General features: G+C 41.2%; 1 protein-coding gene across 2 annotated transcripts; it reads left to right on the forward strand.

Annotated features, from left to right (window-relative positions):
* Positions 1 to 1,600: 1,600 nt before the first annotated feature.
* Galc (galactosylceramidase) lies at positions 1,601 to 43,808 on the forward strand. Of its 2 annotated transcripts, none has more exons than XM_027419589.2 (17): positions 1,601 to 1,824; positions 7,364 to 7,432; positions 7,672 to 7,735; positions 10,080 to 10,193; positions 12,400 to 12,539; positions 15,832 to 15,870; positions 18,634 to 18,764; positions 23,148 to 23,303; positions 25,725 to 25,849; positions 27,420 to 27,547; positions 30,572 to 30,661; positions 33,325 to 33,411; positions 35,282 to 35,432; positions 36,412 to 36,592; positions 38,543 to 38,706; positions 39,910 to 39,986; positions 42,999 to 43,808. In XM_027419589.2, exons 1-17 carry the CDS (start codon positions 1,630 to 1,632, stop codon positions 43,143 to 43,145), a joined length of 2,058 nt encoding a protein of 685 aa, XP_027275390.1. In that variant the 5' UTR covers positions 1,601 to 1,629; the 3' UTR covers positions 43,146 to 43,808. The 2 variants fall into 2 exon arrangements, with proteins under 2 accessions (XP_027275390.1, XP_027275392.1); XM_027419591.2 differs by lacking the exon at positions 1,601 to 1,824 and adding an exon at positions 2,280 to 3,239.
* The last annotated feature ends 28,281 nt before the right edge of the window (positions 43,809 to 72,089 follow it).

Raw genomic sequence — 72,089 nt, forward strand, 5'->3', positions numbered from 1 at the left:
TTACATCAGTGAAAAAAGTACCTGTCCTGAAACACAGATTTAGGTTTGCTGTTAAGGAACAACACAACTTATTACAAAGATAATTACACTAACCCTCATGTTCCCCTGTCTTCTCCTTCCCATTCTGGTGTCTCAGGGGCTTAGATGGGAACTCAGATGATTCGTGCTTCCCACTAAAGGAAATTTTAGAGAAAAAAAAATACAACTTTCTCTTTAGCCATTCACACCCTAATTTTCTACAGTATCAGGGGAATCAGAATTCCCAGGGCAGTTCACAACTTCCCTAACAATTTAAGGTTATCTGCCTGGAACCGGTTCACTGATAGTGGAAGACAGCTCATCATAGGTTCAAGGAAGCATAAGTTTATCTTTGTCATCTTTTTGGGTACTGGTTGAACCTAAGAATTAAACAGATGTGAAGGACTAGGTGGACAGAAGCACACAAGTTCAAGTTACAGGGCACAGGGGCATACCACTGCCCCCCCCCAAAAAAAAGACTCCCCAAACAAGTTAATGACTTATATGTTGAATCAGACCAGAAAGTAGCTAAGTTGTAAAATATGTTAATTGTTAATGCAGAGAGGCCAGCAGTCATGTCCAACCTTTTCTATTGTGACACCATGTTGTCAGCTACAGACTTCACACTTGATGTCTGCACAATTGAGTTTTTAAAAATCATAAAGTCTCATAATGTTTTAAGTTTATGCATAATTTGGTGGTGGGCTGCTTTCATAGCTAACATCTGATGCATGTGGTTTGCAGGCACAGGTTTGGATGTAGCTGGTAGGGTACTTAACTGGCTAGAAAGGTAATGGGAAGGAAAGAGTAACTGTAACAAGAATTGGCAAATAGTGGTACTTCCTGATATTTTAGTCAGGGCATCTTACATAAGTGACTTTCATATTCCTTTAAGAAACAGAATAAAGGCCGGAGTACCCTGGACCTATTGTATTTTTCAGGTCTTTTAATTCAAAATAGTCAATACGTTATAGCAACATTTCTTTTTTGGGGGGGAGAGGGAAGTAACTCCTTTAAGGCTAAAAGCCTTGGATGTAGCAGAATGCTTAAACGAATGGAAAACTGTCAAACTAGCATTTGCTAAGTGTTCCCGAGTGCCTATCTTACTATTATCTTATTTAATCCCGAGTTCCCTGACTTGCTGCTCTTGTTGGCTTAGAAAAGTTCAGGGTCCTAAGGCCAAGAGACTCAACCAATGATGACCGCTGAACTGGGGGCTTCTAGCCAGGTCCTCTTCCTTGCTGTTTCCCACTGAGAATGAGCTCCTAGGGTGGGCAGGATCTGAGAGCTACTAGGGTAGGACCACTCACAGCCCTCTTCTTTTGACAGCCGCTGACCCTCCACTTCCCATTCACTACCATGATCCACCAGGTGAGGTAGGAAGAGTGGTCACTAAGTAATTACACGCACAGACCCGTACGGCCTCAATGACAGAGGAGTGACAAGGCAAAGCTCGCTCAACCTCTCCCTGCTCAACACTCCTGCGGCTGCGCGCACAGCCCGCGCAGCCCTGACTTAAGATGGCGAAAGCTGCCTCAGCCGCCCCCAGGTCTTCATCATGGAGGCGATCCGGCCCGCCTCCCTGGGCGCCACAGTCACGTGACCCGCACAATGGCTGACAGCTCACTTAAGGCTTCCCAGCAACGCCAAGCTAAAGTCATGACCGCCGCCGCCGGCTCGGCTGGCCGTGTCGCGGTGCCCTTGCTGTTGTGCACACTGCTAGCGTCCAGCGGCGCCTACGTGCTCGACGACTCCAACGGGCTGGGCCGGGAGTTCGACGGCATCGGCGCAGTCAGCGGCGGCGGGGTGAGCGCGGGCTGGCGGGAGGGAGGCGAGGATGCTCCGGAGCGCGGGGGACGCCGGGGTGGGCGTTGAGCGGGACTGCCCCGTCCCACAAGCCCCCGCGGCGTTGCCGGGCGAGCCGACGCCGCTTCCCGCTCGCCCCTTAAAACACACGGAAGGAAGCCCGGCGGGCGGTTAGAATTGAACTTAGCAGCCGGAGGTCTCGAGGAGGGGACAGGTGTCTGCAGTGGAGATGCGACCGCTCTGCGCGAGGATGCCCTCCTCGTTCTGGGTCGCCCGCCTGGGCTGCCCTTGCCGCGCTGCAAGGGGTCGCCTCGGGAGAAGCTAGAGAGGGAACGCGAAGCCTCCGAGGGATGCTCTAGTAGCTTTTTTTTTTTTTTTTTTTTTTTTTTTTTTTTTTTTTTTTTTTTTTTTTTTTTTTTACCTTCCCCTGGGGAGTGGGGCCATGAGTCAGAAGACATAGGCCATAGGCCAGTATTGCAGCAGGGTATGGGTTCCCTTCTTGAGCAGTGAATAGTACATCTCTCCTCCCCACGCGACTGTTGCCTCATAGACTCCCTCAGGGTGATGTAAAGTCTGAAGCTATCTGGCATGTGTTTTAAAGAGGACTACCTTCGTCCACCAAACAGAAACTGCCTGGAGACTATGCAGTGTGTGAGGGATAGGGGATGCTGGCTCTCTTAGGGTGCCTAAGAGTCACTAGATGGTTAAAACTTAAGTTCTGTTTCCCCTTCCCATTCTGACTTTGCCATAAAACACCAGCTAGTTCTCAAAGGAAGAGATCTCGAGAAAGATTTCTTTTTGATTCGAAGATCTCAGGAGTGGGAAGTGGTTTTGTTTTTAAAGTGAAACTAAAGAGTAACTTTAGATCTGTAGAAAAGTTAGGAGCACAGTATAATGTTTGTGTGTGTGTACTAATCTCTATTCTCATTAGTGTTTGTTTTTTGATTTAAATTTAAAATAGCAAGTATTTCATATAAAGCCTCAATCTCTCCTATTGATATCTTTGTGATATTAGATCTTATTGCATAGGCTTTAAAAACATTGAAATATCTAGTTTTATTTATTTAGCTCAATTTAAGATTAATAATTTCATAGCCTTGTGTGATGGAGTATGCCTTTGATCCCAGCACTCAGGAGGTAGAGGCAGAGGCAGACGCAGAAACAGATGGATCTCTGTGTTTTTGAAGTCAAACAGGTGTACATAGCCAGTTCCCAGGCCAACCAATGCTACATTAGCAAACTCTGTCTTTAAAAACAATCACTTGATAATCTAGAACAGGAAATTCATTTTTATTTTTAACAATTTATTTTAAGTGTGTGTGTCTGCTGGCATCATATGTACGTGTGAGTTCAGGTGCCCATAAAGGCCAAAAGTAGATCTTTGTGAGTTGCCATCTCTCCAGCCCCCAGAGCAGGTAATTCTTATCTAATAAAATACTCAATTATTAATGTCTCTATACTGTGTTACTCGATATAGGAGAGCTATCAGTCATGAATGAAGATGGTTGAACATCTGGTTGCATGCCAGTTTAAACTCTGTGTGTATGTGTGTGTGTGTTTAACTCTTGTACCACAGCAGTTTGTAGCAGCATTTGGGTTGCTCTCATTTCACCCACATGTTTTTAGGGAAAGCATTTTGGTGCAGTAGTTGAAGTGTGACCTTGACAGGTCGTTGGGGTCATTCTGGTAAGGACATTCTCCTCATGGTTTTGGCAAGTTATTTCATTTACCTTTGCTTCAGTTTCTTTTCTGAGGGAACAAAGATAACTGCCTGGCAGCAGCATTGTGAGGTCCCAGTGTGATTAGTCAATTGTGATAATATTTTAGGGATTTGGGAGGAGGAAGTTGTTTTAAGGTCTTGTGATGCCCAAGGCTACTCCCTGGTATTGCAAATAGCTTCAGACCTCATTTAGTAATTTGAAATTTCAGTGTTTAATGATGTGTTTCAACATTTAGGTCTATTGCATTTGCCTAATGTTTGCACTGAGTGTGACTATTGCATTGTTTTTCTAAACCTGGTACTTACTATGTTTTAAGAGGAGTTATGCATGGGCATCAAAAGAACTCCCAGGCAACAAACTATGCATTTCTGATTGCATAATGCAAAATAGAAAGAATTACTTATGACGGTCATGTGGGCATATGTAATGACAGCATATGTTGGCATGCAGACAGTGTTCATTTAATGAATGCTTTTCTTTTTGACATTTGAGCCTCTGCTAGCTGTAAGGTTGTTTAGAACAATGTTATTTTTTTTTTTAAAGTGTGTGTGTGTGTGTGTGTGTGTGTGTGTGTGTGTGTGTGTAGACTGCCATTTATCTGGGGCTTACAATGTGCTTGGGCTCATGCTGTGCTTTTAATAGGCATCTTGATGTTATGACACCTGAATAAGTACCCTGCTTTATTACTTGCTCATGGTCTCATGGCTTGTGAGAAAATCATGCTCCGTTCAGTTCAGTGCCTCCTACAGCTGTTCCTTGTGCCCATGCAGCAAAACCATAGGAGATACTAAATAACTGGTTTTTGAATAACAAGGGGTAAGGACAAGAACTTGAGGAAGACATGGCCTATCAAGGAACTTAAAGGTGAGAACAGCATCAGGGATGAGGATGTAATGGAGACATGGATCTGGTACCAATGTTGCCCAAAGAAGTATTGGGTTGATGGGGAGTGGCAGAGGCATCTTTGCCTGAAGAAATGAACTGTGAGATGATGGCTAAATATTGAATTGGAGTTGACTAGAAAATGAAGATGCAGTATACATTCCAGGCAGGCAGGAAACAAAAGACCTTTGATATGTCTGGATTAAACGTGTGAGAGTGATAGGCAAACTGGCAGAACTAGATCCAGGATACTAAAGGATTTAAAACTAAGCAGTTGGAATTTTATTTTGACAGCTATTAGAGAACAGGAAACCTTAGCAGAATAATGACAGGGTTACACTTTTGTTTGGAGAATATCGACCTGGTAACTGGTGTGGAGAGTAGAATGCAGGGAAGTGAGTGGCGAGCCCCTAAGCTGTTTTCCTTTCTAGTGAGGGGGGCTAGGTTAAGCCAATGGGGTTGAAGAGTAGGAGATGGATGTTGTTATGGTGGAAACTTCACCCCAGCCCCTGGCATCCATATACCCAAAGAATCTGGGATGTTTTGGTGGAAGTTCTACTCAAGCCTCCCTTCCCTATCTCCCTCCAAATCCTGCAGCATCTCAGAAAGCCCTACAAATGATGGCCCCTCCCCCAGAGATGTTCAAGACCACTCCCATGGGGTATTTAAACTGCCTCCCAGAAAATAGACTCATGGTTTTCCAGTCTCTCCTGTCTCTTCTCTAGGGGGCTAGAAGGCTGTCCAGGAGAATGATATCCATTAAACTTGGGCTTTTTCTAATTCAGTTTGATTTGGTCTGATTTGGATTGTTGCATCTGTGGAGAGGCTTATCCGGGTGTAGAAACTTGTCAGATGTGAGAGCACTGAGGACCTCTTGGTGACTGAGGATGACTTTGTTGAAAAGGTGACCACAGGTTTATGGCTTAGATGGATGCTGCATTTTAGGAAAGTAGACAATATAGAAGGAACAGATTTGGTAAGAGTGCTGTTTGGTTTAGATCAGTTGTGCTCCATGTCATGGTTTGTGACTCAGAGAGACAGGGTAGGAAGATTCTGAGTCTGAGCACCAACCAGAATGTCATATATGAGATCACATAGAGTGGATTGAGCCCTGTAAAGAGCCAAGTGTCTTGCCCTTGTCATATTATTAGCAAATTGCTGTGAATTACCATTTTATGCTGAAAAAACCTACCCCTGTTTTCCTTGCTTATGTAACCAGGCAAAGGCTGTTCCATAGTTCTTGTATTTTTGAAGGAGAGAATCCAGGTTGACATACAATTTAAGCAAAAGACTACTTTCTCTCTCTCTCTCTCTCTCTCTCTCTCTCTCTCTCTCTCTCTCTCTCTCTCATATTTTTGGTTTTGTTTGTTGAGACAGGGATTCTCTATGTAGCTCTGACTGTCCGGGAACTCACTTTACATTAGATTGGCCTCAAACTCAGAGATTTACCTGCCTCTGTTTCTGAGTGCTGGGATTAAAGGCATGTGCCACCGCTTCCTGGCTGGTCCCCTAGATTTTAATGAGGTAGAAAGAAGCTAGCCTCAGCTTCAGTGATGCCTGTAATCACAAAGGGGGCATTCTGACCATCAGGAGATACAGTTACCTGAGACAAAGCTTCAGGTCCTTGGTTCTCTCATGTCTTTATTGCTGCCTAACTAGAGACACAACCATGAAGACACAGCTCTAATTTTCCCTGATTACGTCAATTCTAATGCCTTATCTACTCATTGATAGAACCTCTCAAAGTATGGGTTTTTGGTTAGCTATTGGTTTTATTTCTTTTTTCATGTTGTCATCAGTTAGGGTCTAGGTCTGACTACATTTAGTTAGCACCTGTACTTTCTACTTACGTTTTTCCGTTCTTTCTGTTATCAGTCTTGTATATGGTTTTGTTCATACAGTCATCCCTTGGGGATCATTGTGTAGCAGATGGAATTAATAAAGATGAGGGGAGTACTGTTTCTTCTCATCATTACTCTTATATGGCTGTAAGATAGTAATGGGTAAAATTGTCGGAGATTCATCTCTTTTATCCTTGCCCTAGATTTTTTTTTATTTATTTACATTCCAAGAGCATTTTCCCCTCCCTCATCTCCTCCTCTCCCAGTCCCTCCTCCTGCTTCCCCTCTGCCCTGCCCCCATCCAGCCCTTCTCCATTTCTATTCAGAAAGGCTTAGGCCTCCCATGGATATCAACAAAACATGGCATATCAAGTTGAGTAAAACATCTCACCTAAGGCAGTCCAGTGTGAGGAATAGGATCCTACAAGCCCTAGTCCCAGATATTGATAAGTGGTGTAAGATAGAATATTTCAGTTCCAAGATAAAATTGAAGTCATGTTTTAGTTATTTTTTCTTGTTGCTATGACATAATTCCCCCAAATGAATTCAAGGGAGCAAGGATTTATTTTGGCTCCCAGCTTGTTCATTGGGTTTGGTTCATTATGATCATGAAGGAGGAAGAGGCAGCACCCATCGCATCTGCAGCTAGACATCGAGAGAGTTGATGGTTTGTGCTCAGCTAACTTGCTTCTCTTTAGACAGGTTGAGGTCTCAGTCCCTGAAATGGTTCTCTTCACATTGAGGGCAGGACTTCCCACCTTAGTTAACTTCTTCACAGACATGCTCCAAAGTTTGATTCTAGATCCTGCCAGGTTGACAGTGTTAGCCATCACAATGTTTAATAGCCTTTATAAACTTGTCTCTCAGTCAGCTTTTATGTCAGCATAAGAAAACCTGTTAGTTCTTAGAAAAACAATAGGCTTGTGCACCACTGACGGGGCACAGACCAAACAGCACAGCGTGACGACTCCACAGCTCTGCTTGCCCAAGAAGTGGTCAAATAAGAACATGCCAGGGGGTATGTGTGAATACTATAGACAAGTATCGATGATTATATTTGCTTTATTCATATTTTTGAAAACTTTTTTTCCCCAGGCAACCTCTCGGCTTCTAGTAAATTACCCAGAGCCCTTTCGTTCTGAAATTCTGGATTATCTCTTTAAGGTAAGAAAAACTAAATATCTTCTGGGCCTCTGATGCTTTGAAAGTATATGGTGAATTTCAGCCATAGAGTTTGTCAGCTTTCCGATAGGTTTGGTAAACAATGGCAGAATACATTTGGGATAAGCTGCTTTTTTGAGGCTTTTCCCTTCTCACCTGTCCAGCCACAGGCCTCTAGGGGTGATTGTATGGAGGTTTTACACGATGGAGCACAGCGATAATACTGTTATTTCTTCCCACAGCCAAACTTTGGTGCCTCTTTGCATATTTTAAAAGTGGAAATAGGCGGTGATGGGCAAACAACAGGTACGAGGATTTGGGAAATAGGATTTCCCTCAACATTTTAACCTATACTTAGACATACAGGACGCCGTGAGGAGGGTCCACTCGCCTGCGATTGAACGGTCTGCAGCAGACTGGACTTTACTTCTCTCACACTTTCAGGCATTATTCGTGCGTGCGTGTGTGGCTTTGTGCATGTGGAGATTAGAGGATGGCTTGAGGTAGTCAGTTCTTTCCTTCCACTGGGAATCTCACTGAAGTCCTCGGGCTGGGTGACATGCACCTATATCTGCTGAGCCATCTTGATGATCTGGCTTTTCTCTTTTTAGTTCTTTAAAAAAATTTGTAAAATGTAAAATTTTCAAAATAGTATTGAGACTCTAAATTGTTCATTTAGTTGAAGATTATTAGAGAAACAGATCCAGTATTCTAAAAATCATGCACCCTTGGAATTTTATGGAAAATTTATAAGAAAAATTTAATTATGTATAGAATATTAAGATGCCACTAACTTTAAAAATATATTGTAAAATGCAATCTGTATTTTAGAGACACATAGCTTTCTTTCTTTCCTTTTAAAACAAACATACATTAAATAATTATATGTTCAACTATCATAGCCAAATTTAAAGTAATTCTGTTTAGTATTTAACTTGATACTTATAGGCCAGGTCCATTAATATTAACTTGAGAGTATCTTCTATATGTCTGTCTTCCTGCTAGCGATTTCAAAGTAATTTTTTTCTTTTTTGTTTTTAGTTTTTTATTTTTTATATATTTGAATTACAAAGACAATCCCAGTTCCCTTCTCCCTCCCTTTCTCCCCTACCACCCCCCCAAAGTAATTTTTAAGAAATATGATTTATTTCAATTTTATATGTATGAGTGTTTTGTTTGTATGGATATATGTAAACCGTATGCCTGCCTGGTACCTGAAGAAGAGGGTGTTGGACTCCCTGGGACTGGTGTTTCAGATGGTTGTAAGCCTTCATATGCGTGCTAGGAGCCAAGCCCATGTTCTCTGGAAGAACATCTTTTACTGCTGAGGCATCTCTAGCTTCTGGAAGTAATTTTCTTTTTTCAGGACAGGTGGAAGTAATTTTTTAACAGGTAATCTGAGTAGGTACTCTTATTGGAGTTTTAGGACAAAGGCCTTGGCTTCCAGTGTGACAAACTAGGTTTAACCACTTATCAGGGGCATGGCAGTGGTGAAGGACAGGAAGGGCACTCTTACTGTCTAGACCACACTGAATGATCAGAAAAAGGTCTAGAGACCCATGACTTGTTATTGAGGGGCTGAGAAGGACTTTGAGGCCTTATTGCAAAGAGGAAGGAAGGCTTTCTTCTGTGGTATGGCTAGCTCAAGTGTTTCATAGTTGGCAGAGTAGATAACCTTGGTCAGGCTGTGGTCTGATTGTTCATTATCTCAAGGCTGGTTCTGTAAAGGGCCTGAGAATTCACCCTCCCCTGAGAACCCAGTTTGATTTCCCTCCTAACCGTCTGTGGGAGGCTCACTGTTGTTTTGGGAGGGTTTCTTTTAGTCTGTTGTGATAAAGATGTTTGTGGATCAGAACTATTGTTCTTAGAATCCAAGATAACTGCAGAACAGGATAATTTAGGAGAACTCAGAAGGAACAAAGCTAACGAGGCAAAAATGAAGTCAGAGAGGGAGAAGATTACAGTGAGGTGGGTCAGCGGCTGGGCGCTCCTTCAGTATTCCTGTGCCACTTATGTGTAAAGGTGAAAATCAAAGCTGGACTGAAACTCCTGAACAGAAGCTTTTGTCCAGAAGTGTCTTGTTAAAACCTTTAGACAGGTGCTAATGCTGATTTGGTGTATTTGCTGAAGCTAAATTCGAGGTAAAGACACACGACTGCCTTCTCATTTGACCTTAAAGAAGAACAGGCCAGAAATGTCCTTCTTATAAGGCCCCATTTAGCAATGACTTGTGTTTGCCATGCATGAGAGCATGTAGGACTTGGATGTCAGGGACCTACCTCTGGCCTCTGTGTAATGAAAATTATAAAATGATACACTTTGCAGAGCCACCATCTTATATAATTCTTATCTGCATAACATCTGAATCAGAACTAGAGTACAAGAAAAGTACCACATTAAAAAATGTTTTAGTGTATGTGTGTGTGTGTGCATATGAGACTATATGAGTGTGTGTGTATGAGTGTGAGTGTGTGAGACTGTATGAGTGTGTGTGTGAGAGAGAGAGAGAGAGAGAGAGAGAGAGAGAGAGAGAGAGAGAGAGAGAGAGAGAGAGAGAGAGGAGAGAGGAGAGAGGAGAGAGAGAGAAAGTTAAATGGCTCTAGACAGCACTACCCCTGGGTCATTTCTTCCTTTTGCTCTCCCTATCCAGATGGCACTGAGCCCTCCCACATGCATTATGAACTGGATGAGAATTATTTCCGAGGCTATGAGTGGTGGTTAATGAAGGAAGCCAAGAAGAGGAACCCTGATATTATACTCATGGGTAAGGATGTACTGCTTATAGGCCCTGTTTCCTTTAACTTTTATATTTGGAATCATTCATGCCTGTGACGTCATCTTTGTTAATACTGAAATACTAATGCTTTTGATATTACCTCCATACTACCACCTATGAATCAGAAATGGCCTTCATTGTCACTGTTTATGATGTTATGATGTTGTATCTTTATGTCTTATAGTTAATTCTTTTTTTTTTGTTTGTTTTGTTTTCGAGACAGCGTTTCCCTGTGGCTTTGGAGGCTGTCCTGGAACTAGCTCTTGTAGACCAGGCTGGTCTCGAACTCAGTGATTCACCTGCCTTTGCCTCCAGAGTGCTGGGATTAAAGGTGTGCACCACCACCGCCCGGCTAGTTAATTCTTTTATATGTATTATTTGATTCTTTTATATGTCTATATTTGATTGATTGATTTTTGAGACATACTTTGTGAGCTAGGGTAGCCTAGAACTTGCTATGTAGCCTAGACTGTGTAAGCAAGTTGGGGAGGATTTTTTTTTTTTTTTTTTTTTTGCTTACACTCCTGGATCACTGTTCATCTTGGAAGGAAGCCAGGACAGGAACTCAAACAGGGCAGGAACCTGGAGACAGGAACTGATGCAGAGGCTGTGGAGGGATGCTGCTTTCTGGTTTGCTCAGCACATCTTGCTCAGCCTTCTTTCATGTAGAACCCAGGACCACCAGCCCAGGGATGGCACCACCCACAATGGCCTGGGCTCGCCCCCAATCAATCACTAATTAAGAACATGTCCTGCCCATGCTGAGCTTAAGTGTTAGCAGTAGACTTACTGGAGAGTTGCTCAAGATGGACTATCTTCATTTCATAATTTTGTTGCAGCATGAAGTACTTTAATCAGCCAGAGTGTAGGGTTTTTATGAATTTCCCTTTTTGAAGCAGACTTACATTCAGACTGAGGTGACTAAAATTATGATCTATTTTAAATACCTAATTTCAGGTTTCTAAAATTAGTTCCCATATTAAAGGAAAGAATATTATTTTCCTAATTAAAATACCAATAAAGACCAATTGAAAGACCATTCGTCCAAATGGACTTTTATGATAGATTCCAGAAGTGTTTGGAACAGTAAAAGCATCTTTCACTGAGTGTGTGCTCCCTACTGTACTGTTTTCATTTCAGACCTCATTTAAGTATAGGCATTGGGCTATTAATCCACATCTCAGAAAAGACTGGCATGGTGGACCTTTACTCTATTTAGCATTTTGTTTTTTTTAATGTTCTATTTTTTCAATGTAGTGAAATTAGTGTAGAATTGTACCGTGTTGATTCTTATTTTTGTTTAGCAGTGAACTGGATTGGTAATATATTTAATTGGAAATGAGCTGCTGAGCTTATTTGAAAATACTATAGTGATGTAGGGGTTATAGCCAGCACCTTTCTGTTCTCTTTTCTAACTTCACATTGAAAGAGTTACTGGAAGGGTGTGTACTCACTCAGTGAAGTGCCCTTCACACAGCAGCATTTTCCTCTTGAGTCACCAACGTTCATACATTTATGTAATGACCAGTTTAGGTTTGCTCATCTTGATTGCCTCACCTATGGATAATTTAACCCTAATTTGTAAGGAGACATTCTTGTGAGTGAGAATTTTATGTTATGCTTATTTTACTAGGGCAGTTTGGGAATAAGCCTTTCAGGACTGTTTGATTTGACCTCAGAGAACAGGGATGTGATACTGAACATCCCCAAGGGGAGTAGAGATGTTAAAATGCTAAGCATTTCTTTCTGTTTGAAAATGCTGTGAGAGAGGTATTAGTTGTAATTTCATTTTCTTGTTTTTGTTTTTGTTTTTTGGTTTCTCTCAAGACAGGGTTTCTCTGTGTAACAGCCCTAGCTCTCCTGGAACTAGCTTTGTAGACCAGGCTGGCCTCAAATTCACAAGAGTTATGCCCATGTCTGCTTTCCCAGTGCTGGGATTAAAGGCATGCACCACCACTGCTCGGCTTATTTCATTTTCTTGAAAGAACATTTGGAAGTATAGGACATGGCTGTAAGGGTCCGTAAAAAATCTTAGTTTCCATTGGGTAGAAAGACTGTCCATTTGGGTGTGGTAGAATCTCACCTTTCAGCCAGCTCTACAGTGACCTTTGCCTAGTCCACTGGGTTTCTCACGTGTTTTAGTAGAGCCAGACTCATTTCATATATTCCACTTTTGCCTGTCTTCTCCCTGCAGGGTTGCCGTGGTCATTCCCTGGATGGCTGGGCAAAGGTTTCAGTTGGCCTTATGTAAATCTTCAGCTGACTGCCTACTATATTGTAAGATGGATTTTGGGCGCCAAGCACTATCATGACCTGGACATTGATTATATTGGGGTTAGTAACATATTGGAAGTATGACTTATTTTTGGTTGTATATTTTAAAAATCTTAGAAGGTAATTTGATTTGTATTTTTCCCATTAAAAGGATTTACAACTATACTTTATGTGTAGAAATACAATTTACGTATTGCATTGCACTATGGTTTGATATAGTTTTTATTTTTTAAATATTATTTATGTGTATGGGTGTTTTGCTTGTATGTATGTATGTGTACCATGTGCATGCAGTAAACTCATAGGCCAGAAGAGGGCAGCATGTCCCCTGGAACTGGGAATTACAGGTGGTTGTGAGCCTCATTGCAGGTGCTGGGAATTGAACCAAGGTCCTCTGGAAGAGCAGCCAGTACTCTTAACTGTGGAAACATTTCTCTAGCCCCTTGATAGAATTTGAAGAAGAAAGGGAAATATTTCAGGTTACAAAACTCAGATTTTAAGAATCACTTTTCTAAATGGCTCAATGGGAAAAATGTGTTCAGGGACTAGTTTTGTTTAATTCCTAGTCAGTGGGATTAAAAGGAAGCCCTAATTTTCATCATTACCTCAAAAAGAATAAGGCATGTTGGACTTTTTAGGGAATGTATAAATGGTTCTTGTTATTTCAATAAACAGAAAGTTGAACTCACATTAACTGCTGTAAGAAAAATCAAATCAAACAAAAGTATGATGGAGTTGAAACTAAAAAGAAAAAGTTTGGTTTTGTGTCCTTTTTTGTAAGTATGAGCTCTTTTGCCTGCACTGTGTCCTTCCTCTCCTCCTCGTACTTGACTCTGTGGTGCTTTGTTAATTAACCCTTTGTGTCACTAGACTGATTTGTTCTTTTGTTGCCTAATAGCACTACAAGTGAACCACAGGTACCCCAATTATTGTTATTCTCCACCAGTTCAAACTATTCTTGCCTCTGAACTGCACTGAATATTTTCCTCTCTTCCAAATTTTTTCACATTAAAACTTTTTTAATTGGAAAGTTTTTTTAATTTTAATTTTGAGATTATAATGTAATTACGTTTCTCCCGTTCATTTCTTTCCTCAGACCCCTCCCCATTCTCCTTCAAATCCATGACCTCTTTTATTCTCGAATTGTTATTGTATACATATATGTGTATGTGTATCCCTACATATATATTCCGAAATACAACCATAGAACGTTGTCAGTGCATGTATACTTGTACGTGTGTCTTCAGGACTGACCATTTGGCAGTGGACAACCAGTTGATGTGCAGTTCTCTGGGGGAACTTCACCCCCTCCCAGCCTTCTTCAGGTGCCTGTAATCCTTCGTGTGGTGTTGAGGCCCCATGGTCTTTTCCCATTCACTTTGGGATGTGCATCGGTGTCATCCTTGTTCAGTTCACATTTAGGCAGTCATGTTGATGAGATTTGATGGGAGTTGTTTCTGCATTGCTAGGAGGTACAATCTCATACAAACTCCCTTATCTCTGCTTTTTACAATCTTACTGCCTCCTCAACTGGAATGTTTTCTGAGCCCTAAATGGGCGAGGGAGTGTTTTGTAGATGTATCCATTAAGGCTGGACTCCACAACTCCACAGCAATTTGATTGGCTGTGACTAGTAACATTTTTATCTCATTCCAATTCAAATTCTCCTTCAAAGCTTTTATCTAGTTCTTAAACAAGGATGTGGTTCCTTTACACTTTAAAAGTTATTCTCATTCTGGTGAGTGTACCCTAAATCAGGGATTATCTGAATTTTTTTTATAAAGAGCTATTGTATAAATATTAAGTTGGCATTAGTAGGTCATAGGCAATATTAAGACACATAGCCATTTTCAGTATAAACATTTCAAACAGAAAGCTGGTTGTCACTCTTGAAAATGTAGGTGATGGGCAAGGGTTTGCAGGCTGCTGAGAATCTGCTTCCTTCTGTCTGAACTGTTTTTAATGTGTTAAAAAAAAAAGTATAAAACATGCTGAGTTTGTGTGTTAGAGGCTGGCAAACCTAAAACTGTACCCTCACACAACCATAGTGGGTCTCCATAAACATTGGCATTCTAATCCAGCACTGATAAAAACCGATACTGTTTTCATGCATTTACAATTTAAATTATTAGCCAGCACTTCCTGGTTCTACTGCGTGGCGTAACTGTGGCTGTCATGTTGCTGCAACATCAAGATTAATGAGCTCTTGTCAGTGAGAGACGGATACTACTGCAGAACCATGGTGGTCTTCCTGTAGGATGATTTAGGCATGAGGAGGAGCCCTGGCCACAGGAGGGAGGAGTCAAGAGTGTACTTGCTTTTACTCTGCTTTTCCAAATTATAACTGACAATTTGTACCTGGGAATTTTTTTTTAATGTTGGTATATTTAACCCATTAGTGTGATTAGATGCTTGCTGATATGGTACTCGTTCACAAACTATTTCCAGTGAGTGATGCTGTTGTCTCATTTTAGTCTCTAATGATCACGTGCTGTGGTGAGGCACTTCTTTAATAACAAGTTCTCTATCAACCCAGCCTCCAGGCTCATATCTATCATGGTTTTCTTGACTACAAGACTGAAGTCTCAGAAGGTCCCTTTCATGATTCTGATCTTGAGAGAGTGGAGTGTTTCCTTTTCTTTCCTGATTAAAGAGCCTGTGCTTATGTTCTCACTGATCCTTACATTTCTCTGAATGAACAAATTCCTTCTATATAGTACCATGGTGAATAATATGCTTCTTATTCTGTTTATATATCAGAATTATTCCAGTGATTCTCATACCTATTAGTTCTCCAATGCCTAATGTAGTCTTTATACACATTACGGTTCTATTTTTTTTTTTTTTTACCTGAATGCATACTTTGTTGTTGGAAATCTCTGGAATAAATGATGTATTTTGAAAAATTATTTTCTGTATATGAAAAAATTATATTATACATTATTGCCTGTATGTATGTATGTATATATGTATGTGCATCACATGTATGCCTGCTGTCCATGCTCTATGTTGGCCAGATCTCTGAGAACTGTGATTAGAGACTGTGGTGAGCCACCACAAGGGCTGGGAATGACCCTGGTTCTCCAAGTGCTCTTAACATTGCACAAGCTCTCCAGCTCCATAAATTACTTCGAAAAAGATTCTGTATTTTAAGTTTTTTTTATAAACTTTTAATTTTTAAAAATTATCTTGCTTTATATGTGTATTTATAAATTTTATTACAGCCATTTTCAAAAAATAGGAAAATAGCTTTCAGGCACAATGAAAGATGATATGAGAAGTGAGACACATTAAGGATCCTGTTCATTTTTAGATATTTAAAAACTTTCGATTTTGGATTTTTGTTTTGCAGATTTGGAATGAAAGGCCATTTGATGCCAACTATATAAAGGTCTGTAAAACTTGAATCTCTTTTTTCTAATACTTCTATACACAGAAATTTGGAGGACAGTTAGATTAGAAACATTACTTTTTTGACAGCATAATTAATTTGCTAGATGTGGTATAAAATGCAATTCTTAATGTCTATACTCTTGATATTGAAGAACATGCTTGCAATTCTTCATAGGCCCTGAGTGGCATATATCTGAAGAGTGGTGTTGAATGTTCTTTTATGGAGCAGGGTTGTGGCTTACAGTGGAATTCATGCTTATGTGAAGTCCTTCCGCACCAAAAGAAAATCAAAACAAAGTGAAATTAGCTAGGTGTAGTGGTGCACACCTTTAATCCCAGTACTTGGAAGGCAAAGGTACGTTTTATAGCAAGAGAACAAAGGGAATCATACATCAAGGCATTTGTCATAGCCTTGGTGGACACATTAAACAGGCAGTTATAGGGAAGCAGACAGATCAGCTGTAGGCCTCATGTGCTCTAAGCCCCTTGGCTGCTAGAAACTAGGGTTTTGTTAAGCAATGCAGCTCAAAAAATGCTCCATTAGGCATGGGATCTTAGGTCCAGTGCAGAGGTGGATAAGGAATAGTGATTTGGGGTTCGGGGCTAAAGATAGCCCATGAATTATAATTAGACCCTGAACCTGGCGTGCTCCATCCTCTCCCCATCACTGAAGTTCTGATCAGGCTACTGCTCTTTTTAGGAGATCTTGTTCATAGAGGTGTGGGAGCAGATCGGGTATGGGAGATGGCACAGTGGGTTTACTGGAAAACTGAAGCATGAGGTTGTTAATGGGAGGTCCTGAGTCAGAAAGACACAGGAATGGACGATGGAGTTAGTACATGCCTAGCATGGTGATGATAGTGTTTATGTCATTTTTAGGAACATTAGAATTAACATTTGGTTTCCATTTCCTTGAAGTTAGTAATTTAATTGTTGCTCTAAGATTCACTGTCAGTGTTTTGAAGCCAGAGTTCACTTGTTTTTCTTCTGGCCTTGGGTTTTCCTACACTACATGTCTCGGGATATAGAAGCATTTACTTTGCATTTTCCATTTTTTTACAGCAGGAGAATTTACGGATTCTGTGATCTGTTGTCCTATTGTAGAGTAAGTCCTGACAAATGAGTATAGGGAGGTACTCAGTTCACATGATCTTCACAGATACATCGTCCTTATTGTGTGGTGAGGTGCCTTCCAGAGAGAAGGGGATTTGTTTTTAAGAGTGAAATATATATAATACAAGTTATTTATGTACTCTGCAAGGCATATCACTTATTTTAAGATTATTTTACTATGTAGTTATATCTATGGTTGACTCTGGTTTCACGGTAGTTTGTGATCATGGTGTCTGAACAGTACCTTCTAGGATCTGAGAGTGCTAGACTTGTGGATGTGTAAGGCGCTGGGCCTTTCAGACCATCTTTGCTTCTTTACCTGTCAATAGGTAAATAGATGTAGTTTTTGGAAGGGAAGGACTTCCCAATAAAGATAGCATTTGAGATATGATCAAACTCTGTACAGGGCACTGTAATCATACTGACAAGACAGAAGCTGATTTGTAAGTCACAGCTTACAGACTATATGTGTTTAAAAATGTTTTCATTTCTATTGCATATAAAATATACACATGATTCCTAATGATTGTTTGGGAGTAAGTTGGTAAAGACTAGATGTTTTGACAGTGATAAATGAATGCAAAATTGGCTAAGTTTTTTTCTTTTCTGTAAGACTAAGAAAAAATCTTGAGCAATGATAGGTTAAGAGATTCTCCATCCTACTGTCCTTTTGGGATCATATGAGAGTCCTTGAAAGATGGATTCATCTTACCACTCCCGCTCTCATTGCATCTAACCTAGCACAGTATATAAGAACGTAAGTTTTAAAACACCATCTGTTGTAAAGTACACCATAGATTTAATTAGAAGAGAATTTATTATTTGCTTCTTTAAAAGAAATTAGATGAAAAATAAGAGTTGGTGAAAATTTTCATTTTTCCTTACATTAATTGGTAGCTATCATTGCTTGGTATGTCAGATACATTCCAGGGCTGATTGTATCAGTTTACTAAGAAACACCTTTGGTCTAGAATCTGATCCTTCTATTGCTGGATAAATTGGTGTCCTTTCCTCTGCCCCTGTTTTCCACATAGACAATTATACATTTTGGTGTTCTGGTGAGTGTTTGTTTTCCTGATAAAGTATTGTGTCTTCCTTTTTGTTTGCAGGCAAATGGTCCTGCAAGTAGATCTTATTTCCTATCCTGTCTACTAGCATGAGAGACAGGAAAGCAAAAATGGGACAGTTCCTACTTATGGTAGGAACTTATGGTAGATATGGTATATAAAAATGTAAGAACTATGATGTTTTTCAATAGTAATAGAATTTTTAAAGATACTGAGAAATAGTTAAAATAAGACAACAGAGTATTTTACCACACAGTGCAATAATGTCTCAATTTTAGCATTATGTCTATATAGGAAATTTGAGGAAGAAAGCATACAAAAAGGAAAAATAGCATTGTTTCTATGTTATACTGTTTGATGTGTTTTATGTACACCTATCCTCTCCAACTCCATAATTCCTATTGTTTAACTGAATTTTAAACTCAGGAGGAAAATACCTCCAGGGTATTATCCCAGAAACTCACTCCTGTTGAGAAGCAGTGCTGAATGCAGAATTTTCAAAAGATACTCTGGCTTTTTGGTCATGTTCCAGCAACTAAAAGCTCATTAACCCTTGCTGTGTTCTATTTATGTTTCCAAAGGAATTAAGGAAAATGCTGGATTATCAAGGTCTCCAGCAAGTGAAAATCATAGCAAGCGATAATCTCTGGGAGCCTATTTCTTCTTCCATGCTGTTTGACCGTGATCTCTGGAAGGCCGTTGATGTCATAGGGTAAGGTGCAATTTACTTTGAAAACCAACAGCTTGTGGTTTCTTTATCTGGGTGTTGAGTACGCCTTTCTTCTTGCCTTCTCTGCCCCTGTGATTACATTTTCTGGTAGTATTTACTCAATAAGACACTGATCACTCACAGTTCATTCCTTTCTTTTTTGAGATGTGTATTTAAAATGTATCAGTGACATTTTAAATAAATGAGTTAATCGTTAGATTAATAAAACAGGGCTTTATTTAGATTAAAAAGCAGGTATTTAGTCTTAGAAGTTAACAAGGCAATGTCATTCACTTAGTTTCTAGCTCAGGTTTCCTGTGACTCAGTGTTCATGCACAAACATTTTTGTAAGTGGTTTGGTATGTGCACTAACTGTCTTTTTTTTTTTTTTTGTATCCTTAGTAGTTTAGTATTTTGACTCTCTGAGACTTTTGACTCTATTTGTTAATCCATTTCTGCCTTACAGCTCTTTGGGTCCTAACTGAATTGGACTCAGCAGTTTGATTTTTAAAAAGTAAATGTATGTTCTATTTAACATGATGGTAGATAGCATTTAAAACTAGAGGCTGCATATGTGTGAAATTTGATTTTTAACCTGTTGTGACACAGCTTGATCTCTGCATATACTTTGTTTCTAAAAGAAGACTTTTGGATTTTATTATTTTTTTATCTTTCATTTTCAGTGCTGGGGACCAAACCCAGGGCCTCATACATGCTAAGGCAAGTGCTCTACCATTGAGCTATACCTGCATGCAAGCATTTTCATTGTTTATCAAAGTAGGCAGAGTAATACATATGCATGTTCTATCACTCAGCCTCAGAAAGAAAACAGCCATGGCCATTTTCCACTCCTGTGTCTGCCTTTTCCCATCCTGTTCCCATCTTCTCCCTGTTTTGGAGCAAACTTCAGATATTGTGTTGTATTTCTTCCCTACAGATTTTATCATGTCTCTCTAAAGATATAGATTCTTTCCCTTTGGCCATAAATAATACCATTGCTATGCCTAAGCATGTAATTGTTTCTTGTTATTATCAAATATAGATTATTCTAATTTCATAGTTTTTTTTTACTGGATCTGGAATTATTTAATATTCATCTATAGGTTGGTAATTAAGTCTCTCCCTATTGATTTGTAATTCAGACCATTTAACTTGCTTGTTTTCTCCTTGTAGCTTACTTAAGTGACTGGGTTGATTGTCCGCAAAGTTTTCTTGGTCTTTATTTTAGCAGTTGCATCCTTGGTCTTTAAATTAACACATGTCTATCCTGTTTTTCTGGGAAATTGAGAGTAAATTAGATGTGGGCTTTTTTTTTTCCTTTGAGAGAAAATGTAATTGTACATTTATATTTAAACATTTACTTAGTAAAAATGGATAATTTTGCCTTTCATTAGAACTTACATGAACAACTCAGATCTGAGGGAAGCAAGATTGTGTTCTTCTTGAATGTGTTTGGCTAGGAAGGCTATTAGAAATGAAGGATAGGTTCGATTTCATATCATGAAGAAGTTTGGTGTTTCATTACTCTTTCTTCATATTGGCATTTTAGTGTAATTAGTTTTCCTCTGAGCCATAGCTTTATTTCATAGTTTCTTTTGCTCTCATTAGTTTAATGCTTTAGTGATTGTGTTCATATAATGGTAAATGCATTGTTTAAAATTACCTTTCTCATGAAATACTTTCTGACTCAGGATATATTTTCTAATAGTCTACAGATTGGGTTCAGTATATAAACTCACTGGTATGGTTTAAATGCTCTGTATACTAATTACACTGTCCACGTCATCTGTGTGGAGTACAGTGCCAACTTTTTCAATCTTACACAGTTTTGCTTGCCCAAGTTGGTGTTGCATTACTTGGCACATAGATAATGAATGTTTTATCTTTGTGCTTTGTAGCTAGTGTTGATAGAAAATGTCATTCTGTGATTCATCCTATAGATGAATTCTTCTTTGTATGAGAGAGGGGGAGGGAGAGGGAGAGGGGGAGGGGGAGGGGGGAGGGAGAGGGAGAGGGAGAGGGAGAGGGAGAGGGAGAGGGGGAGAAACCCTGCTTTCAGTTTTGGCTACTTTAGTTTTTTTTACTTTCAAGGTCATTTCATTTTAGATACATTTCTTGCATTGGATTAAATTTTGATTTCTAATACTGCACTGGAAAATTTTTTTTCATATTTCTTTTTTTAAATGTGTATGTGTGTTTATATGCCAAGTGTAAGCAGGTACCCATGGAGGCCAGAAGACCATCTTGAGTCCTCTGGAGCTGGAGTTATAGGGCTTTGTGAGTTGTCTGCTGTGGGTGTTTAGGAACTAGATTTGTAGCGTCTTGAAGAGAACAACAAGCTCCATTAACCACGGAACTACCTCTCCAGCCCACATTTACAGTTTTTGATGTAACTGATGTTAGCCTTGTCTTTGCCATGTTACAGATGTTTTGATTATTAAATGATCTGTGCTATGGTTCTTTTAATGCCAACTCTGCTGCTGCAGTGTTTGTTTTCTTGGTTTCCATAAGGAGGTGTCTTTTTACACAGCAAGACTTGTTTTTGTTTCTGTGTCACAGCTCGATACTGGTTGGTTCAGGTGGAATCATTTTATCCCCTAGGAAACATTTGGCAATGTCTGGGAATTTTTGTAGCTATCTCAGCAAGATCTTTATCTGTTGTTAGCATCTTATATGTGGTTTGGGTGGATGCCAGAAGTGTATACAAACATTCTTGGCTACACAGGTCAGCACTCCCATCTCTAAAATTAACCAGCCCACAGTTTTGGTTGTGCTGAAATTGAGGAACTGCTCTCTGCTCCTATACTGTTCCCTGTTTTTTGTTTTGTTTTGTTGTTTGTTGTTTCAAACAGAGGTGATGAGGATGAAACAGCCACTGGGATTGGTATTTCCCATGCTAGGTGAGCTAATGAATTACCATGGAATGAGCATCCATATGAACCTATCACCCAGAAACTTGTAAAACACTCAGGCATGTTGGAAGGCTTTCTTGTAACTGTTAACCTGACCTCTAACACCAAAGGATAATTGTGCCTGTTTAAAAGTTTCACTAAGATGGCATTTTATAGAGGAGAGTGGCATTCCCCTGTGCTGAACACTTAGAAATTTATCAAGCAGGGAAATAACTAAAGCAGTTTTCATCTTTTTAACATAGAAGCTTTACCAGCAAAACAACAATAACAACAACAAAAAACAACCCCCCCCAAAAAAAATCATGGAAAATGATGTTCTGTCTTTAATATTTGTAAGTCAGTCACACATACATGTCATCAGTCAACAAGGGAAACATATTTCTCTTTAATGTCTTCTCTGAACTTTGTATGAACTTTGAACTGCTAACCTTTTGGATTACTTCTATACTTTTATTTGTCATAACTTATTAGATGATGCACATACCTTTAATCCCAATTTTCAGAAGGCAGAAGCAGGCAGAGCTCAAGATTATGACATTTTGTATAATTGCATTGTTGACCACATAGGATGTTGACAATCAGTTGTTCACTACAAATTCCAGATAAGAAGGAAAGGCTTTTATTGTGGTTCTCTTTTCTTCTTGTTTTCTCTGGCCCAGGCTGATCACAGATAATCCTTGTGACTTCTGCCTTAGAGATGTGATTGCAGGCTGGAGTCATTGCACCTGCCTGCTTACGAGCTTTAGTCTATACTGAAGATACTCTGTCACCATCATCATGATGACTGTCTGTACTATAGAACAACCTAGAACACTTACCTGGCTGAGCAATTTCATGACTGTTTTTGTATATGTGTATGTGAACGACGTTTAAATACTTTCTCAGTGGTCATTTGTATTGTTTCTGGGTTTTGGTCTTCTTCACACAAGAGTTGCTGATACACTATTATCTGTGGGGCTTTGGTGGATTGGATTGTTTTCAGTGCCAATCCAATTGGTTTCATTGGAGTAAATGCCAAGATTTCTGTCTCTAAAGGACAGGAATTGGGAGAAGTTGCTTCACCTTGCTTGGTCTCCTCCTGGCTGTTTTCCTCCTGTTCAGAGCAACCCAGCTTCCCCTGGGAAGTCTGAATCTTTCTTTACCTTGTTCTCACTTGCAGTGGTCCAGGTAGTGGCCTCTTAAGCCTTTATCTGTCAACTTCCTTCCACCCATTTATGGTTTCCAGAATATTGTCGTTTCCTTCTGTGTGTGGTTGAGATTTCTGCCTGTCAATTTACTTGCTGTCATGTGTAGAGTGCCTGCAATGGAAAAGAGGGAAGTGGATGCCTCCTTTCCCTCTCTCACCTGTCTTCTGGAAGCCGCTTGAGTGACTTAAAATAGCAGACCTTGGCGAAGACCCGTATTTCAGTCCACTCATCTCATTTATAGAAGCGGTGCCTTCTGACTTCTCCTCACTGGTGCCCTTGTCTTCTAGAGCTCATTATCCTGGAACCCATACAGTGTGGAACGCAAGGATGACAGGGAAGAAGCTTTGGTCGTCAGAAGATTTCAGCACTGTCAACAATGATGATGGTGCAGGCTGCTGGGGGCGCATATTGAATCAGAATTATATCAATGGCAATATGACCTCGTAAGTTATTTACAATCTTTTGGGGGGGCTTTTATTATAATGAATTTTAGAAAATATAGTAAGTAAAAAAGTCTAATGGACCACTGTAATTTTATGTCCCAGATTCAATGGTTGCAAGCATATGCTTTATTGACTTAATCTACATATGCCTAATATTTGTTTAATCTATACCTTCTTTTCTATATTTGAGATGAGTCTAGATTAAGTAAAGTTGGGTTTATCGGGTCCAGTTTGCTCAAGCAGTGCAATGATTTTTGATAACTTACATATATTTTAAAGTACTTTATCTCATGATCTCATACCATCATATTTTAGTATTATCTCAAAAACACAAGGATATTTCTCACATGATTATATCATTTTTATGAATATGAGCATATGAGCATATAAAACATTTCTAATTCTTAGTCTTTATTCATATTTTTAAAATATCATTGTAACTTTTGTTTATTTATTTAAAAGAAATAAAGCATAAGTCCTTGCATTCTATTTAGCGATTTTGGCTCCTCTCTCTTTTAATGTAGAATTGTTACCCTTCCCCCTTTTCAAAGCAAAAAAAACAAAAAAAAACAAAACAAAAAAAACCCCCAAAAAACAGGGAAAGTAACCTTTAGTTGCTACCCACTTCCACTGTGAGTGGCCGCCTCCTTATGGGATCTTGTGTCTTTATCTAACTCTTCAAAAGCTGAGTTTGTAAAGAACAACACAGTCCCTTTTATTCTTAAAGGGAACACTTCCTAAATGATTTGATGACAGCTTAGGAATAATTAGATACGATAATCGTAAGTCTGATAAAAGCAAGCCACTACACATTCATTTGTGGTGGCTCATGTGGCATTAGGATAGTGCATATTCATTGCAGACAATGGAGAAAATGAAGATGAGTGCCGAGGGGGACAGAGCTGCCTATAATGTTGCCATCTTGAAATAATGGTCCTTAAAACATTCTCCTATTTTTATAAGCTTTTCAATAATAAATTGACACCTCGATAGATGGTCTGTTGAATGAACTGCTTCTCACTTAACTCGGTATTATGACTTTTTTTTCTCATGTTAAGTATATTTTTTTACTTCATCTCTTTTCTTCCCATGGTTTTTGTTTGTTTTGTTTTTATGACAGGGTCTTCCTATGTTGCTCAGGCTGGCCTTGAACTCTCTATACTCTGGCTCGGCCTCCTGAGTGCTGACAAATTATAGGCATACACCACCACATCCAGACACTTACAATACCTCCCTATATCTGTCACATAATAGACGCATTTCCTGGTTTCTAGGCAGCTTCTCAGACTTCCATGGTCCCGGAACTTGTACATCTATTCAGTACTCAGGGCAATTCTGTTGATGTCCAACATTGGGAAACTCCAGTGTACAAAATAGAGGATGCCAGCCATGTGTGACACAGACCATGGGAATGTCCATTGATAATATGTGTTTCAAATTAGCATTATTGTCTTTACTTTATATTGAAGTAATGAAAAGGCTTAGATTTTCTAAGAGTGCCAGAGTAGCTTTGTGTCTCAGGAGATCATTTGGTCAGGGAAGTGAAATTCTCTGGGTGGGTACTGTTTGTATTTCAGCTGTAAGGAACCCAGCCAGGTAAAAAAACTTGTGTTTTGTGCTTGAATTTTTATGAGAGGTGTAGATTCACAGTTCTGCTCCTGGAGCTTAGTATATGCTGTAAATTATTAGTATCTTGTCATCTGAAAGAAAGGGCCCCAAACAGGCCAGCAAGCTGCTTCAGTTAGTACCTCAGCAGAAGCAGAAAAATAGAGGCTACAGTTGTGTCAATACATTTAATCTTCCAGCGACCTGGAGATTCAGGTGCAGTTTTTATCCTTAGTTCACCGGTGAGGAAACAGTGGTTAACAGAAGTTAGGTTATGGAGTCCTGATTTGAACCCATACAGTCTGACTAAGAGTTCTTGCTCATGGAAATTATATTGTGAAGTCAGGGTATTTGGAAGGCTGTCAATGAGAGAGCAGTTACAGATAAGCTTTTGCTTATACTGGTTTCCCATTTTTAACATGTCAAGCATAATTCATCTTTTGACTTTTCCACTGTTAAGCAGAATTCTTTTGTGTGTGTGTGTGTGTTGCACAACAATATATATTTGTGTGTGTTGTACAAGAATATAAATATGTGCGTGCATGTGTGTGTTGTAAAAGAATATATATGTGTGCATTTGTGTATGTGTGTGTGTTACTTTTAATTCTCTGATGCACCATAAAATGCTTAGATAAATGCTCAATTGGATTTTTTAAAGATGAGAGTAAACTGAGGCAACGTAAATATTGTTTGAAGTACTTTAAAGTTTATGTTCATTTACATAAAATTATGAAAGAGGTTTTTACTCCGTCTTTTAGATATTTATGTTTTTATTACATAGTATTTTGGTGTTTCTTCTTCAACCTAATGTTTTAGCACAATTGCTTGGAATTTGGTGGCTAGTTACTATGAAGACTTGCCTTATGGGCGAAGTGGATTGATGACAGCCCAGGAGCCATGGAGTGGGCATTATGTAGTAGAAGCTCCTATCTGGATATCAGGTATGGATGTCTAGATTTTCTCTTTCTCCCCAGATTCTTTTTAAGAGGCAAACCAGAAAGCAGCAGAGGAGGTTATGCAAACCATCCATGCTTTAAGTGTGTGACTGTTTCAAGGGAGATGTGCCAGTGTTTATAATATTATTTTGGGTAAGCTGACTGCTTTCTGGATTTCATACTTGATTATTCTAATACTAGGCCCTTAAAAGGGGGGAGGAAAGAGGGAATAGAGAGCAGCATAGGGAAATGGGATGTCCGGTGATGGAGACGGAGATAATCTAATCTAAGTATATGATTCCAAATCATGGTAATAGCTGATGGAATAATACACTTAAAAATGTTCAGCTAAGCTCAGCATGCCTAGAAGTTTGGGGATTATTCTTTTATATCAGTTCCATTTTATCGATTACACTAAAGTAAGTGAGTAATATTAGATGACTATTAAAAATTATAGCCATTAATCAAAAGAAACATAAGTGAAATAGTAAGGGTTTACACTGGTTCCCTAAATCTACAAAGTGTTCGAAGATAGGAAATTTAGGAAAAGATAAAATTATGACTCTGATATAGATTTAAAAATGGTCATACACTGAAGGTTTTGTGTTTTTCACATGAAATGAAGAAACAAAGTAGATGCTAGAACCAGCTTAGAGTAAAAAGTCAGCAAAGAAAAGCAATTTGAGATTAATTATAATTGGAGACAGGTTGAGTTTCTCACAATGGGAGGCAATCAGTTAAAATGTCTGCTAGCCATGACATAGTTTCCATGGCTAAAGGACAGGACTGTCAGATCCACGTACTCCCAGGGAAACCCAGAACTTTTTCAGTAGTATCAGTGTCAATAGAAGTTGATATTATGTGGATAATGGATAACATCTGAAGGAATATAACCATATTAATAGCTAATAACCTTATAAATAACAATAGTAACATTTTAATATTTTATTAAGATATTTAACATTTATAATTATTTTGCTTCAAAATTATGTCATTGTTTTATAAAAAAAATTTCTTCCAAAGCAAGATAATTCTAAGTCAGCTTGCTTTAATTTTAAACCCATATTTTGATTGTTTGTGCTATTCTCAGATTGTAATCATGGTATTTTTCTAAACTCCTTAAGTAGCTCTTCAAAATAGTGGACAAATTAAGTAAGACTTCAATGTGTCAGCTGGATCTCCTCTTAGCTGCTGGCATTGTTCTACTTAGTATAGTGAAGTAACACTCTTCAAACTTTGTGACTTTGGGGTGTTGGTAGGAAACATGGAATATTGCTTAGTGTGGTTACAGGATCAGTCTCAGAGGTGATGATACATCTTTTAATTCTTCCTTGTTCTGTTAGAATGGGTTGAGTAGTGATGAGCATGGCTTGGCAAGAGTCACTTAATTTTGCACTTTGGGAAAAGGAATGTACAATCAATACAGCTGAAATATTTACAAATGGAAACATAAAGTTGGCAGATACTTTGTTCAAATAGAATATAGTTGCTTTGAATCAAATTCAGTCAGAATCAAACCCATAGACTGTTTTCCATTAAAACTGTGGCATTTATATCTCTTTTTCCTTTTCTATAGCTCATACAACTCAGTTTACTCAACCAGGCTGGTATTACCTGAAGACAGTTGGCCATCTTGAGAAAGGAGGAAGCTATGTAGCTCTGACTGACGGCTTAGGGAACCTCACCATCATTGTCGAAACCATGGTAATTTTTTGTTGTTGATACTCAACTAGTGGGCATCTCGTACTTCACTAGAAACTTTGTCTTCAGAAAAAAGAAGGGCATTGTCTTCTCCCAGGCATGGGAGGACACTTCTCTAAGAGTCTCATGACTGGCTCCCTGGGAGAAAGGGTCCTGTGACTACCTTGCTCCTTTGGTTGTTTCTAATACTCTTTATCCTTAAAGATATATCAGGATAGCTGGCCTTGAACCTCATCATGGCTTTTTACGACTGCTGCAGTAAGACTCCTGTGGAGGGTTTCCTAGGAACGCATGTGTTAGTTCTTTTGGGTGTGTATCTAGGGACGGGGCTGCCAAGTTAGTTAAACAGTAACTTTAAAGGGGTGAAGAGTTTCCAGTTGCCTGTACTATTTCTCCTTGCTACCAGCAGTTCATAAGGCTTCTAGATAGCCACGTCTTTTCTGTAATTACTGTCCATCTCTTTGTGTATAGCCATTCTCAAGGGTGTGAGGTGGTGTCATTGTAGTCTGATTTACCTTTTCCTAGTGCCTAATGATGCTGGCTATGTTTTCATATACTTTTTGGCTATCTGTATGTCCTCACTGGAGAAATGTCTATTTAAATCTACACTGTCCATTTAAGCCAAGAGTATTTTTCTTGAATTATAAGAGGTTTTCACATAGTCTATCTAAAGCCGCCCAGAAGACACCTGTGGATTTGTATATTTGCTCCCATTCTTATAGCATACTCAGGGTAGGCCAGGCTGATCTCAGACATAGTCCTGCTGTGTCAACATCCCAAATGCTGGCATCACTATGCCCAACTTGTTTCTCTTTCTTATGATACTCTTTGAAGTTAAAAAGTTCTAAATATGTGTGACATTCAAATTTGTTTTATTTTATTTTATTTTGCTTTGTGTATATTTAGTATCATATATAAGAAACCACTGACTAACCCAGGGTCATGCAGATTTGAAGTTTCCATGTATTTTTATAAGATTGCTATTGTTTTGAGTCTTACATTTAGGTTTCTGGTCCTGTTAATTTCTTGAGGTGCTTAGCATTTGTTAAGCTACCCCTTTTTTGTGTGTGTGTGCCTAGCTGGTCTTCCACTAGATCTTGAAAAGTCTATTTGTCTGCTTGGATTATCTTCACATATGAGCTGAAAAGCAATCTGTAACAAATTTGAGAGTTTTTTTTTTTTCTATATTTGTGCTTCAGTGGTTATCATTGTACGTTAGTTACTGTACTTCTGAGTGAGGGTTTGGTGGGAGAGTTTTCTAGCTTTGATTTTTTTCAAGATTGGCTATTTTGGGTCCTTTGGATTTCAATATGAGTTTTAGGACTAACTAATTATTACAAGCATTTAACCTAATGTTGCTATTTTCCTTACTCTGTATGTGAATGTGTGCCAGTCAACAAATGTGGGGTGTCTTTCTGTGTATTTTGTCTTACTTAATTTCTCTATGATACACTGTCTTTTTTTCATTGTGAAAGTCATATTTCTTTTTACTAATTTATAATTTTTGCTAATTTCGTAAACTTATTTATTAAACTATCATTACATTTTATTTATCTCTTATTAATATTGCTGGGTATTTCATTCTTTCCAGCCCTGCTGTAAATGGGTTGTCTCAATTTCATTTTCAGTGTTTCATTTCTCACATGTAGAAATGCAATTGATTCTGATGTATTGAGCTTGTGCTCACAACAATTTTCTGTGGGTTCCTAGAGGTTTTTGTTTAAATGCGCACACTAAGATCCTTTTAGTCTTCCCTGTAGTCCCCCCTTTATCATCCTAGAAGCCTTGTGTTTCCTTTGTTTGCCAATTGCCCTGCCCTGTTGCCGATTTAGAAAAAACAAAACAAAAAAACAAAAAACAAAACAACAACAACAACAACAAAAAACCACTGTAGCATGCACTGTAGCATGTGGCATGAGCTGCTGGGGTTGTGTCAGTGTGTAAAACTTCAGGTTGAAGAGCTTGCCTTTTGTATGGAGCATGCTGAATCCTTTTATCCAGAGTTCTGGGTTTCACAGAGTGCAGAGTCGTGCGGCTTTTGCCTGCTGTTGTTCACTGTAATAGTGTGCTGTGTTATACTGACTGACTTGTGTGTGGGGGACCAGCCATGCATTCCTGAGATTAGTCATTCTTTGCCATGGGACATTATCCTTTCCATTTGATGATGGATTTGACTTCCTAGATTCTTTAGAATGTCCCTTCCTCTTGACGTCTTGGTGGTTCTGGTAGTAGAGTAGTTGCTAAGCCCTTGGAATGATTTGGGATGTTTCTGGAGAATCTGTCTGAAGGTCTGGTGTTCTTCACGTGTTTGGCAGAATTCATCTATGATGTCATCTGGCCCCAGGGTTTTCCTTCCTGATGGCTTTTAGTGTAAGGGTCTTTTTACTTACTGTAGGTTTAGTGTAAGAGTCTTTTTACTTACTGTAGGTTTCAGAGGCTTTGGAATTTTCCATTTTTCTATCATTTTTGTTGTTTGGCATAGAATTCCCCATTTAGTTCCTTTTTTAGTCCTATAAAGCTAGTAGGAATATTCTCTTTCCTTCCTATTCTTAGTTACCCGGGTACTGGGCAGATGCAAGGATGCTGGTCTGCCCTGCCATTCCCTTTAAGCTTTTATATTTTCCCATTTTTATTGTACATATCACACCTCCAACAGGAAGATAAGAGGATGCTGTGAAATTGCTACTTTTAGATGTAATTTTTTTAAAGAGCCAAGAGAAGAAAAGAGGATAGTATATATTTATATAATGTTATATTTATTTTATTTATGGTTCTTGTTCTTTGGATCTGTTTCTATGTATTTAAGTTATCATTAGGGTCATTCCCTGATTCTAAGCTTTGGCCAGGCATACACAATACACATTAAAGTTATGTTAGCAATGTATGTTTTTTTTATAATTTGAAATAAATTATAAAGTTACACATGATTGCTTCTTTTACTACTCCTTGGGCATTGAATGCATAAGGTTTCCCCTACAAAACAGCTTGTATATTATGTGGATAACTTATATGACTTTCTCCCCCCAGAGCCATAAACATTCTATGTGTATTCGGCCATATCTACCATATTATAATGTCTCAAACCAGTTGGCTACCTTCACTCTAAAGGGATCTTTGGTAAGTTACATATGTTTAACCTTTTGGTTTCAAAATTTATGTTGGGGTTAGAGAGATGGCTCAGTGCTTGAGTGCTTGCTGCTTTTCCTAATGATTGGACCTGGGTTTTCTGCATCCTGGTCCAATAGCTCACAACTACATATAACTCTAGCTACGGAGGATCCGATATTCTCTTCTGGCCTCCAAATGTCACACATGAGAGCATACAGAAACAAAGAAACAAAATAAATCTTTAAAAATTTATGAAAATTTTGTGTTCTATTACAGGCCATTGATTCTTAACTGAAGTCATGTATTATAGAATTACTAAGAATTTGCGTGTAAATGGAACCTGTCTTGGTGCCTTGTACTTCCTGCACTTTTTTTTTTTTTTTTAAATACATGTTCTAGGCTGGCCTCATTACACAGGGGAGGATGACCACAGACTCCTGAGCATCCCTCCTTTACCCTATGAGCGCTGGGCTTGCAGGCATTTGCCAGCCCACCTGCTTCAGCTGGTGCTGGGTAAGCTGGCCACCAACTGAGCTACATCCTCAGCCTCTTCTGACCTCTGACCTCCACAAATAAAACAAAAGCCAGTGCCCAATAAAGCTGCCTGTGGATTTGGCAACTTTAAAAAGTCATTTTCAGCGAGATTATCATTGGTAGTCTACGAGTAGTTCTGTGGTCTAAGGAATTTTCCTTTTCTTTTCTTTTTTGAGACAGGACTTCTCTGTGTTGCCCTGGCTGTTCTGGAACTCATTTTGTAGACCAGGCTAACCTTGAAATCACAGAGATCCACCTGCCTTTGCCTTTGAGTGCTGGGATAAAAGGCATATGCTACTGCCACCCAGGGGGTTTTCAAGCACTAAACCTTAGAATATTCTGTACTGAAAAACAAACAAACAAAATAAAGCCTAATTAAGCAAAAATACCCAGAGGTCACCAAATTTTTAAACCTCTTATTAGATTTGATATGGAAGAAGCCAGTGTAATTTCTTACTAATGATGTTATAGAATTAGTTTTTATGGTAGAGAATTGTTAGGTCCAGGCAGGGCTGAGGGCGGATAAGAGAGGCTAAGGGAAAGACCAACAAGAATTCATTATATACATGCATAAAATTAAGAGAACAAAATTGATTAATAAAAAAAGAAACAATACAAAACACCTACTAATTGTAATCAGAAAGCAGTGTAGTCTCTCTAGTACCTAGCAAAGGGGAGCTTGCTCACAAAGCAGAGAGTGGAATGGCTGCACTCTGTGTTTGCTTAGACGTCATACTCCAGGAAGCTGGAAGGCTTCAGAAAGCCATACTGATAGAGGCTTTCTGCTACTGAACAGTTGTCTCCAAAAACCAAGCCAAAAGCTCTGTGTGTCTTTACACTGCAAGCTCAGGTCATCCCCTTACTTATCTACAGCACATGACAAAGACATTCAGAGACACGCCAGATGTTGAGACCACCCGGCTACATGTGCTAGTTCTTACTCAGACGCCCTGAGATGCCACTTGAAAGATTTGTTTTACCAGGTTGTTCAAAATCACATGGATCTGTTTCTTCTCATGTGATTCAACTGTGAACATGGAGATGCATCTCCTTTCATATTCTTTTGAAAGATGAGCCTCTCACATATGTCTAGAATTATTATCATTGTCAATGTGGCACTTATGTATTCACTAAATGAAATTACTGTAATATGTGATAATTATAACGAATAATTACTAAAGTATGAAAAATTGCAATACTTTTAGAATATTAATTGTTCATACTGGATCTTTAGATTTTGGCAGTTCTCTATCAGCATAACATATCAATATTCACTTAGCATTTTTGCACTTATAATAGTATATTCTTTGACGAAGAAACTAGAACATGATGATTACCTTTGAGAAGTTCAATTTTATATGGATGACAGTAACATGCAAGGAGGCAGAAGAAAGCAAGCTAAGATTCTGTAATAATAAAAACATTTAAAAATAATTGCATGTTTAACCAAGAGTCTTACACAGGGAGGCCAAGACACTGAGATCTGTTTGCCAGCATTCTCAGGTGGTATTGCAATGGGCTCAGAGCAGAGAGGTTTACTGTGCTCTCTCCTTAAAGGGAGCATGGTGGTTTTCTTCCCAGACCTTGGACACAGTCACAGGGGAAGGACATTAGGAACAGGCCAATTTCCAAGCATTCTCACTTTAAGGTAGGAGTTTAATAAGGAAAAGTAGGAGACAGATCCTGGGCTACCTATGCAAGGCCATAAAACACGTACCCAAAGGAGATGACGGGAGCATGTCTGAGCATGCCCAGTTCAGTATTGTAAGGATCCAGGCTGGTTTGGTTCTCTAACCATGCAAGACAGTGTCTCTAGGGCTGTGCTGATTTTCCTCAGGTTTCTCTCAAGTTTCTTAGCTAAAACAAACACAGCAGAGGACAGCTCTAGAGGTGCTTCAGGGTTCAGTGCAGGCATCTGTTGCTGGTGGTGCCTGCTCGGCTTAGTGGCTAGTGTTGGTAGGAAACCGAAGAGCTGCTCCTGGCCCTCTTCCTGTTTTCAGAGTGTTACCGTTTCAACCTTGAGATGGGTCTTTCCGCAACTTGAAACAGTGGCCATTGCTGCCCTTTGAGGTGTCGATTTCGTCACTTTCAGGCTGTGATGAATCTCTCAAGCATGCTTTCTTGTGTTTTCTCTCCAGAGGGAAATCCAAGAGCTACAAGTGTGGTATACCAAGCTTGGAGGACCGTCGGAGAGACTTCATTTCAAACAACTGGATTCTCTATGGGTAGTCTTAAACTTGATTCCTATGTTCGGGGCATTACAGCAGCAAAAAGGAATAGATTTGATTAATGAATTAAGATGAAGTTGATTTTATAGCTACAGGATGGTAGAGATAAAAATCTCCCCGTAGTTTTCTTAGATAGAATCCTGATTAAGGTATGGTAAGCCTGTGTACCCAGAGCTGCGCTCCGTTCTTAAGTGCTCGCTCCTGTTGGTGGATGCACCACTGTTGTCTGGCTGCCCAGGTGAGAGATGTGCGTCTCATTTGAGATTGTCCTCCTCTGACCTGCTCTGTGTTCCCTTGGCAGTTGGCCATAGGCAGTTCCGCTCTCCTCTTTGTATTTCTCGTATTCACTATTGTTCCTTGTTCTACACGCTGCCTGTTTCTGTTCTTCTTTCTGCCTCATTATTCAGAAACTGCCATGGTTTCAACAGACTGAGTCTCAGGGCAGGCCACCACACTGCTGCTGGAGTGGTGTGCCTAAAGTCCTTTGTTTGGAATGCATCTGCAGCCTTCCCCCGCAGGTCACATTCCCCATGTGACCGGCAATATCCTCATGCGGTAGAAGAGAGCTTTCCTTTCCAGGGGCAGATCTCAGTAGCTGGCCTCTCCTTACAGCGTGAACTTCCAAAATGGCTTCCTTCTTGTCTGTGAAGGCATGGCGGCTCAAGTGTTAGTTTCTTCAAACCTCACTCACCTGGTCCAGTGCAGGCCTATGTGTGGGTCTCATTAAATCTGCCCCCACCACTTTGGCTACCTGGAAAGTGAAGCTCTCTCTGCCTTATTTTGCTTTTAGTCCAGAGGCACTTGGCATTTGGTGACTCCTCAGGGAAGGTTTACAGAGAATAAACTGGCCCAAACAAGCATATGACATCATCTAATTGACTTAATCTGCTGCATTTTTTAATAATAATGTTCCGACAATTAGCAAGTCAATTTCAATGACTAAATACCCATTAGAACACTCTCTGCTTGTATAATAATTCACTAGAAATAGCATAATGAAATTGATTTCCCCCTTAGGAATCTTATCTGGAATTAATTGTGAGCCAGATTGTGGCACTGGATATCCATAGTTCTGAATCTCTTTTCCCTTACAGCCAAGATACAATACTAAACCAGTTAGTTCAATGTCCATAAACTTATTAAAGTTTCAAAGACAGGGTTAAGCTCGGTGCCCACATTAGTCACGCAGGGATTCTCATGTTTCCAGAGGGCTGTGCTTACCACAGGAACTATGCTCTGCAGAGTTTGCCGTGGCCACACATTGAGGTGAGCTAAGCAAGCCCTTTAGGAACATCTGGTCTAATTCTCGAAGCAGCCCTCTGAGAGATGCATTCTTAGCCTCGAGAATGAGATGAAAACCTTAGAAAACTCGAGTTGTTAGGATCGTAAATGTGACATTAACCTAACCTACAAATTGAGATTAACACTGAGCACATGATGAGCAGGTTTTAATTCTTATTTCTCAGCTGTGAAAGGGTTTGTTTCTTGGCCTTAGCAGTTGAGTTGTCTGTGAGGTTTTGTGCACTCTGTTCTACTAGTAATGCTCTGAAGAAACCGGAAGGGCCCTGAGCTGCATTAAGTGAACACACACACACACTTTACAGAGCTGGCAGTACAATGGAATGGAGGCTGACAGACGGCGAGACTTTCAGTCCTCCTGGCCTTTCCCCTCCATTTGGTGAACATTTTTCTATAAAATATCATTTATACACTCTTGTAAAACACCCTGGCATTGCTGTGCCTTCCTCAAGTGTTTAGGAAGCCCTTGCAGAGTGACAATCTATCTAAACTTATTTCTTTCAAGCTGTCCCCTGTTGTTTGGTACCTGGCACCTGGCCGTGAACGCACTCGGGTCTGTCTTTTTCAGCTCCTTGAAAGCAGTGGAAGTTTTGCAATGGAGCTGCAGGAGGATGAGCTGGTCACACTAACCACTCTCACCACAGGGCGCAAAGGCAACTACCCTCCTTCCCCGAAGTCGCAGCCCTTCCCAAGAAGCTACAAGGATGATTTCAATGTTGGTAAGCGGTTTCTAACCAGGCATCTAACTTCTGTGAAGTGGGGCACTTTCTTCTTGTCAGATGGCCCCTGTAGCCCGTAGAGTTTTACTTGGCTAGAAGATAGCTACTGTTTCCAGCTCTTTGAGGTGAATTTTTCAGTTCCAGAAAAAAAAAATGCAGAAGTCATTGTGAGAGAGAAAGTTATGAACTCTAAGTTGTTTTGGGTGGAACTTAAGGTAATAGCTAGCCATCACCTCCTTGGCCGTCACTGGTACTTTTCTTTCACGAGGAGGGTAACATATTATGTCTCCATCTTGGTGCCATGGAATTGGGTGCTTAAAGGAAGTAGTGTTATAGTAGAGGCTTCAGCTCATTGTTGCTGGAGTTTGGCCCCAGGTCTTCCAGAGGATCTGCTCTATTGTGATTAGAGACGCCTTAGAGGCTGGGCAGTTGGGGCAACCATTTGAAAACAGAAGCAAACTCGTTGTGCTTTTGTCTCTAGAGGACCCAGCAAGTGACAGCATTTGCTTACTAAGCAGTAGTGTTTGGTAGCACTGAAGGTTTCAAAGATGAGTTCAGTAGCTCTATAATCTACCTCCCAAACTGACAGCTATAGATTCACATTGCCAGGGTGATATACCCGTATCCTCCTGCAGGGGGCAGCACTGCTTGTTCCACCTAACATGGAGACTCCTGCTTCTGGTCCCACATTCCCATGGCAGGACGTGAACTTTCAGCTGCTTGACATAGAAAGGCCTTTGGGCTCTGGTACTGTCATCTGGTCAACTATTTGGATATATATTTCCAAATACTACACACACACACACACACACACACACGGATCTTTTGATCTCAACTGTGGTTGGTTATAAGTATTAGTTTTAAAAATCATTCAAACGTGTTTCACATGGACCACAGATATCAGAAAGGAGAGAACTGGTAAGGGGTCGGTCCTTGGCCTCTGAGATACTAAGTAGAGGATTTGTTGTGTTCTGAACAGATTTCCCATATTTTAGTGAAGCTCCAAATTTTGCTGATCAGACTGGCGTATTTGAGTACTACACAAATAACGAAGACCCCGGACAGCATCGCTACACACTGCGCCAAGTTCTCAATCAACGACCTATTACCTGGGCTGCGGATGCTTCCAGCACCATCAGCATTATAGGCGATTACCACTGGTGTGTGAGAGATGCCCCAGTGTATACCCTGGTGACATGGGTACATTCTGAGTGAGGAGGAGGTGGCAGTAGTTCTTCATAACTGTGTGAACGCAAATCATGTCCTGTCCTCAGATTATTCCAGTTTGACAATAACTTTAGTGAGAGAGATTTAACTTCAATAGAAGAGTTGAGAATATTTGGACCCGATTATATAATGAGATATTATCTTATAGTTTAATATTTATTTGTGGACCATGTGATTTGAATGCTTTTTGCTTTACCACACTGGATTTGTTGAGCTGGTGCTTCCACCTGCTGGACAAACAGTAGAATTACACCACCTTGACTAAGTGTAGGAAGCTACTTAAAAAGCAAACCAGCTTTAATTTTTCAGGCTAAGCAATTCGACCCTTCCTTTAGATATGTAGCAGACATACAAGTTTCTGTCATAGTTTCTGTCCAGTTAAAATGCAATTGACAAATGAAACTTTTACCTCCTTTAATTTAGTTGTGAGATTTTAGAGTGCTGACTTACTGTTTTGCCCACGTTAGGTAGTATTTTCTATTCTCATGACTAACATCATGGACACACACACCTACACACTCCTTCGCTCTCCTTCCCTATGTGTGGTGGAGTTCAGCTGTGCACAATTCACTTAGGAAGAGCCTTTGAGAAATGTGAAGGATACATAGTTCTAGATCCAATTACCCCCCCCCCCCCCCGCCTCATTTTCAAAACGGATGTTCTGGTATCCTGGTATCCTTAGTGGTACTTTAGATAAATTACATGAGTTATTACTTAGAAATATGTGCATTTTTCTTCCTATTTGCTGGTAGGTGCTGAGTATGAAGTGGGTTGTTTTCAGGGGTGGTGTTTTAGGGTGGTGGTATTGTCCCAGGGAAAGTGCTGGTAAGATGTCTCAAAGGAAAGCAACCCACAAGAGAGCGCATTGTAGGAGGTCTGATAGTTCCGGCTTGACAGAATCTTTCCCTGCCCTTGATACACTCCCTTGGACTGGAGCCAGTGCTTACTGCGTCCAGACAGGCATCAGGCAGACATCCCGTGATGCTTCTCAAAATGATGTGTGCCAGCATCCTCATATCACTAGGGGAGCTTATAATCAAGGGCCCACCCCAGACTTGCCAAATTAGGCACTGTGGAGGTGATGCCATTGTGGTGAGTTAGCAAGCTCTCCATTATATTTCAGAGGTCCTGATGCAGAATCAACATATAATACTACCTTCAGTTTTTTTTGTTTTTGAGATTTTTCTATTTTTGTATGTGGGTGTTTTGCCTGCATGTATGTCTGTAGTGCCATACATGTGCTTCAGTCCAGAAGAAGGCACTGACCCTCTTGAAACTGGAGGTGCAGACAGTTGTGAGCTTCTTGTGAGTTCTGGAAATTGAACCAAGGTCATCTGGAAGGGCATAGCCACTGAGTCTTGACTCCAGCCCCCAAAATGACTGTCATTGTAGAGACATAATTTAGTTAGGTCTTTACTCAGGAGTTTTTTTAATCTTGATAGATATAAATGTACACACTGGCCTCAAAGCAGCTTAAGTTAAGACTTCCTTGGCATGGGTCACTTACTTCGTTGGTGATGGAAATTGGAGTCACCAAAAATTTCACCTTTTTGCACTGTAGAAGTGCCTCATTCGATGTCACGCTAGTGCAATGACAAGTTGTTTTAGTACAGAAAGACAGGAAACATACTGCTATGGTGTTTAAAACAGTAAGCACTCACTGTCTATTAACCCACTGAAAGAATCAAAAAGTTGATTAGTTTAATCACGTCAGGCTTGAAACAGCCATCAGTGCAGGCAGATTCTTGAAGCCTATCCCTGCTGCAAGCTTAGACTTAGCCAGTCACTCTTTCAACTGAAGATGGGAGGCATCCGAAAAAGTGGCATGCTAGTGCCAGGTAGTGCTGTAACTGAAGAGGGTGATGGACTCTTTGCTTCTGCAGGACCAACATGACTATACAGTGTGATGTGTATATAGAGACCCCTCAGAGAGGGGGCTTGTTCATCGCCGGGAGAGTGAATAAAGGTGGAATTTTGGTGAGAACCGCTACAGGAATTTTCTTCTGGATTTACGCCAGTGGATCTTTCAGAGTTACAGCGGACCTGGGTAAATGACACATCTTAATGGGTCAGAACTTAGTTTGAGCCTGTGTGTCTAGTGGGAAGAAATTCAGCGTGTGTTGGCAAGTACCAAGCAATTCAGAATCGGAGCTATTTAATTTGTATGGAGGAGGGCCATTTATAGGGCATTGGGGGCATGCAGTGCTCTGAGGGTAAGTTTGTGAAGACCCAGCAAAGCTGTGATGGAGGAAGGACACACCGAGGAGACACTTGAAAGACTAAAGTCTTCGTGCTTATAGAGATCAAGGGATAGACTGAGCCCCTTAAAATGCAGACTCCTATTCCCTAATATACTGGCATCTATCTCCGTAGCACTGGCCTGTGCAGAATGGCTTTTAATGTGGAATGGAGGCCTAGGTGTGTACTGATTTCGAGTTGTACTTAGCTCACCCTGCTGTAGTGACACTAGGTCTTGTGATGGCAACTTCTTGATTCAGGGACATTAGTGACTTGTCACATTAGTGACAACAATTGTTATTTTATAGTTTTCTGCTCTTTGTCTTGGCTCTGTAAATAAAATAATAGAGAGGTAACCAATAGTTAGGATATTGGTATAGTGTGACCTATCTAAGAGGTACCTCATTGATGTTTGATCCAAAACAGAGCCAGAGACATGGGTTACCTTTCCCAAAATCCCCCAAACTAGTTAGTGGTGGAGCTAGAACTAGGAATTTCAACCTGTGTCATCAGTCCCCACTGTTTGAGGTTGAAATCACCTGCTTGATGTCTGATGCTAGGTTTCTTCCAGACATTCAAATGCCACAAGTGCCAAACTAGCTTACCCTATTTCTACCTATAGTCATTGATGCTGCTTCCATGTGAGCAGACCTACTAGCTGACAGTCTTTTATAGTCTCAGACTACCCCAACCAGATTTAAGTGTATCCATGGGTTGACATGCTAAGACATCAGACATGGTTAGTTTTTAAGTCCATCTCATTCATTCTCCTGTGAGTGCCTTATTATGTTCTGTGGTGTAGAATAGAATCCCAGTGCATGCTTGTGTAGTGTGTAGCTGAATGAGGGGTTTTCCTCAGCAGTCAAGTGTAGATCTGGAAATGAAGAGACAGGGATTCCTTAAGGTAGACTTAACTACATACAGGTGCTACTTAGGACCCTCCCTGAGTTGTGCAATCCTGGGATTTAGGTTTGAAAAGTGTGCCAGTTGAGATATTCCTTTTGTGTTACAGGTGGATGGATCACATACACCTCAGGACACGCTGACATCAAAGCAAAAAGATGGTATACACTCACCTTAAGCATTAAGGTGAGCATTGCAGATGAGAAAGAATGGAGATAAAACATTTGTGTAACTTTCTACCATTTTCTGTTAGAAAACAAATGGATGTATAAAGAGGTGTCTGCTATGGGATCATTAAAACATCCACCTGTAGGATGGAGCTGTAGACCAGAGTTACTCTCATGAGAACCAGGAGTTGACTTTTTACACCACTGTCTTCTTAACTTTTTTTGAATTGAGGAGTGAACAACTGTTCTCAGTGTTCTTGAACTAGAGTATAAATAGAACTAACTGGAATATGCAAAGGCATAGAAGCTTATTTTTGACAGCTTAGAACCATTTTGTTTCTAACTATAAGCACAGTTTTCTACAATTTTATTATTAGAGATGATACTAGAGTAATTGTGGGATAAAAGAAATCGAAAAGGGAAATCTAAAAATCAGCAGCAGCATCTTGGTTGATCACAAGGTAGTGACCGACAGTGCTCCCAAAGGATGCTGTGTAGAGAAAGTGTCTTCTAATATGTGACTCTTCCCATGTAGCCCTTTCAGATTTGTTTAGGTTGTAAGTAGTAATTAAAATTGAGCTTCAAAGAACTTAAAATGTTTTTTCTTAATAACCATTCAACCAATGAAAATGAGAGTTCTGAGTCTTAAGCTGTTTATTAATAGAGTTGAGGATCTAGTTGGGGTGTGGTGTGGTTTGTTTGACCATACCATTCTTAATGGCGTAGTTTGTTCTAATTGTTCTTTGGTAGGAAGAGCCCAAGCATAGTTCCCGGGTCCCTGTGTGGTATGATTGGTAAAGACGGGTATTTAGAAGAAGAATTGCATTTATTTTTTAATTGCATTTAATTCTTTTTTGAGAATTTCATATAATGTATTTTGATAATTCTCCCTCCATCTCCTACCAGATCCATCTTCTTCCTACCCACATAACTTTGTGTCCTCTTTAAAAAAAAATCTATCAAATCCAGTTTATGTCGACTATACCTTCTTGGGGATGTGACTATCCATTTGAGCATGTTCCATCTACCAGGGGCCACATGTGTTAAGAAAACTTAACTTCCTCTAGTTGTGGCTATTAGTTGGCAGTAGCTCCTCAGCCAGGGTGTGGCTTTGTACGTACCCACCTCTTCTCTCCATGCTGGGATTTTATCTGGCTGGAGCTTGCACAGGTCTCATGTATGCTGTCACAATTAACTGTGAGTTCATAATGCAGCTGTCTTCTGTGTCCAGAACACCATTTCTTTAGAGTTGCCCATTGCCCCTGGCACTCATAAGCCCTCTGCTTCCTCTTCTACACAGTCCCTAAGCCTTGGGAGGATGGGGTATGAGATAGGTGCCCTATTTAGGACAGAACATTTAGAAGTCTCCCATTCTCCCCACCTAGACCAGTATTAATCCCCATCTACTGCAAAAAGAAGCTTCTCTGATGGGGGTTGAAGGATGCATTAATCTATGGGTATAGACTTAAGTCATTAAGAGTTGGCTTAATATTATGTTTGTTAAGCGGAATAATAGCAATGGTAGGATCTCTCCTGGATCCTATGACTTGTCTAGTCAACATTTCTTCTGATTATGGTGCCAGATAGGTAAGAGAGAAACACCAAAAGGCCTATTCCTTGGTCCAATCTGCCACCTACAGGCTTTTGAGACCTTGGGCAGATCAACTTCTGCCATTCTCTGGTTTGGAAATCAGATACCTTCAAGATTAGTCATGCTATATAAGGGTCTTCTTACTCAGGGTGGGCACACATGGCTAGCTGTAAACTTGGTGTGCTTTTGAGTGTGTGTTCATAGTGTACCACAGTAGTGGTGATAAAGGTTGAAATTTACATTTTACTATGTGCCAGACAGTAAGGGAAGTGCAATGGCCACTTTCTGAGAACTTTGTACTTGTTTTCTTTCCATCATCACATGCAAGTCCTCCTTCACTGCCTTGTCACCCCATGGTTCTGTTTTACCCGTGGCTCCTGCTCTTCTGATTAAGAGCAGCCATACCATCTGGCTTTGTAGTGACAGCTCTTCATCCTCATGGGGACAAGCAGGGTAAAATGAAGTCTGATTGCTCCTTTGACTGGGTGTGCAGTCCTTCATTGAGACCTTAAGTATGGAGCAGTTTGCAGCAGGCATTTGGGCTCCAGCAAACTCTGGAGGAATCTCTCAGTCAGCCGAAGTACCTGTATGTACAGTTACAGTGTTATTTTAATGGACTTTTGTCGAAAGCTTCATAAAAATGCTGTAAAAATACTACGGGCTTATTTTTTGGTTTGGATTTTGGGTGGAACATCAGGAACTGTAGTAAAATATTATTTTGTTTGTGCTGCATTTGTTTAACTCTGTGAAGCTGTGTTATGGCGCCTGTCTAAAACACCTGATGGTCCTAATAGCTGAATGGCCAGTAGCAAGGCAGGAGCAAGGATAACTGGCCTGGCATGCAGAGAGTAGAAACAGAAGGAGAAACAAGAGAACAAGGCGAGGAAGATGTCAGGTTCCAGCCACCCAGCCAGCCACAGAGTAAGAGTGAAAGGAAGATACACAAAAGAAAAGGGAAAAGCCCAGAGGTAAAAGGTAGTTTAGATTTAAGTTAAAAAAAAAGAAAAAAAAAGTCTGGCAAGAAACAAGCTGAGCTAAGGCTGGGCATTCATAAGTGTGTGTGTGTGTGTGTGTGTGTGTGTGTGTGTGTGTGTGTGTGTGTGTGTGTGTGTGTGTGTGTGTGTGTGTGTGTGTGTGTGTACACGCACGCTAGCACACTTGTGATTAATTTGGGAGCCGGGTGGTAGAGTAAAACATAACACAAGGAACTGTTGAGGTTTAATGTATTTTGTGAACTGTTTAAACAAGTACTTCTGATTAATTCTTTCAGGTAAATTTTGATGTATTTCAGACTTGCTCAAACACACGAAATTGTATTTTACAGTTCTAGGTTTCCGGTGAGAGAGATGTTTGTTCCACTAAGTAGCTGAGCTACATTCTTATACAGACTCCAGAGAATCATTTGCACACTTTCAAGGGACACCTTTCTCTCTCCTGCAGGGTTATTTCGCCTCTGGCATGTTGAACGGCAAGATCCTGTGGGAAAATGTCCCCGTGAAGTACCCAGGGAACGGCTGGGCCGCCATCGGAACGCACACCTTCGAGTTTGCGCAGTTTGACAACTTTCAAGTGGAAGCGGCTCGTTAGTACTCACAGGGCATCGAGACACTATTTGGATTTTCTATTTTTGATTTTGATTCAGGGCCAGTTTTGATGGACCTGTATGTAGCCTTTGAGGCTAACGATATGAAGAGTAGATAGGGAACATGGTACATGTTTGCCAGAGCATATGAAAGATTTAATTAGAGCTATTTCCGGGAGAAGTGCAGATGTCTTTGGCATTGCCTGTGGTAGTCCTTATGATCCACCATTTGTTGGTCCCATCCTTCTGGAGTGGTTTGGGTGGTTCCTGTCTTGCAGCCTTGGTGCTAACACTGAGGTAGCGCTCTCCATGTTGTTTGTGAACGATCGTGCAGATGGCTGGTACCAGAGAAGCACAGAGGTGCGTTTGTGATCACTGACCATGTGTCTAAGTGAAGATGCTGATGTTTAAGAGGAAGCTGAGAAACACTTCAAGGACACTTCAATACACTGTCCCCGCTCCTTCTCTCCCCCCTCCCTCCCTCTTTCTCTTTTACCCTTTCTTCCTCCCTTCCCTCTCCCTCCACCTCCCTCCTCCTCTTTCTGTCTCCCTCCCCCCATAATGATGCTTTTGAAATTGGATGAAATGATGGTGGGAGATTTGAAAAATGCCTCATTAATAAGCTAACTCCAAAGCCATTTTTACAGTAATAAAAATAATCAGATTAATTGGGTTGTTTGTATTCTTTAATTATCTTACTTCCAACTTTTAACTCTTATCACCCTTATAACTGTCTTGGGAACATTTTTCTCACACAAGCCAATGTTGTGGGTGGGCCTGGCAGCTTCCCTGTCCTGTGATCTCTCATGCCTTCTGCAGTGTATTTCTTATGTCCTCACAGGTGGCCCTCACCTCTCTACATGTGGCAGGAGGTGGCACTTAGCCCTTTACTGGCTCACTGAATTGGGTCATCTCCTAATATCTTTGTGGATAGATGCACTTATTATGTTCCCAGTGTTTATGTTTAAATGTTGGTAAGCATGTTTCTCATTAGAATGATTTATGTCTAAACATGAACGTAACTCTTAGAAACAAGTCAGTTTTTTATGTGGGTAAGTGAATTGCGGATTATAAGGCAAAGTTACTCATTGAATTAATTCTACTACATGGGAATTTTACTATAGTAGCCCAACACCGGTAGAACTACAGTGAGGTTTTGTGTTGCTTTTGAAAACTTGAAGCTAAATCCAATTAAAGAAAGAATTATATTAAAACCAAGTCTAAGAGATTTCTAGTTAGTTGTTTAAATATTTTGAAAACTAACATATAATTTATGTATACTAGAATATTCCCATTTTAAGGGTGTAGTTTGGTGTTTGGATAAATTCCCCTGAGCCAACACTCCAATGAAGCTATTGACTATTTCCATCACCCCAGAGGGTTCCCTGTTACACATGTACAGTCAGACCTTCTCACTCATAGTTTCAGGCAACCATTGGTATTTCTGTTGTGAAAAATTGGTTTGCTTTGAAAGCATGAATGTGACATGATACACTATCCGTTCTTCTGAACGGTAGTTTCCATCAGCATAACACCCTGAGCTTTGTCTGGGTTACTGCTGGCTGAGGTGGTATTGCTATGCTACTTCACATTTCTGAAGAGAACCCCATCGAGTGGCTACACCAAAGTTTGGTTTTCTATCTCCTGTTTTAATGAGATTAAAAATAAAACTCACGACAGCATTTACATAGAAATCTTTCGGACTATGCATTTATTTCTTCTGGATTCTGGATTGGGGTAGAAAGATCACAAGCTCTTATGTTAACATGTTTAACTTCATACAAAACCACTGGCCGTTCCCAGAGAGTGACCCTGTAATGCAACCCGCCCATGGATCATGCGGAAGCCCCGATGGCAGCATTCTTGTCAATGCTGCGATCTGTGTCTAGAGCATATGGAGAGTTCTGTGAGTGTAATTGTGTGGTCTGTGGCTACAGAGGCTTTTGCTTCTTTCCCAGTGTGTCTGCTTTGTTTCAGAGGCTGCTGCCTTGTGCTAGCTGGAACTCTCAGGTGCAACACTGGGGAGAGTTAAGAGCACACATCCTCACCTTGTTCTCACTCTTAGGAAGAACATTTCTCACTATTAGTGTGATACTCTTTCCCCCCCTCCCCTTTTCTTTTTTGTTTTTCGATCCCTCTATCTGGGGGAAGTTTCCTCTGTTTCCAGTTTCCTGAGCTTTCCCCCCAAACATCTTCCCCATCCACTCCATCTCCTCCGTTTCTCTTCAGATGATGGTATCCATGGATACCAACCAGCCACGGTATATTAAGTTGTAGAGGCTAGGTACCTCCTCTTCTACTAAGGCTGGATGAGGCAAACTGGTAGGAGGAACAGGCCCCCAAAGCAGGCAACAGAATCGGAGACAGCCCCTGCTCTCACTGTTAGGAGTTTCACAAGAAGACCAAGTCACACACTTGTAACACATATGCAGAGGGCCTATGCCAGTCCCATGAAGGCTTCCTAGTTGTGGTTTCCATCTCTGTGAAGCCCCTATGAGCCCAGGCTATTTGGTTCTGTGGGTTTTCTTATGGTGTCCCTGACCCCTCTGGCTCCTACAATCCTTCTCCCCCTTCTTCTGCAGGATTCTCCCAGCTCCTCCGAATGTTTGGCTGTGGGTCTCTGCGTCTGTTTCCACCAGGTACTGAATGAAGCCTCTCTGATGACAACTGGGCATCAATCTATGAGTATAGCAGAATATCATTAGGAATAATTTCAATGACTTTTTTCCCCCCAAGTCTTGTTTGGTTATATCCTAGGTCTCTGTGGTATACCACTTCTGGGTCCTGGCTGTCAGGGGTAAGTTCCCTCCCAGGGTATGGGGCTCTAGCTGGGCCAGTCATTGGTTGGTCACTCCCACAATTTCTGTGCCATCTTTACCCCAGTGCATCTTGTAGGTAAGACAAATTATAAGTTGAAAGGTTTGTAGCTGTGTGATGTCCCAATCCCTCCACTGGAAGCCTGGCCTGGTTACAGGAGATAGCTGGAGTCCTCTATGCTAGGAGTCCTAGCTAAGCCCACTCTCATGGATTTCTGGGTGTTTCCATTGCACTAGGTTTCTAGCTCATCCCAGAAATGGCCCCCAGATTCTACTTGTCTCTCCCAGTACTGTCTCCCTCCATCCCCTCCCCTTCACCTGATCCCTCCTGTTCATCCTCATCCCCTGCTCCCAGTCTCCTCCCTGTCCACCGGCCACACCCATTCTGTTTCCCCTTCACCATAGGATTTATGCACCACTTGAGCCCTCCTTGTTACTTATCTTCATTGAGTCTATGGATTGTACCATGGTTCTCCTTTGTGTTACAGCTAACATCCACTTATAAGTGAGTACATACCATGTTTACCTTTCTGGGTTTGGGTTACCTCAGGATGATCTTTTCTAGTTCCATCCATTTGCCTGCAAACTTCATGATGTCATTGTTTTTAACAGTTGAGTAATACTTCATTGTGTAAATGTGCCTCATTTTTTTTTGTTCATTTTTCAGTTGAGAGACGTCTAGGTTGTTTCTAGTTTCTGGCCATTACAAATAAAGCTTTATGAATATTGCAAAGCAAGTGTCCTTGTGGTATGGTGGAGTGGTACCGCTGGATCTTGAGGTAGATTAATTGCTAATTTTTCTGAGAAACCACCATACTGATTTCCAAAATGGTTGTACAATGGTGCACTCCCACCAGCAGTGAAGGAGTGTTCTCCTTGCTCCACATCCTCTCCAGGATGAGCTGTCACTTGTGTTTTTTTTTTTTATCTTAGCCATTCTGAGAGATGTAAGGTAAAATTTCAGTGTTGTTTTGATTTGCATTTCTCTAATGGCTAAGGATGTTGGACACTTTTTTAAATTTAGAAACAATCTTATTTTACATATCAATCCCAGTTCCCTCTCCCTCCTATCCTCCCATGCCCCTCCAGACCCCCCCCCCCATTTCACGCCCCATTCACTCCCCAGGAAGGGTGAGGTCTTCCATTTCTTTTATCGATTCTCTGCCATTTGTGATCCTTCTTTTGAGAATTATACCCCCATTTTTAAAATTTGGTTTATTTTGTTTGTTGGTGTCTAGTTTCTTGAATTCTTTATATATATATATATATATATATATATATTGGATATTATCCTTTTGTCAGATGTGGGCCTATTCTGACAAATATTTTTTCCTATTCTGTGGGCTGCTGTTTTATCCTTTTGACAATGTCCTTTTCCTTTCAGAAGCTTTTCAGTTTCCGGAGGTCTCATTTGTTAATTATCAAACTTGGTGCCTGTGCAATTGGTGTTTTCTTCAGGAAGTTGTCTCCTATGCCAATTTTTCAAGATTATTCTCTACTTTCTCATTTATCAGGTTCAGTGTATCTGGTTTTATGTTGAGGCCTTGATCCACTTGGACTTGAATTTTGTATAGGTTGATAGATATGGATCTATTTGCATTTTCTATGTGCCTACATCCAATTAGACCAGCACCATTTTGAAGATGCTTTCCTTTTTTCTGTTGCATAATTTTGTCTTGTCAAAAATTTAGTGTCCATAGGGGTGTGGATTTACTTCTGGGTCTTCAATTTGAGTCCATGATCAACCTGTCTATTTTTTATGCTAATACTATGTGGTTTTTATTACTATTTCTCTGCCATACAGCTTGAAATCAGGGATGGTGCTACCTCTCAAAGTTCTTTTATTGAGTAAGGGTGTTTGCATCTATGCCCATGTGCAATATTGCTTTAGTTTATTTCATTATTATATCTTTGTCTGGTTTGGGATATTGGGTGATCGTTTCTGAAACTAGCTGAGAAATGGTCTCTCTTCCTTGATTTTTTCCAACACTTTGTGAGATTCTTAAGTTGTAGAATTTATAGGTTCTCTCATTGAAGGTCCAGTCAAAAGACAGAAGACAGAACCCTTCCCCCCCAAAGTAACACAACAGATGATAAAATCACCATGTGAGATAAACTACAAAGAACTAAAAGAGCTCTAATGGACTTCAAGAGTCAGCCAGGCGTGGCAGTCCATGCCTGAAATCCTAACACTCAGGAGGCTAAGATAGGAAGAGTTTGAATTAGAGGATAGCCTGTGCTGTATTATAGAACAGTGCCTCATCTCACCTGCTTCTGTTAAAAAAAAAAATGCAAAAGCAGTGATAGAGACCAGCTACTTCCTTAACTGAAGTAGCCTACCAAGGACAAAACAGAAAACAGCTTTGGTAGAGGTCTGTCTCACAGACTGACATCTGGCTCACATTGAAGATGGTTTAACTGCAGCCCTGACGGTCTAGACATTTTCTAAGATGCATGCTGGAGCTGGCAAGCAGGAAAACTGCTTTCTGGAGTAGATGCAAGCAAATGATAGAATGCCAAACACTTAAAAATCCCTGAAAAGTGTTAGGGCACGTGTAATGCTGTTGATGCATAAGTGTAGATCACACTTCAAAGGGAGTAATAGTTTATTCTTGACAAAATATGAGTGAGTGTAGCCCTGGAACACAAATTTAGGTTATCCCAAATACCATGTTCCTGCATGGTAGCATTTTCATGAAGTTCTTATAGTAACAGAATAACAGAAGTCATCAATCAAGGCACTTTTAAAGATAAATTGGTGGCAACATCGGTAGATGGGTTACAGCAAAGTGGGAGAAATTCTCACTATGTGCCCCAGTGTTGGGAGCCAAATCTCAGGGCTTGGCATGAGATCCTAGGCCATGCTTGGCAGGCCACATAGTTAACCTTTACATACCAGCTCCTTAGAACCTCAGCTCAAGAAAAGAAACAACTTGACCCAGTCCTCCACCCTCAGGCTCAGTCACTTAAGCAACCCTTCCTGGACCTCTTACTCATAAACTCTTTACCCTGCCAAGCATCCTCTTTGTGGCTTCCTAGTGTCCTGCCTATACCAACACCTGGTGCACAGGCAACCCATTTTGCCCCTCCCCATATCCTGACTATATAGGGTAGCCCGAGAGAAGGGTAAAGTTTGCCACTTGATCAGAATCCTGTCTTGTGGTTGGTCTTTCTGCGTCTCTTGTCTCCATTCCCTATCCCTGACTCTCTTGCCCCAGGTTGATGTCCTGAAGGTCGGGACACCCCAGCTGCTATCTGATGACATTCTTGGTCTGGGTTGGTGGAATCCAGGCATTTGTTCATACAACCTCAAAATGGTTTTATTTGATGATCACGAGGATGTTAAGGTCAAACAGAGTTGGTGTTGAATGTCTACTAAGACGTGTAGGAACAGGAGAGCTGACCCCTCCCCCCTTGTATGCTCCCTACAGCACTCAGGAGAGAGGACCATGCACCTCGCCTGGGTGAAACAATAGAGCTGGCCCTAGTATTGTGACTGTGGGTGGCTGGTCTGAGGACCGGAGAGCAGGAGAACTGACCCCATTGCATTGGGTAAGCCAGCAGAGGAGAGGCAGTACTGGAGAGCAAACCCAGGCAATGATGATGAGGGAAAGCTGGGAGGCTGAGCAAGCTAGCTACCACCCAGACCCAGACCCAGAGGTATGCGTTAGCCCACCCCAACATCCACCTTATCTATGAAGTATTAGAACAGATGAAGGGGATGAACCTGCAGATCTCCATGACAGGATCCTCCAAGTAGCAGGATCTCCATGACACAGGGAAACAACAGGATATCCAAGAGGAGCCCCAGTGAGAGCCATGATCAGTGGCATAGCAGAAGCCAGAGGCCTCCAGCCAGACTAATGACTTGTGGCAATGAACACTTACTTGTAAGTGAAGATGAATGGACTAAAGGGTAAACTGTGTGACTCAATGGGCCACACTACAGCTTCCACGACAAGATTCTATTCTCTCCCTCTCTCATTTGTTTTGTTTTTGTTTTTTCTTTAAAGTTGTTTTGTTTTCGGGGTGGGGGGGATTGCCAAGGGCAAAGAGCAGATGAGAAAGGGATGGGTGAGATAAGTGGGATTAGAATGCATGATGTGAAATCCACAAAGAATCAAAGTTTAAAAACTTTTTAAAAAGAGCCGTATTAAGGGATGAAGATAGCCCAAGATAATTTGGTTCCAGACCTGAATATTCCAGATCTCTGTAGTTATTGAAATTCTAGTCACCCAATTAGCCTTGGAGAATCTTTAACTTCGATGCTATTTTTCTGGGAACTTTAGTTCTAATATCTTATAAATAATCTAATAACTTCTCATGACAGTCTTGAGAAGTCCACCCCCAGTCTTGTGTGTACACTATCACTTTCCTGAGCTGTGCTCTGTCTTTCCAAATGGAAGAATTTAAAATCTATGATATGGGATCTGGAAAGATGGCTCAGAAGTTAAGAATTCTTACTGTTCTTGCACATGACCTGAGTTTGGCTCCCAGTGCCCTCATCAGGTTGCTTATGACTGCCCTATAACTCCAGTTCCAGGGGACCCAAGACCTCTGACCTCTTCCGGCTCCTGAATTTGTGTGCATGTACCCCACGCAGACCCAGGAGAGGTGGAGTGAGTGACTCTCAGGGCTTTGGGAAGAGTTCTGGAGCAGGAAGATGGCCTTCTCTGGTTACATCTGCTCAGCCACATTCTCCTTTTTGCTTGTGTTAATCAATGGCAGAAAGTTGTCTAGCCCTTTGGGACTGCATTATTTCTTTTCATGAAACTTTGCAAATCCCTGCCATTTGGGAACCAGCATGCTCAAGTAAAAAACTGTACATTCTTGCTGTACCACTCGCACTATTTTTAGCAGTGAATGGATTGTTCCCATTCTTAGCGTCTTGAAATAATATCAGTGGGCATTTATTGAGAATTAGTTTGTAAGCTCTGTGGAAAGAGGGATTAAGTTTGATTCCATGCAGAGCCATAATCTGTAGGATCTAGCATAGGCCCTGATAATGCAGAGGAGACAAATAAGTAGCTGTTGGTAGGTGTCTTAGTTACTGTTCCAGTGCTGTGAAGAGACAACATCAGCTAGGCAACTTATAAAGGAAAGCGTTTAATTGAGGCATGGCTTAACGGTTTCTGAGGGTGAGTCCAGCTGGAAGACAGGCATGCTGTTAGAGCAATCGCTGAGAGCTTACTTCTGATTCATAGGCCAGAGGCAGAGTGTGGGGGGCGCTGGTGTAGGCTTTTGAAACCTCAAAGCCCACCCCCAGTGACACCTCTTCCTTCAAGGCCATGTTTTCTCCAATAAGGCTACACCTCCTAATCCTTCCTTCAAAAAATCAAATCAAATCAAAACAAAACAAAAACAAAAAGCCACCAACTAGGGACCAAGGGACCAGGCATTCAAATATATAAAGCATCCAAATAAATAAGCCGATGGAGGCCATTCTCACTGAAACCACTACAGTAGAGTGGGTAGAGTTGTTGTGAGGTAGCAGATATTTTGTGTTAAGTGTCTCTCATGAGTTACATCATTTTAGACCTGTAATGTTTACAACTAAAATTCAGAGCATGTCAGAGAGTGCTGGCACCTAGACTGGTCAGCCTGACTCCTTCCCAGATTACCTGGGAAGCTGGGAACTGCCATTGACTACCATATAATATATAGAAAACGACTTTTAAATAGGACAGTGTGTGTGTGTGTGTGTGTGTGTGTGTGTGTGTGTGTGTGTGTGTTCGCACCTGCTTATATATACATATGCATATGGAGGTCAGAAGCCAACATCAGGTATCTTCACCACTCTTCACCTTATTTTTTGAGACAGGGTCTTTCTGAACCTGGAGCTCACTGACTTGTCTGGACTGTCTTGGCAGCAGCCATAGGAACCTCCACATCTTGGCCTCCCCAGTGCCAGGATTACAGCACTGGGTAGGTAGTGCTGCACCTGGATCTTCACCTGCTGCTGGGGATCTGACTTCAGGACCTCAGGTTTATATGGCAAGTACTTTACTGACATCGATTCCCTAGCCCAAATAGGTTTTAAAAGTCTGCCTGGCTAGTTGGCATGTTATTAAGCACAAAAATCATGCAAACAATGAGCGAAAACCCAAAGGCTGGCATGTTAATTTAGCCAGTGATACTTGGGTATTTGGGGGCCGAATGGGGTGATTCTTTGAGATTAACAGTTAATCAAGAAAAGCTTTCACTTATCTTTTTGGAGATGTTGCCCTTCTGAGCCATACATCCGTCTTAAAAATGTTCATACCATGGTATTATAGTTCCTGAATAGGAGACATTGATTTTTTTCAGGATTGGATTGATTTCCATGGTTCTAAAGTTTCTGAAGGAAATTGTGTCTTTGCAGGGGTGAAGAGCAGAACTGGCTCGCTGTGTCTCTGGCACCGCCCTTCCATCTCTATTGGGAGAGAAGTTTGGCATGGCTGCATGCTTGTTTTGCTTATGACTTGTTTCCTGAGATCATTTAATACTAGCAGCCTGTGTTAAGTACTGAGGCTGATTTAGCCCTGCCTCTGGAGTAGACTCCTTAAGTCAGACCTGTGGATCAAATCAGTCTTTTAGTGGCAGACGTGGGCTGGAATTGGTAATTGGATCTGGTGCTGGCATCCCCTCAACATGCTGGTCTTTGTGATCTCTGATGAATTAATTTAGACAAGACCCAGAGAGCAGAAGACAAGCCGAGTGTAGAACAGAACAAAAGGCTTGGCTCTCAAGGGGACGAATGGACAGTGGAGAGTGACCATGGTGCATATCCTTGTCAAGGTGGATTTTATGTTAATTTGTAAAATCTCAGGAACAGATGTTTTTTACTGGCTAGGTGATTGATAGATCTATCTGGATAAGGGAGGGGGAATAGTGTGCCTTTCTTCCTTAGCACGGACTCTCTGATTATAAAGGAGGGGGTCCACTCTCAAACTTCTGAGCCTGCTAATACCTGACTGACTATCTAATACAGATGATGTGGCTGTATTCCCATAAGAGTTTTGATATACCCCACCCCAAACTCTGTTCTTCCCAGAGTAGAGTCTCCATCAACTCTAGGTGCACATTAGGCACATCTTAGGAGACTTGAAATCTGGATACCCCAGAGAATCTGGTTGGTTGGTTTAGGGGAGGGGTTTGAGGATTGGTTCTTATTTTATAAGCACTGCCTGTAATTCTGATGTAGTCAGGACTGAGAGCCATTCTTGTAGAAGAGGAAGGTGCTTCTGGGAGACATCTCTCGCCCTTTACCTTCTTGGTGTCCTTCCTTGTGGTCTCTTGCTTCTGTAGAAAGGTGTTCTAATGACCCCCAAAGACTGGACCTACCTGGTTTAGAAGGTCCATAAAGAAAACAGGCTATTAAACACAGAATATGATGTACCCAACAATGCATTTTCCTTTAAATTTCAAGTTAATTAATCAAGGAAATGAATACTAAACAAACATTCCTATAACCAGTATGTCCAGATGTGGATAACCTGCCAACAAATGGCAAAATGAACCCCAAAGAGTACTTTTCTATGAAAAGATCCGAGTAGAACTAACTCAAAAGGATCTGAAACAAATAAAAATGACCAATTTTTTCATGGAACAACAAAACATTTGCTGTTTGCCATAAACCATCAGGCAGAAACAAGTTTCCAGTTGGGCAGTTTGCCGACTAAGGGGCAGCTAGCCCTCGGGCAGTTTGACAGAGGGAGGGAGAAGGGGTACCTCATGGTAATCTCTGGAAGCACACCCCTGGTCATGGTGGGCTAGAATAACACTTCAGTTGGTCATGCTAAGAAAATCAATATGAAAACCTGCAAATAGAGCGTAGACAAATAGAATCTAGCAATGGACCAAAGGATAGCACCATGGCCAAGTGAAGCTCAGTGTTACAAATCAAGAGTAGATCAATAGTGGCAATCTGCTAATGTAATTTTCTTTATTAATGGGTAAAGGAGGAGGAAAAGCTTGGATTTTGACAGATGTGGCAGTGGTGGCTGGTGAAAGTCAATGTATATGCTTGATGAATAACAAGAGGGTTGTAGGTAATATTGGGAAGAATTCCACAAGTTATTTTCAGCATGCTAAGTAAGTCTGGAATCATCTGTTTTTCCAGATGATTTTTTGATTGACTGAATTTATTTTTTGATGATTTAATGCATGTACTCAGTGCATCCTGTTTGCTTTCAACCCCACCCTCTCTTATCTCTAATCCTTCCAAGCCCTGAAAGACAGATTGTGGTGATACATTGTTTATGATTTATTAAAGCTTGCCTGAGGATTCAGAAAGCAAAGTCAGCCTCAAGTCATAGAAGCCAGGCATACAACTTTAATCCCAGGACTCTGGATTATGAGGTAGACAGATCTCTGGTAGACCACACTGACTATATGAAATTGATCCAGTGCTAAGAGAAACAGCTCACACAAAGATGATCTCAGCACTTGGTATCACAGACCTTTAATCCCAGCACTAGAGAAGTATAAAAGATAGGAGCGGGGTCTTCAGTAGTCAGTCTCAGGATTCTCTCCAGCCACGCTGAGGGGAGGTAGCAGTCTGAGGCTTGCTGGAGAGCTAGGTGGTGGATCAGCCCTTTCAGCTGGAGGTAGAGGTAAGAGCTAGTGGCCGGCTGCTTTGCTTTTCTGATCTTCAGGCACACTTTAATAAATCATAAATAACATATCACCACAGCAGATACTAGTAGTCCCATTTCACCAATAAGAAAATAAAAACAAGGAAAAGGAGAATCCTAGAGTCTCCCTGCCCACAGGAGACAACACTGAGATTTGAGTCTTTGTTTAGACTACCCTAGAAGGGAAGAGAAATAACGATACTAGGAAACTTGAATGAAGAGAGACTGGAAGATGATTTTGTAAAGAATCCATTTCTTCTAAGTTTGTGTACTTTCTTTCATTGTGGCACGTGTGTGTGTGTGTGTGTGTGTGTGTGTGTGTGTGTGTGTGTGTGTGTGTGTGTGTGTGTTTTCCTTGTGTATATAAGCATGAGTACACACACATGAGGTGATTAGAAGTCGACCATGATTGTCATATGTTAGGTGCCATTCACCTTGCTTTCTTAAGTCTGGGCAGACTGATGCCCTTGCTTGCCCATCCTACTGCCAGGAGAATCTATGAAAAAGGAGATGACCTCATAAGAGCTACAAGAGGTGGAGCTAAGCAAATCTATTCATGCTGCTCATCTTTGCCAACAATTGTTGTCAACCATCTAACTGCCCATCAAAAGGGGCAGAAAGATAGACAGTGGTGCATTTATGCCACACTGTACTAGTACTTTTGAAAAATTACCATTTCTCAAAGACATCATGGGTCAATTAAGTGTACCAGGCTTTGGGTCGGGAATGGGGAATTGAATCTCATTCCTACCACTTCCTAGCTCTGTGGTCTTGGAACGCAATACATCCCTTTGCTATTTGTGAAGTAAGGTAACAGTAAAATAGTCATAGTAAAAAGCTCTTGACTTGCCTGGAGTTTATGAGAGTTAAAGGAGTTAGTATAATGTGCCCCTTTTAGTTCCTGTATACATGATTGAAGGAAATAACAACAGCATCTTCCAGTGTTTGGTAAATACAGAGAGCTCCTTGAGTACAATTTCAGGTACATTTACTTTGTATTATGCAGTATTTGTGTACATAGAAATGTATTTGTTTATTATCTGTGTAGTATTTTATAAAGTTATTAGAATTTATTTAAAGAACACAAGATCAGGATTTCAAGTCATCCTTTTTAAAATTCATTTTGACTAAAGCAAAACATAACTCACTACTGACAGAAAGACTCTGAGGTCCCTGAAGGGAAGCTGAGTGTCTACCAAGCTTGTAAACTCACTGTACCCCAGCAGGAAGTAGGGAGGTGTTGTAGCAGGAGGCAAGCACCAGCTCAGGTCACCATGACAACCACAATCCAGTGTCAACTATGGAGCTTACAAGGAAGGGAGTCTTTTCATTATTCAGACCCCTCCTCCCCAAATAGGTTTTGATTCTCTCTCTCTCTCTCTCTCTCTCTCTCTCTCTCTCTCTCTCTCTCTCTCTCTCTGTCTCTGTCTCTCTCTCTCTCTGTCTCTCTCTCTCTCTCTCTCTCTCTCTCTCTCTCTCTCTCTCTCTCTCTCTCTCTCTCTCTCTCTCTCTCTGCAATCCCTTTTCCTCCATGGATGCCACAGCAAGAACCAAGAGCTTTGCCCATAGGACAAAATGGCAAATGGATGGTTTGGCACAAAAGATGTTCTCCTACATGGCCCTCCTTGACAAAGCTTACTTCTTGCAGTGATGTGGACCCTTGGATGTGGTTTAGTAAGCATGATGAAAATGTGGCATCCAGATGAGCCACTGGCTTCCTCTTCCCAACAGAACTAACAAATCTTTGAGTTATTTGGAGGGCATATTGGACCTTAGATGAACTCATACTTCTGTAATTCTTGCTATGATGGTGTGATTTCTGCCTGACCTCTTCAGTGACAGGGGCCTCTGTTCCTTCACAGAGATGTCTTCATTGTGGGAGTCATTAGAAATGATTGATTTTGAACCCACCAACCTGCATTTGGAGCACTTCCACCAATTCTAGATCAGAATCAACACAAAGAAATTCCTCAGATACTGCCTGCCTATTTTATTGAGACAGAGTCTCTCACTGGCCTAGGACTAATCACATAAGCTATACTGGCTACCCTCTGTGCTCCAAAAATCCACTTACCTTCTCAATGATGGCTCTACAAACATGCTACCACACACCTGGCTTTTCCTTCTGACATGGGGTCAGACTAACTGAACTGTCCCTCAGACCTGACAGTGTCCTGTTGACAGTAGTCTGCCCTTCACAACTGAGGACAAGTATTATTCATCGGAATGCCCTGATTCTCTGAAAGAATTGTTGTTCCTTTGCTGCTCTTGGCCCTGTGGTGTGAGGGCTCATTTTCAGATCCATTTTCTCCCTTAAACTGATGGCCAATCTTGGGCAGAGGGAGGTGGGACTGCATGCATCCTGGATTCCCAAATGCCTGTCATATACTGGGGCTGGAAAAACATTGACTATATACTGTGGTTAGAAACAGAGGGACCAGACCCTTTGCAGACTAAGATGCCTTTATTTTCTTGATATGTTAGTCGTTGGTGTTTTGTATTGAGTCGCTCTAACAGAATGCCATAGACCAGGCAATGGACATTTATTACTCATAGTTCTGGAGACAGGCAGTCCAAGGCCAAGATTCTGACAGGTCCTGTATGTGTGGAGGACTCTCTTCCTTTTTTGGTAGCCTGCTGCCTTTTTGCTGTGCCCATAGAAGGTGGAGAGACAGCCAGCTCTCTGGCATCTTTCCTTCTACAGCTCTAATACCAACTATATTCCTGACCTCATCTATCCTTTATTGTTCCCCAAAGGCTGCACCTCCTAATTCCATCACACTTGTGGGTGGCCCAGCATTGAAATCTGGAGGGCATTTAGTTCATACCAGTGAGTGTGTGGTCTGATGGATGACAGACCCAAGTTGTCTTTTTTTTTTTTTTTAACCAAATGTCATGTCACAGACCCTTTAGAACTCTAGCCAGGGGGAAAGAGTGATTTTCTCTGGGGTATGCCCAGAGAGTCCAAAATTTTTGGTCTTAAGATATTCAACCATAAAAATATATAAGGTGTGGCTGATGGACAGGTAGGGAGTGGAGTCACTTTCCCTAGAATTTCCAGTAAAGTCCCACAGCTGAGACCTCGAGGTAGTGAACACCCTATGTGTTATTTGCAGTCTATTCACCTCCCCATATTTAGGGGAGCTCAGTTTATCCCTGTTGAGTCATTTATCTTATGGATGGAAGAGGTTCATATCCCCTGATGAAGAGAAGCATCTATAAGAAGGGACGGCTGCAAGGTCCATAAAGGATGCATGAACCACTCCCATCTCTACTATCATGAGAGCAAATTGGTGGTCTCCTGTTGTCTCTTCTGCCCATGCTCTGACACTGCTGAAGTGTGGAACAAGGTCCTGAGGAGAGGCAGGAGGCTCAGGGAAGCCCTGTGAAGCTGCTTTCCTATCATGAGTGTAACAGGGATGTCAGAGTTCTTGTGCTTTTAGTGGCTGCTTAGGAACGGGTGGCATTCAGTTGTTTGGATCTTCCTAGGACAGAATTATCTACTGGGAAAGACTCCCAGAAACCTCTTCTAATGAACTTAGTGAGCAAGAAAAGGACAGTAAGTGGGTTATGGTCTGAAATAAGATCACATTTCCGTTTGAGGCATCCACATTGTAACATTCCATCCACTTTAAGTTTAGAAATCCTGTTCCCAATATAATTCTGGATGCTCTATATAAGGCCTATCTGTCAACTATATTCAGGACCAACTCTTTTTGTCATTGTTGTGCCTTCATTGTTGCTACTCAGACCTTGTCACCCTCTATCCCTCCTGGGATTATATCTACCTTTTGTTGGCCTTGTCTAATAACCCCACTTCCTGTTTCAGGGTAGGATGGGCTTCTCTCTACTCTTGCCATTCCATCTCTCGTCTGGGCCATGTTTTTCCTGTACCTTCCAGAAGTGTTTCAGAGACAGGGAAACCACAGAGAATAACTTAGAATGTTTACTAGCCACTATAGGCCTAGGCTTTTCCCATAATGGCCTCCCCAAGGCTACTTCCTTCTCTGCTTCCTGGCCAGCCATCAGAAGCAAGGAACGACTCCTTACCCAACACTGGGATGACCCAGGGTCCTCCTTCCCTTACTCAGAGCCCATAACACTTCCCTTAGTACCAAGAAAACACACACACACACACACACACACACACACACACACACACACACACACGGAGGGAGGGAGGGAGAGAGGGGGTTTGCTTCACCTTAATGTAAAGCCTGCAACTTTACAGGAACACACCCCTATTTTTGCCTTATTAAGTGAAATAGCATCAGGAGTACAAGCATTTGGTTGCTCCACTGTCACAGTTCCTGATGATGCCAGATGGGAAACTATTTATATATGAGTGGGATAGTTTTCCTAAATTAAAATATGATCTTCCTTGAAAATAAGATCACATCTCCCGCCTTCAGAAGCAGGCACTATTTGTAGCATCGAAGATTTTTAAATTTGCATTTAGAGAGAAGTATCCTTCTTCTTTATTGTTATAATCATGGCAATAAGGCTGTATTTGCTTGTCTGTCCCCACCTGTTCCCTTTGTCAGAAACCCAGCTACTACTTTGTAATTGTATCCTGTTTTTATTATTTATTCAATCAATATTTACCAAGCACCTACAAGCTTTCTATTTTTGTGCAGTTCACAATCCATAGCAAGGAGCAGCAAGCTTAAGTGGCCAGGGAGTAAATATTTTAGGTTTTGAAGATTATGCATTCTCTTTTAACTACTCACCTTTGTCTTGCAGCCTTCATAAGTCACCATGGACAACTTGCCAATGAATGGTATAAGGGAAGCATTTGCAGGGGATACTTGTTAAAAAATGACATGCAGCTTTTATTCAAGTCACTGTAGGAAGGGGAAAAGACTTTGCTATGGAACGACTCAGACCAGCATACAGTAGAATGAGTCTTGGGGCTGGAAAAGTCCTAAGAGGAATGAGGTTGAATGTCAAGGCAAGGAGATTCTCCTTAAACCAACCTAATAGAATTACTTTGAAAAGCATGCCATAGCTTTAGATGAAGAATTTGAATGACTTGCCAAATCTGAGCTTAATAGTCTTGGAGACAGACTGATGGTGGCGGTACATTTGAGGGTAGTGACTGAAGTTTAGTCAAAGGGTTCACCTTTGTTTATGCCTGAATTCCAATAAGACTCTGTAAGAAGCATGCAGCTGGTCTGGTGGATTGTATGCAGCTGCATTGTACCTCGATGTATGTTTACAGGTCTGTAGGTGTAAGGTATATGGAATGTGTGACTAAGTATTTGGAATGTAAAAGGGAATAACAAATAGCAGGGGGCAGATAGTATAGGAATTTATGCTGGGCAAGAAGTTCTGAGCAGGGAAATTATGTGCCTGGATGCCTAGAATGGATGTGCCTTTCTGGAGCAGCGTGCTGCAGGGACAGGGAAACATGGAGACTGGTTAGGAAGTTACTCCAGTGGTCCAGATACCAATGAATGGCGGCCGGCACCATGGGGTAGCAACTATTGCGTAAGAAGCAGCTGGATTCTTACAAGGTACATGAAATAAGCTTTGGCAATAGTCCAGATGTAGGGCATATCAGAGCCAAGTCCAAGGATGGCCTTAAGAGTTTACACTGCCTCTGGAAGAATGGCTTTCCTTTCTCCTGAGATGACCAAGGGTGAGGTGAGCAGAGTTGGAGTAGAAGACCAAGGGTTATATTTGTGATTTACTAGGCTATAGACCAGATATACCCACCAGATTCCTCGATCACATAATCTGGTGTTATAAGTCCTAGTGTCATTGACATGTACATAATTCTTTTTTCCTTTCTTTTATTTTTTTAAATTAGCTAAAATACAATTTACATTAGTTTCTTCCCTCCCTTTCCTTTCTCCAACCCATCCCATGTCCTCTCTTTTCAGTTGATCCTTGTCTCCCTCAAATCCTTCTCACATTCATAGCCTCTTTTCTATGATTATATATATATATGCATAACTATATACATAAATATATATACACATATATATGTATATGTGTATATATACAGCCTGAAGAGTTTGTTCAGTGTTGCTTGTATGTGCATGAGGTCAGGGATGATCACTTAGTATTTTGTAATTAGTCAGGGGGTCATCTCTAGGGAAGACAAACTCTCCTTCTCTCAGTGAGCTACACTCACTGGCCAAAGAAAGCTTGAGAGCCGATCTCTGTACAATTCTTTAGCTCTGGACAGGGTCAGGTAGAGATTTTGAAATAATGAGATGAAAACTGGAAGAACTGAGATCTTGGATGCTCCCCAGTTTGGAGGGCTAGGAGAGGAGGCACCAGCCAAAGAAACAGAGAGGTAGGAAGTGTAGTAGGGTAGAGACAAAAGAGAATGTGGGCAATGTACAAGGTGGAAATGGGGAGCTCAGTGCTGCTGGTGGGGTGGCCAGCAACATGGCTGAGGGCATCTCAGTCCCACACACCACACCTGGAAGTCCTGCTCTGCAGGAGAGCCCTTAGCCCTGCCTTCAGAAAGGAGACTTTATTTCCAGCCTGCTGTTGCTTCTTTCTGATATCCTCCTTCCAGATCGTTCGCTCACTAGCCCAGCTATAGTTCCTTCATGACTTTGCAATGTCATAGAGAACGTGTGCTTTCCAAATTGTTCACATCCCTTGGCTAAGCTGCTGTCTTTGCAGTGAAAGGAGGGGGAAGCAGAACGAGCGAGTGATTTCTAGAATCATTTTGAAAATCTGGCAAAGCGAAAGCATGTCATACCCCTGCACTTCAGGTCTCTACCCTTTTGTTTTGTTCCCTGGGGCAAGATGGGTGAAATCTTGACATTGCTCACTACGACAGCAGTATTATTTTCTTGCCTGGGTAGATGTGGCTCAGCAGCTGTCCTGAGCAGTGCAGGAAGCTTACTGGTTTTCACACGGACAGGGGAACAGCAGGGCTGGTCTTTTCTTAATGAGTGAGTGAGTGAGTGAGTAGGTGTGTTCACAGCAATTGTGGAGTGAACAGGAGGTGGGCAGAGGGGACAGGATGACCCAGGCAAATAGGCATCAGAGGAGGCAGGCTTTTTGTGTATCACCTTCAGTGTTTTGACCTGGAACTAGCCCAGTGTGTCAAGTCTGGGTTCAGGACATTGGTCCTTTCTTTCCCCTCATTTGGCCATGTGAAGATGACACCTGGTACTCTGAGCTTGCATCTGCTGACAACTTGGTACTATTTTTTTCCCTACTTTGTTCAATTTCAGTTTTGGCATGCTCAACTGAGGTTTGAAAGTGACACCCCAGCTGGTCCCCTCTATGCCCACTCCTACTGATTATTTTTGAAATCCCTTCTGCTTGGCAAAGCTTTCTTTAGTTGCTGCTATGTAGTCTTCAGCAGGCCTCTGTTTTGACACAGAATCATACTTGGAGCCTCCTGCCAACAGTCCTCTTTTGTTATTGAACATCTGTCTTCAAGGCTTCAAATTTTGTTGTTGGTAGATGTCCAGCTATCCCTGAAAGGAGCTGGGCTTCTTGGCAGTTTCAGTTGTAGACCAAGGAATATACAGGACCCCTATGTTTTTTAACACAACTCTGGCCAGCAAAGTGCTTTATATTAGTGAAATACCCATAAAGATAGAATAGTCTTAAAATTGCTTTAATGATGGTTTTTGATGCCAGGATTTACTACATCCAGACTATAGCATTTCTTTATTGTCCTGCCTACCAGGTATCAAGTCATAGAAAAATTAATTGGAAAAAAAGAAGTATTGATGGTAGATTAGATTAACTTCCTTTTAGATCTGTTCCTAGAGTTATTCCTGGGAAGGGAGTTATTTTTGGACAGTATCCTGTCAAATCATTTGTGGATGGAGCAGGAAGCACTGAGGGCTTGCAGGAGTCTAGGTGACCTAAAGGACTTAGGAATCTATGTGCATGAGATCTTGATACTCAAGAGCAAGGAAAAGAGACAGGAGGTGGAAAAAAGTACAGAGGTGAAGTGCCCTGCTAGAAGTAAGGAAGCCCAAGGGTGCTGGGCATAGAGGTGATAGCTGCTCCTTTAAAGGAGCTATTCTTTAGCGGTATCACTCTCAGCGTTCTGGTCTTTGGTTAAATTTATTGTACCTCCGCCCCCAAGATATATTTTTAAAGCAATGTATAAGGTCTCTGTATACATGGGTTTGTACAAATGAGGAGTTACAAGGACATGCAAGAATGGTGAGCATGTGTGCATCTGTATATGTGTGCGAGAGAGACACACAGAGAAAGAGAGAGGCAGAGGCAGAAGCAGACAAAATAGAACAGCTTGGGTAGAAGGAGGAACCCAAGGTCTTCCTTAGGAAGACAGTGGCATTGCACAACAGAGCAGATGATGAGGTCACCTAGAAAGAACGGGTTCAGCAGGAGCAAGATTCTAAACCTGGAATGGTAGAAGGGTGTGGACACAGACAAGGTATGGATGACACACATGGAATGAGAGTCACAGCCAATCTTTTCTAGATTGGGAAGAGTTTGAGAATACCAGGGACTCTCCTTTAAGCTCCATTAATTCCTGGCAAAGCACAGAAATTGAAGGCTAATGACTTTACCATCCAAACATGGCTACCCTCCCCTCTCCACTGAGCACATCATCTAGACTTCTCCTTTACCTTGGATTTCCTGGCTGGTTGTCATGGTGTGATGAGGTTTTATCTCTCCTTTATCAGTTACACTCTGGCCTCAGTTTCCTGGACAGAATTTTAGAGGTGAAGGTACGATTTCTGTGGTGTCTTGGATATCAGCTCTTTTCAACAGAGTTTTCATTTAGGGGACTGAAGGTAGTGTTCATTGCTGCCATGGCTGTGCACACCTGTAATCATAAATCAGGAGGACCAGACAGGAAGTTCATGAGGTAGAGACTAGCCTAGGCTACACAGCAAGTTCAAGGCCAGATTGAGCTATATAAGGAGGCCTGGCCTTTAAAGATAAATAAACAAACAAAAAGTTCAATTCAATAAAAGCAACTTTGTTTACATGGGCTGACTAGGACATGGATTGTGTAAAATGAGATTTTTCATGGGAGAGTCTGAATGGCCCAAGGACCAGACTCCAGTACAGTGTTTGCCTGAAGCTGTACATGGCTTTATAGCCATGAATTAATCTTATAACACAAGTGGGGCCAGCATCACCCCTCCCTGTCCACTACCGTGGGTGGCATTCGTGTCAGCTGCTGAGCCCCAGTCATCAGACACTAGTCAGATAGCACACACATAAATGCACATGAGTGATATTTTTCAGAAAGAAAATAGATGCACTGCAAATGTAAAATTCACAAGGAAGCTATCAACAGCTATTTAAGACCTAATAAAAGTCCACTTTCATACATATCGCCTGGTTTCCTGGGGCCCATTAAATGTATCTCAGAGCTGGGCAGAGTAAGATCAAGTTCTATGCTTTTACTTTAGTTTTTACTAATATAAACCGTCTAAATGAAGCTTTGGGGCATGCTTATACTGGTCAATGAGGTCGAAAACTTTACCAAACTTTTATTTTCCTGATACCCTGTATGTGATTTTGGTCGGGATGCATTGCATAATATATGTGGAAATCCTTCTATGAGGTTCAAAGACCAAGCAGGCAACCTCCAGCTTGACTTTCCTTGGCTCTCTGATCTTGGACAATGCCATTTCTTTGGGTTCCTGGATCCCTGTATTTAAGAGGTAGACTAATTCATTCTGTGAGTATTATGCAGGTTAAGTGAGGTAACGTATGTGACATATGTGGCTGTAGCCTGCGGTAACTAAACATTCAATAAAGGATTGCTTGATGGGGGCAGTCCTTCTCTGTATATGTTTCGCCAAGAAAACTCAAGTAACAATTGCTTTATCTGAAGGTTATAGTAGTAAACCCTGTTGTTTTTCCTTTAGAATGAAATAACACTTATTTTCATCTCTGAAGATAGAAATTTTAAATAGATCAAATACGGTCATCTTGTCTGGTAGGTTGAACTGTTTACTGTAAAGATCCATTATAACAAAGGAAGTAAATCTGAAAAAATAAACACAGTTTACTCCTAATTCTTATACCTAATCCAAACCCTGTCTTTCTCCCTTTGGGTTCTCTTTTGGCTCTTTAGCAAATACAGGCACATTTTGGTACTGTTGAAGTTGGTGTATACACATAGCATTGTTGTATATTCTGCCTTTTAATAAAATGTCCTACTAATAATTCTGTATGTGTGAGAGTTCGAATACAGGGCCTTGATAGTGACAGTTCTGACGGCCCCACCTTTCAGGACTTCTCAAAAGCCTGGAGTGTCCATAGAAAATGGACATAACAGTTTTTTCAACTAAAGTAGTATTTTAAAGTAAAAAGGAGGCAACTTTACTAAAGTCATTCTCAAGCAATGATTGAGTCAACCAAGTTGTTCTAATAAAACTGATTTGAGACCTTCATGGTTGTAATTAATATTACATATAATGAAAATGTATAGGCTAACAAAAAATAAAAATAACTTGACACATTGGAAGCTGTGCATATGAAATATGTATAATATATGATTAATAGTATTAATTATTTCTTTTAACTTCTTTCCCTCTTTAGCAGAGAATGTGTTATTGCAATATATACACAAGGAGCCAAATATCAATATTTGAAGTTTGCAGTGAATATAGAAGATCTTAAAGAAAGCCAGAAGAGGCTTGTTCTCAGAGTGACAGGGATGTGGGGCTGAGGTGATGCACAGCAGGTCCTTTTCTCTCTCCAGCCCTTTTCTAGAAAGGTTCATTTCATTTTCCAAGTGCTCTGCAGTTTTCTGTCTCTAGAGTCATGATCTTCAGGCTGTATTCCAAGTTACAGTCACCCAGACATCTTAGAGACTGCCCCGAAGTCTCAGGACACCCTGGAATCCAGCATGCTCCTGCCCTGCAGACAGTTCTAGTATGCATGCCAAGACCCACTTAGGAGGGTTCAGAATGTCAATCCCACATGTGTCAGCTCCCTATGGAGCCAAGGGAAGTGACCCGTTGTTTGTGTGTGTGTGTGTGTGTGTGTGTGTGTGTGTGTGTGTGTGTGTGTGTGGTGCCATGGCTCCTGTGTCAACTCAGAGGGAATCTCAGATGTTAGCTCTCACCTTTAACCCTGACTGAGACAGGGTCTATAGCTCACAACTGTCTATGCTTGGTTAGCTGGTCCCTGAATACCAGGAGATTCTTCAGTCTCTGCTTGCCATCCTATCACACGAATGATGGCATTGCAGATGGAATCACCACATCTGGAATGATGGCATTGCAGATGGAATCTCGCATCTACACTACATGGGTTCTGGGTGTTCAAACTCAGGTCTTCTTACTTGTGCAGCAAGCATTTTACCCAGGGAGCCATCTCCAAACCCTAGATTTTTTTTTATGTTTTGAAGATTTATTTAGGTTGTTTAATAATTTCTTTTATTTTTAAGATTACTGTATTTTTGTCAATTCACTTTTTACTTTCCTCCCTCCTAATCCCCCCATCTTGTTTCTACACACACACACACACACACACACACACACACACACACACACACACACACACACATTAATAACCACATAGATGTAACTTGCTCAGTCTGTTTAATGTTACTTGTATGTATGTTTTCAGTGCTGGCCATTTGCTACTGGATAACCAATACCCCATCTTTCTTGATAGCAATAAGGGTCTGTTATCAACAGGGGAAGGGAAACTGAAATGTGAGCAATCTTGCAGTTGTCTTTTGTTTTCATCAAAGCATAGCATTGCCTTGCTTTTAAGGTAATTAAACTCATGCTACATCTATGAGTGCTTGTGAGCACTGTCCACATCCCCGATGCCGTTGCTCACTTAGCACACAGAGAAACAGAGGCACAGTGATATACAATGACCCTTGCTGGCTCCTCTTTAGAAGGGACCAGCTCTATGATTTCTCCTTCACTCTGTCTAGCATCCCTCTCTTGACTTTACAACCATGTGGATGTGTGTGAAGGGCTGAAGCCACATGTTTCTTTCCAAGCAGTACTATGTTTTATCAAGTGTTTGTCTGGGGACAACAAAAAGGGAAGGAAACATGCCATGTCCATCACTATCTGTTTGAGGTCTGGTTCCTTAAAGACACATGGCAGACTTGAGCAGAAGGGGGCAGAGTGTTCTTGGTCTCTAGGCACTTCTTCCTGGGGTTTGGGGAAACGTATTTTCTTTTCTGAGAACCTTCTCAATTTTAGACAAGACAGACAGAAATTCTACTCCAGATCATTGAATGTGACTGAAACGTTTGAAAATATATTTATATTAAACCAGGAACCAGGGCCAGGGTGTAAAATGCTGCCCTCAGGAGAAACAACAAAAACAAAAACAAAAAAAACTATAGTGGTATTCCTGGCCAACATTTCTCCAGGATAGAAATGACTCAGTTCCCAGGAATGTCCACTAGATGGCAGCATGACTTCAGTTAAAGTATTTAGGCTTAGAAAAGGGGGTTTCTTAATATTGACTGGTAAGTGTGGAATGCAAAAGGCTTTATGAATGTAAATCTATTCTTAAAGTATTCCAAGCTAATGTGTGTGTGTGTGTGTGTGTGTGTGTGTGTGTGTGTGTGTGTGTGTGTGTGTGTGTGTGTTTGTGCAAGCGCGTACGCACACACACATGCTTGCTTGCTTCTATGTACATTCATGCCCATGGAGACAGACAGACATGGCACGGAGCACCTGTGGAGACATGAGGACATCTTTTATGGAGTTAGTTCTTTCCCTTCCACCATAGGCTCAAGAGACTGAGCTTAGTTTGTCATGCTCACGATGCTGTAAGCAATGTTACCTGTCGAGACATCTCACCCACCCAAGAATTCCTTGGTATCATATAAAACACATTAGTATTCTGTCTGTGACTTTTACTATCACTTCCTAAGTAATCTGTGACTTAAGCAACTTTATGGTAGGGCTCAAAGCTGAAAGTCTTTTGTCGTGGGCCTCCACCTTTTTGTTGCTCAGTCACACGTTTGCCTGGCTAAGGCTGCACTCTTCCGAGGGCAGGTGATAATTACTTGCTCAGTGGCTCTGATTCGAAGCAGACCGTATAGCTACGATCCTATTAACTGCTGTTCTATCATAATTTTTTTCACTTGGTTGTGGGATGCGAGTGCTGCTTCTTTTTCTACTGCAATTTCATATTAACGCAACCCCATTTTCGACCTTTCACGGAGGCAATATATTAAATAATCATGTTTGCACCGAATGCCAGGTGGTGTGTGAGCTGTTAGCAAGGCAGAGGAAGATGTTTGGCTCTTTCACTCTGGAGGGCTGGATACCGTGACTCAGACAGAAAGTGTATTCTTTAATTAGAAGTGAATTCTTCAAAAAAAAAAAAGTGAATTCTTTCTTAGCATTAACTGATGAAAAACCAAGATTCTCAATTTTATTGATTAGAGGAATTAGTTTTATTGATTAGAGGAATTCTTTCTAAGGAGCTGGGGGACTAAGAGAGGCACAAAAAATTGGGGCTGAAGAGCATCAGTGGTGGCTTTCCAAATTTTGGGATTAGTGGGGGATTGATGCCAGGATGTTCGTGGGGAACCAGGCTCCATGGTGGCTGCCTGCTATTGTCACCATCTGTTATGTTTAAGACCTTTCCATGTGGTCAAGACAAAGTAAGTTGGAGGTGTGTGCACAGAAAGTCTGGTTAATTGAGTTAGTTAAGTGAGTACACACATGCTCACTTACGTATGTGTACATGTGCATACACACAGCCCACCCACATACATTAGTCCACTAAGAGCACACGCCACTCTGTTGGGCCTGCAGCATGAATCATTCTCTTTAAAGTACTCTGTAGTTAACGAGGTGTGTGCAAACCTATCATGTGTGAGCCTCACAGCCCTATGCTTTAAAAAGGAAGCAATTGGGGTTGGAGAGATGACTCCGTGGTTTAGAGCACTGGCTGCTCTTCCAGAGGACCTGGATTCAGTTCTCAGAACCCACATGCCATCTAACAACTGCTATAACTCCAGTTCCAGCGGATCCAGCACCCTCCTCTGGCCTCCTTGAGCACTGCACACACTTGGTACACAGATGTACCTGCAGACAAATACCCATGCACATAAAATAAACAAATACCCGTGAACATAAATAAAAAATAAAAATAAACAAATGTCACATAACATGTCATTAAAACAATTGAACACATAAAAAAAGGAACCAGCCTCAGCTCACACGGCTGGCCAGTAAATAGAACTCAGAAGTCACTGATGAAACGTGTATCAGCTGCACACAGGAGGCATGCAGTAAATTGCTACTTCCCTCTGGCTACCATTCACTACAAGCCTTGGCATAGTGGTCTCTTCCCATGCTCTTTCCAGTTCAATAATTTATAACGGCATCTTCAGATGCTTCTTCAAGCTCTTTCTTTGATTGTGTGTGCCTGATCTTCAAATTTCCCTCCTGGGGTCTCCATGCCTCCCTGTGTATGGGTTCTGCTTCTGTTTCAGGGGAGGGGAGCCTTGTCCATCTCTAGCCTGCAGGGTGGTGATCCAATACAGCTCCATTACCAGGCAGGGTGTCCCTTAAGTGACAGGCATTTCTGAGGATGTGGTGAAAAGGGGACACCTCTAGCCATCAGCCTGCAAAAGTCCCCCACCCCCCACCCCCCACCCCCGCTGCAGGGAGCAAGACTGGACAGTGATGCTCATTTATAACTCGGGCAAGCAGGGCTCTCACTGGGGTGGTGAATGGTGAAGAATGCTGAGATGTTAAAGGGAAAGCTGCTGCCCAGGACCTTCCCCCACCCCCATAACAACTAGCACTAACAGTAAAGGACACAGCAAGAGAATAAAACACCCCAGAAAGATGGAGGAGTGTTGGTCAACAGGGAGAAAAGGTGCCAGGGTTCCCAGCAGCTGAATTTCCCATTGAGAAACAAATGTCCATGGAGACCAGTAGCACCTTGTGACATTTGCTAAGTGGTTTCGATGATTGACTTTTCAATTGAGTTTCTGTAGTGAGCGGAGGAGGGGTGTGAGGGAAAAGCAATTTTCCCAATGGGAGTGTAAAATCCTTCAGCCTAATGAAATGTTTTTTTTCTGGTCTATAGATAACAACCCACTTTTGGATTTTATGCCCAATATTGATTCTTTGTGTATTTTTATAGAAGCCCTGATGAAATTCAGTTAATTGTATTTTGTTAGACTGTGAGATTGTCTGTTTAAATATTCTTGCGACTTCCATGCCCATGGTTTCCCACTCCTCTCTCCCTCTTCTGAACTGCTGCTTAGCTTTGATGAATGGTTTGTGGCAGAAAAAAAAAAAAACCTCCAAACTCTACCTTTTTGATCCCTCTCCAGTTTGAATAATTGTGAAAACGATGAAAAAGCCAAGTTCTGCTAGGCAGGAAGATTGTGAAATATGGTCATTAAATCTTGATGGCTTTTTCATTCTGCATCCCATAGTTTTACGGAGTACCATTTTCTGAGATGGTTGGATAAATGGGAAAAGTAGAAAAAATGGTGGATTTGAGGTCTGAAAGCAGCTCCGCATAAGACTGGCTTTATTTGAGACCAAACCAAACCAAACCAAACAACCCCAAACTGATAAATTGTCCTAGCTGTGGAAGTTCTCAGGGTTGGCCTCACTTCACAGGGATGAGCCAGTGGAAGTGTGTGTGTGTGTGGGGGGGCGGCGTCTGTGGTTTGGTAGCTGGTGACTAGAGCTGTTGTGTTTTCTCTTTTTTTACATCCTTGGCCCTTTATATAGAGATGACATTATCTATAGACAACTGCTTTGCTGTTGGGAAGTAAAACCAGTTAATTCTTGAGAGAAAGGTTCTCATAAAAGAATTTGGGCAGGAAGACTTTGTGGTTTACAGAAACTGTAATCTTTATTGAAAGGCTGGGGCGGGCATTGAAAGCGGAATTAAATTTACAATTGCTGAACACACAAAGAGGTTCGAATGGATTTCAACCCAGAACAGCAAAGAATCTCTCTCTCTCTCTCTTTCTCTCTCTCTCTCTCTCTCTCTCTCTCTCTCTCTCTCTCTCTCTCTCTCTCTCAAATGAAAGGCCATTGATAGGAGGGGTGTTGTGGTGTGAACAACTCTGCCCACAGGATTTAGGAGTTTTGTATTTCGGTCTTGGTTTTGCTTAAGCCACATGTCTGGGTAAATCTTCTAACGTCTGTTTGCTTCGGTTTCCCTGCCTGTAAAAGCGAGTCTTCAGGGCTTTGTAGTGGGCTGAATGAAGAGATCCAAGAGTGTTATAACATACTGTTTCAGTAGTGTTATGATGCTGTTGTGTTTTTACTATAATTCCTTTTACATAAGTAAAGAAATGAAACACAATGAAAGCTGTAACTTCCTGGACCATTGAAAGTGGCAGAATTTGGACTTAAGACCGTTTAAGACTGGTATGTTTAAGTGCACACACACACACACACACACACACACACACACACACACACACACTACTGCCAGAATCACACCTGGAGAAATAATCCCTGGTTAGCTTGTCTGACTTTGGTGTGGTTCCTGTAAATAGTACTTGGGAGAAGTCTTCCAAAAGCCAGAAACTCATGAGTAAATGCAAGGTGCTTCTGTTTTACAGTGACTACCCATGGCTTCCTGCTGCCATTTGAATGAACGTGTCCCCTCCATAATTCACTTGGAAGCAATCACCATTTAAGAGGCCGGGCCGTAGCTGGCAGTATAGCTCAGTGGGTAGAGTGTATGCTCACCGTGCACCAAGTCATGGGTTTGATCCCCAGCAGCACATGTACCCATGGTGAACGCTTGTAATCCCAAGGAAATGGGATGATCAGAATTTCAAGGGCATCTTCTACTGCCTGGTGAATTTGAGGCTAACCCAGACTAGGTGGGTGGGGTGTGATTAAATTTTGATAGTTCTTCTATCATGAGTTGACTATTACCTTATAAACGTGTGAGAGGGGGTGCTCTCCAGTCCCTTTTCCAATCCCAGGAGTCCATAGTATTTGAAGTGCCATCTTGAAGGTAGAGAGGAGATTCTCACTATATGCTGGACCTGCTGGCACTTTGTCCTTGTAATTCCCAGGCCTTCCCGACTATTGAGAATTAAATCCTCATTGCTTATAAGTCACCCAGCCTCTGCTGCATGAGACAGCAGCACAAACAGACAAGGACATGTCCCTCTCGAAAAGAGGTGGGGGTGTCTACCTAGAGCTTAAGAGCTATGAGACAACTTCTCAGAGGGTCATGTGACAAAACTCACACCTGGATGGTTTAGAGCAGCTGAATTTCATTGCCTCAGGACTGGGGCCAGTGATTTGAAATGGAGGTATCCCCAGGAGTGTGATCCCTCTGAAGGCTGAAGGTTTGGTGTCCTCCTTAAGTGCTGGCAGCTTCAGGCTCTCCTTTGCTTGTGTATGTCCAGCTCTCCCCATATCTCTCCATACCAACTATTTCCTACAAATGTTTGCTTCCAGGCTTCCTGTTCTCATGGTTTGAAGATGCTGCTTGGTGGTGGAATGTTTGCCCAGCAGACACAAGGCGCACCACTGTTAAATCCAGATTCCATGGTTAACTAGTGCAAAGCGACTCCATTGCTTTCCCACTGCAGCTGTAACACACACGC

Source organism: Cricetulus griseus, chromosome 5 (genome assembly GCF_003668045.3).
Source record: "Cricetulus griseus strain 17A/GY chromosome 5, alternate assembly CriGri-PICRH-1.0, whole genome shotgun sequence".
NCBI classification, from domain to species: domain Eukaryota; kingdom Metazoa; phylum Chordata; class Mammalia; order Rodentia; family Cricetidae; genus Cricetulus; species Cricetulus griseus.

Excerpts from the sequence above, each read along its gene's own strand:
- Galc (XM_027419589.2), top strand. The coding sequence starts at position 1,630 with ATGGCTGACAGCTCACTTAAGGCTTCCCAGCAACGCCAAGCTAAAGTC. Across the intron at positions 33,412-35,281 it reads AACAACTGGATTCTCTATGG|CTCCTTGAAAGCAGTGGAAG; the intron begins GTAGTCTTAAAC and ends TGTCTTTTTCAG. Across the intron at positions 35,433-36,411 it reads CAAGGATGATTTCAATGTTG|ATTTCCCATATTTTAGTGAA; the intron begins GTAAGCGGTTTC and ends TGTTCTGAACAG.